The 71,527-nt window shown below is 49.0% G+C and overlaps 1 protein-coding gene across 1 annotated transcript; it reads left to right on the top strand.

Moving 5' to 3' along the window:
- The first annotated feature begins 26,028 nt into the window (after positions 1 to 26,028).
- On the top strand, positions 26,029 to 53,479 carry CALB2 (calbindin 2). The gene is made up of 11 exons (XM_068992778.1): positions 26,029 to 26,122; positions 36,259 to 36,335; positions 39,075 to 39,164; positions 41,799 to 41,879; positions 47,001 to 47,057; positions 47,653 to 47,730; positions 48,228 to 48,283; positions 48,591 to 48,630; positions 48,766 to 48,819; positions 49,586 to 49,657; positions 53,363 to 53,479. The coding sequence occupies exons 1-11, from the start codon at positions 26,029 to 26,031 to the stop codon at positions 53,477 to 53,479; spliced, it is 816 nt and encodes a 271-aa protein (XP_068848879.1).
- Positions 53,480 to 71,527: the final 18,048 nt, after the last annotated feature.

The following is a 71,527-nucleotide window of genomic DNA, read 5'->3' as shown; positions in this document are numbered from 1 at the left end:
TAGCATACCAGGTTCCTCTGTCCATGGGATTTTCCAGGCAAAGGTACTGGAGTGGGTTGCCATTTCCTTCTCCAGAGGGTCTTCCCACACAGGGATTAAACCCAGGTCTCCCATATTGCAGGCAGACGCTTTATCGTCTGAGCCACCAGGGAAGCCCAAGGGAAGTAAGAGCCCTTCAGCCTGATAGTTAAGGAACAAGGGCTTCAAAATCAAACAGAACTGGTTCAAATCCCAATTCCGTCTTTCGTGACCTCAGGCAAGTGAACTCAGCTCTCTAAGCCTTCATTTCTTCATGTGAAAAATGGGTTTCCGGCAGCTGGGACCTCTCATAATGCAGCCCCCTAGAAAAGAAAAGCAGATAGATGGGAGTCAGCCTCCATTCTCAGGCCCTGAACACCATCTCTGGACTTTTTCTATGTGAGAGAATGAGCCCTTATGTTTTAATCTGCAGTTTGTTTTCAGCTTTTAGAAGATAAGAAGAAGTCATACTGCCTTGACGTGTTTAAAATTCTGCTCAAAGGTGTAGCATCTGTGCAGGTTATCCCCACCCTGAGCCCTGACCTGAGACTCATTTCAAATGGCCTTCCGGTCAGCCAGAAACAAGCCTGGGACCAGTTCACCACCCGTATTGGTAAGTAGTAACTAAGGTTCCACCTGTGCCTTGGAGCTAAGAGGGAATGGGGGCTCCTCCCCCTGAGGCTTCCAGGGCCCAGGAAATCTGCAGCGAGAGGACTGCTCTCTCCTGCCTCTGCTGGGAACATTTCACAGAGGAGAAGTTAGGCTGGTTCCCAAAGAATGAGCAGAAACTCAACCAGCAAACAAGGAGAAGGGGCACCAGCAAAGGCAGTGAGGTAAGCCAAGGCTTAGGCAGACACTCTGGAGAAGGGTGGAGCAACACTGGTTACAGGCCGCTTTGGAAGTTACACCAGATTATTCAGGCTTTATTGTACAGAAGTGTCCCTCTGAGAAGTTCAGTGATGGATAATTACTTTTAAAAAAATTGCCTCAAGTCAGGATTGTTAAGAGTACAATCATAATTTTGTAAAAACATTTATTATATGTATATGCATGTAACACAGAGATCATATATAATACACATGTTTTTAGAAGACTGAAATGAGCTAAAAATAGCTAACATATTGAACATTTATTATGTTTAGATGTTCTTCATGCCTTATTTCATTTGATCCCCATGACATCTTGCCAAGATAAGTATTGTTATTATTATTATTATTCCCCCTTTGCAGAACTTTAATCATTTTCCCAGTTTTTATCTTTAGTATAAGACAAGGCCAAGATCTGAATCTGCCTGGGGCTGTTTAACTCCCAAGTCCACTTCTTAACTACCAAGATCAACTCCTTCTAAAATGATTCCCACCAAAATGTCAACCGTGGTTACTTTCAGAAGGAGTGATCATAGGTGGCCTGTCTTTTTCTGTTTTGTACTTTCCCTGTTTTCTGAATTTCCTACAGGCAAAGTATATTGTTTTTATACTTATACTGTGAAATACTACACATCTAGAAAGATATAAATTTGCAGCTTAATGAAGAGAGGACTAAACACCCATGAGACTACTCCCTATGTCTGCACCCCAGAAGCCCACCATGACCTTTCTGACCCCAGCCCCCTCCTTCCGCACTAAAATAACCACTCCCCTCACCATCTTACTGTTCACACACTTGTTTTTCCTCTAAATCACCACTTGGTCATGTATCTCTAAACAAACATAGCTTCAAGAATTCTTTTTGAATTTTGTATAAATGGAATAATAGCTTCTGTATTCTGTTGTGTCTAACTCCTTTTACAAAACATTACACTTTTTACATAATGTGCTATTTAATAACATAGAAGAATGGTACGAAAAAGATCTTCACGACCAAGATAATCACGATGGTGTGATCACTCACCTAGAGCCAGACATCCTGGAATGTGAAGTCAAGTGGGCCTTAGAAAGCATCACTACAAACAAAGCTAGTGGAGGTGATGGAATTCCAGTGGAGCTATTTCAAATCCTGAAAGATGATGCTGTGAAAGTGCTGCACTCAATATGCCAGCAAATTGGGAAAACACAGCAGTGGCCACAGGACTGGAAAAGGTCAGTTTTCATTCCAATTCCAAAGAAAGGCAATGCCAAAGAATGCTCAACCTACCGCACAATTGCACTCATCTCACATGCTAGTAAAATAATGCTCAAAATTCTCCAAGCCAGGCTTCAGCAATACGTGAACCGTGAACTTCCAGATGTTCAAGCTGGTTTTGGTGATGGACAGGGAAGCCTGGCATGCTGTGATTCATGAGGACGCAGAGAGATTGAACTGAACTGAACTGAATATTAAGAATATGTTATTGTAAAATAGATAATAAGAACATACTATATCAAAAAGGGAACTCTACTTAATGCTTTGCGGTGACCTGAATGAGAAGGAACTCCAAAAGGAAGGGGCTGATTCATTTTGTTGTACAGTAGAAACCAACACAACATTGTAAAGCAACTATACTCCAATAAAAATTAATTAAAAAAAAAAAGAATATGTTGTTTTTAAAATTTGGAAAAAAAAAAAAACAAAACAAATTTGCATTACAAAATATTTTAAAGCTGGAATCACATAGTGTCTCCAGAGCCTGACTTAGGTGAGCCCTTCCCAGTGATATCTTCTAAGTAGGACCAAAGTGCCTTAAAAATAGGATTTGTTCTTTTTAAAAGCCGTGGCCAGAGAGAAGAGGGACCATGGCCCCTCAGTTCCCTCTGCTCACGCTCCAGCTGCCCTCCCACCAGGCCAGTTCAGCCAGCTGCTCTAAATGGATTATCCAACTCACTGCCATGATTTTCGAATCACTGCCTGGGTCACCAGTCATGTGTCCCCCTGCCCGGCAGGCACTGGGACCTCTGGGCAGAGGGGAGTGCCTGTGCTGTGTGGAGGTGACTGGACTTCTCTCTTGGAGGACAACCTAAGAATCCTCTGACTTGGGAGATATGTAGAATCCCTCTTCTTTCTTCTCCTACTCCTTTTCAATTTAAAGCAATTTTTTGATGGAAATTTTCAAACATATGTGGAAGTACAGAGAATAGCACAATGGATGCCCATGTAATTAGTGATCAATGCATGTCCAGTCTTTCTTTTCTATGTCTTCCCCTAATTTTCCCCCATTCCTACTGAAACATTTTGAAGCAAACCCAAGAGTTGTCTTTTGTGAATACTTCAGTATATATCTTTAAATGATAAAGCCTCTTTTTAAAAGCATAGCCAAAACACAGATACTATCATAATTGGCTTAATTTCATCAAATATCAAACAGGTCTTCAAATTTTTCCAATTATTTCAGAAGTGTTTCCTTATAGTTGTTCTGCTCAAACTAGGATCTAAAGTTCCACATGCTGCATTTGGTTGAAATGGCACCCCTTCCAGGGTTGAATGGGATTTGGAGACTAAAAAATGAGTCTCAGCCTTGCATTGCTACGAGATTGGTCCTTATTCTAGGCTTCTGGGGCTTACAGATGTAAGAAACACAAATAGTATGCACATGTGTGTGTATTTTAAGAGAAAATATATCATAAACTTAAAATATTTCCAATTCAAATTTTCAATTACAGAATTTTTCCTTGACGTCTTACACTTACATTTGTATCTTTTCTCATGCTGAAAATCTTGGTTTCTAATAATATCGTTACTTAGTTACTTTATTTTCCTCTGTGCATGACGGAAAGTTTTGAACAATAATTATTCCTGATGATGTTTTTACTGAAAACACTGTAAGATCTACTTTTTTAGTTATTTTGTTTTTAGGATATATTCTACTGGGTATATACAATTATTGTGATTTAAAAGTCCTGTGAAATAATTTATCTTTGTGCGCCTCCAACCTGGTACACAATCAGGTTCCAGTGTTTCATATTTCTCTCAATCAACCAAGGTTATTTTCATTTTGCAGTTACTTCGGGGCTTTTTCCCCATTTCTTCAGCTCATTTTGTTCTGTAATCATGTACAACATTTACACTGTTTCCAAGTCAAATGCACAGAAAAGGTACATCCTGAAAAGTTCTGCTGGGGACCCTGTCCCCTCCATCTGTTTCTTCTCCCTTTGTAGGTAACTAGTTTTATTACTATTATCATCATTTTCCCACTTCATCTGTTAATGTTAAAGAATGAATTTCTAAGTGCCAAAGACTACTTTTTAAACAGTAATCATGGAATGCTTTTTTTAATGAACAGCATTGCTATCTATTTCTTTTACGATCTCTCGTCTGAGGATTTCTGAGCATTCAGAGTTACTCCCAAAAAGAGATTTACCCACTTTTATAAATAACAAAACAAGTAAAAGGATAAGGAATTTTTCCAAAAGCACACAGCAAATTCCACAAAGAAAGATTCTCTCTGGTTACTTTTTAGGCACTAATCTAGCCAACAGAGTATAAAGACCAACCCCATCTGAGACAGTCTGCTTCTCTAAACCTAAAAGCACTTGTGTGTTTTTGCAAGCTCCCTGGGGCTGCCCTGGTGGCTCAGAGGTTAAAGCGTCTGCCTCCAATGCGGGAGACCCGGGTTCTATCCCTGGGTCAGGAAGATCCCCTGGAGAAGGAAATGGTAACCCACTCCAGTATTCTTGCCTGGAGAATCCCATGAACAGATGAGCCTGGCAGGCTATAGTCCACAGGGTCGCAAAGAGTCGGACACGACTGAGCAACTTCACTTCACTTCACTAAGTATTTCTAAGAAACAGCCCTGGTGGATAACTACCAACATAAGCCAGTGACAACCAATCAGGCTTCTTTTCGTGAATCTTGAAGCAATTTGTTGTTGCAGGAACAAGTCTTGTATCCAAGATTCAGGCCTGACTGCAAGAAACATTACCTTGTTTTTCTTTAATGCAACTTAATCTCTACTTTGACCTCTCACCCCACCAGAGTAGAGATCTTGGCCAAAATGAGAATTCTACTTCCCCATAAACAGGCATCTAAGTTCCCAGGAGTGTCAAGGTCTGGGAGGAGGAAGGCCTGACTCTGGCTGTTCCCTGTCCACTCAGGCCATCACCCCATCCACCTTCATCGCTGATCCACCCAGAAAATGGCCCAGAAAACTGACCTGGCCACGGGCTCGGTCAGCTTCAACAACTCCCTGACCAGCTCAGAGGCTATGCCCAAAGCACTGAAATCAACCCACTTTTGAAGGTCCTGCCTGCCTAGAATTACCATGCAGCCCTTCCTTTTCGGGGGCTCCACAGGGAAATGGAACCCACATAACTGAGGTTCTTCATTCTGCAAACTGACCTGAGGTTCTTGCCATACCCTTCTGCCCTAACCAGGACGTGGCCAGGGAGCGGGGTGAGGGTCTTCTTCCCAGAGAGCCACTAACTTCTATGCACTTGTCTTCTCGGCCTCTGACAGCTGATGGCATCTATCTTTATTTAGACTGGGGCTGAAGAATTCTTGTTTCTAGTTATCCAATATTCTCTTACCCTTTTTATCTATACTTGGAGTTCATTTTGTTCCCCTAAGGCCAAGGCTTTTGAATGCCAAAATCCCTGAGGCAGCTCCACTTTCTTTTGTTGTTAATTCCTTTTTTAGGGCTGTCACACTGCATAGTTGAGGGAGCAGCAGGTGAACTTATGCACAACCTGAACAGCTATATGAATATCCACAGCTGTGCGTGTTTCAAAATATTGACCACACATTCATGCAGTCTGAATGGGGAGGAGAAAAAATGCCACGGGGAAATAACATTAGTTAATATTTCAAAAACACTGTCCTGCCACATAAGAGAGCTCCAAAAAGAGGCACCCATGAGCCTGGACTGTTACTGGGAAGTTTGACTGGAACAGAATATGAAAGGTGTGTGTGACGTCATCCCTCTGTTTTACCATATCTCTTCCCCAGTCTTGCCACCTTGGTGTACCAAGGAAAATCTAAGTCTGCCTCATCTGAGCCCCAAACAACCTGGGATCCAAGAGGTCAAGATGATGAGGCCACAAACAGTGAAAGTCCTTAAAGATCCCTTCCCAAAGAAAGGGAAGCGCAGAAACCTGGCATCCTGGGGCACTTGAGCAAAGTCAGTTCTCACTGGTGAGCTTCCGAACACCAGCACGATTCAAAAAGAGCCCCTTAAAAGTCATCTGATCTCTTGTCTGCTCCAGTCCCCAAGTTCTAAGATTCACCCAGTTACCATGGCAGCTGCTGCCTGATTCAAATGTTCACATTTATAGAAATTGGCCAAAGCATTTGAATCTAATAGGACTATCACACCAAGCAGAGAATGTCGCTCCCCCAGACACACAAGGATGCTTTATCCAGAAACCATGGAAGTACCGGCCTTGAAACCAAGCAGAACCCTTCAGGATCCTCTCTGGTATACATGCCCTCCAAGTCCCCCATCTCTAAGTAGCCAGTTTCTATAAATGGGAAGGTTTCAGGCTCCGCCTGAATCTCAAAAGTCTGAATTAATGATTAGAAAGTGTGACCATGTAACAAGTATAGCTATTGAGCAGGAAACTCGTAATAATTTAAACAATAGATCAGCCATATAGCAGTCACAGGACCTTTAGCTCCTCCCTGACGACACAGATAACAACGTTGGATGCACACTCCTAAGTTGTTTTTACAGAAACCAGACTCCCACCAAATGAAAACTGCTGATCACAAGCACACAGACCACAGACCAGTTGGGACCAGAAAGTTGATGATGTTGATTCCTCAAACATCACCTTTGCTATCTCACCACCAATCAATCAGAAGAATGTCCATAAGCTGGTCAAACACCCTGCAACCCACACCTCTATGTTGCTTTTAAAAACCCTTCCCTGATAGCTGTTTGGGAGTCAGGTCTTCTGAGCACTAGCTGCTCATTCTCCTAGCTTGGCACCCTGCAATAAACACTGTACTTTCTTTCATCACAACCTGGTGTCAGTAGACTGGCTTCGCTTCACATCAGGCAAACGGACCCAAACCCAAATTCAGTAACAGCCTGGGAGAAGAACCTGAGACTCCGGGCCCTGGCATCAATTAACCACGTGACTGTAAACAGGCATCCCCACCCAAGAGATGTCCCCTGCTGACACTTAATGGTGCCTATTTTATTAGTAATCCACTCACTCAACAGCACCGAACACTTTCTCTGTATTGAGCAAGGAGCTGAGGATAAATGGTGAGCATTGCTGTGTTCACTAAGGCAGTGCAGTCAGGGAGGCCAATAAGAAAACAGTTACAGTGCAGCATGAGAAAAGCAAGCAGAACAGAAGCATGGGGGCAGGGAGGCACCAGACTGGGGAAGGGGTCCTGGGTACTTTCCAGGCAAAACCTAAGCTGAGTCTTGAAGGCTGGGCAAAAGTTAGCTGTGATGGAGGGAGCAAATGGACAGAATGAAAGAAAGGTGCTTCGGGCAGAGTGAACAGCATTTGCAAAAACCCAGGGATGGGAGAAAGCATTCGGGGTGCAGTAAGCAGTTCAATGCAGCTGTATGCAGCGTGGAGAATGAGGGTGAAAGAGAGGAGAAATGTAGCTCAAGAAGAAAGCGAGGGAGGAAAGGGAAAGTCCCTTGGATTTCCATGGGCTTCCAGCTGCTCAACTCCCCCTTAAAACCAAACAGCAAAGGAAGAGATTAGTTGAGAGGTGGCTCTGTATCGCGGCAAGGAGGGCCAGCGTCCCTGAGAGGGAGGGCACTGACAGGACACAGCAGGCTGGGACCGCCCACCTTCCCGATGCCCAGCACCCCAGCCAGCCCCAACTCCTGTTCCACCAAGGGCTGCCTGTCACCAGGACATCCCTCCCCCTTCCCACCTCCAGTCTGCTCAGAGCATCCCCACAGCTTCAACTCCTGGAGCACACCTTTTCAACTTCTCATTCATTACATTCAGCTCCCCTAAGAGATAAGTAACAATTTACTGTACATCAATTCGGGCTTGGCACTGTACTCAGTACTTGAAAATGCTAAATTCAAGTACTTTTGAATTTTGTCATCCCCAAAATTATGTTTGAGCACCTTCTAGAAGGCAAACAATGTAATTCAGATACTGGGGACATGGCCATGAACAAAGAAATTCCCAGCCCTCCAGGAACTTATATTCTTAGGATGGGGGAAGAGACAGACAAAAGAAAACAGACATGTCATACGCCAAGAAGCCACAGTGGTCGAAGAAACATACCCAGTAAAGTGAGAAGAGAGTGAGGGATGGCAGATGCTCAGAAAGGAGCATGAAAAAAGAGGAACTGAACCACCTCATTAAAGCTGCATTTAGAAAATAAACAGCTCACACTCTTCTCATCTGAAGCAAGACCTGAGGGAACTGAGGCAGTGAGGGGACCAGGCCAGATCAATGGAAGAGAATCCGATCTTTATAACTGGGACACGAAAAAGTCGAGCACCCTTGTTCAAACATCACAGACAGAGAACCTGAGGTTAAGTAATAAACACACAGGTTCTCAAACCTTTTCCAGACAGAGCTGGGACTCAAACCCAGCTGTCCAATCAAACACAGGCCCCAGCTGCTCCCTTAGAATGTCTTGTCAAGAAACTGTAGGTAACTAAGAATAGATTAGTAAGACTCCAGCCTTATTACCCAAAGCCCCAGTGATTTCACACCCAAAACTATAAGGGGATCATCAAAGATGAACAAAGATTTAGCTGCTTTGTTTATACAAGCAAACTAACTGGGAAAGATACCTTTTTCCCTAGTAAGCAGGAATTGGTAAATAAATTTAGGATGCATGTACGCAGTGCCTCATGCGTGGCCATTTTAAAAGACATTGTGGAAGAATATGCAACGACATGGAGAGACAGTCAAACTATGTCTTTGAAACAAAGCCATTTGCACAGTAGGATCCCATTTTTGTAATAAATAAATAATGTGTATAAGTATAAGCAAAAGACTGGAAAGAATTAAACCAAATGTTGATAAATCACTAACCCAGGGGATAGGATTGTGGGTGGTTTTTCTTTTTGTTTAGCAGCATTTACTACAATGAATATAAAATATTCTTGCTCAGGGAAAGTTTCAGTTCAGTTGCTCAGTCGTCTCCGACTCTTTGCGACCCCATGAACTGCAGCACACCAGGCCTCCCTGTCCATCACCAACTCCCGGAGGTCACTCAAACTCATGTCCATCGAGTCGGTGATGCCATCCAGCCATCTCATCCTCTGTTATCCCCTTCTCCTCCTGCCCCCAATCCCTCCCAGCATCAGAGTAGTTTACATATACACAAACACACAGAAAGCTAGCCAGAAAGCTTCCTGGGCTGGTCGTCACTGGGTGGGACCAACCTGGGCTCCTCAAGCCCCCACCCTACTCCCTGGAGTGTATAGAAAGCAAGAATCTGCCACACCCCCATCAGAATCATGTTCAGGTTGGAAGCTCTTATTATGATGCAGCTCCCTGACCTGACTAGAAAATTCGGGACACACTGACAGCCTCACATCACTCCCCAACAAAGACTTCAGGATTCAAAGCTGGGGGAGAGCTCCAAGCCCATGGGCAGACAATGGCAGCACTCGGGCCAGGGTGCTGGATTGACAGGGTAATTAACACTTCGCTTGTCAAAAAACCTGGTGCTATTTTTAAAATCTTTCCACCTCATAGTTTCACAAAGGATTCCAGGAGTCCTGCTCAGTCCACCCAGTGCTTTAGGAAGGCAAATGAAACAATTAATGATTTAGTAGAAATCGCCCGGAACTTTAGAGGAGACACATTACCCCACCCTCACCCCGGGGATATGTTTGCTACTGTTCCTTCCAGAGATGGAGCAGCTTCCCTGGTGCCTCAGACGGTAAAGCATCTGCCTGCAATGAGGGAGACCCAGGTTCGTTTCCTGGGTTGGGAAGATCCCCTGGAGAAGGAAATGGCAATCCACTCTAGCGGTCTTGCCTGGAAAATCCCATGGACGGAGGAGCCTGATAGGCTACAGTCCATAGGGTTGCAAAGAGTTGGACACGACTGAGCGACTTCACTCACTCACTCACTTCTAGAGATGGAGGAAGTGAAGCCAAACAGAACTCTCTCACTTGTACCCTGTTTGCTTCACCCTGGAAGGCACTTGCCTTGCCCACACCAGCCTCCGGTTTCAGGGAGCAGTTTAGTATACTGGCTTCAGAGCCAGGCTGCGGGCCCTGCCACTCACCAGCGTGTAACCCTGGGCAGGCTACTTGACTCCCCTGCACCTCTGTTTTTTTGTCTATAAAAATGAGGATGTGGGGACTTCCCTGGTGGTCCAGTGCTTAAGACTCTGTGCTTCCAGAGCAGGGGGTGTGGGTTCGATCCCTGGTTGGGGAACTAAGATCCTAGAAGCCGAGCGGCACAGCCAAAAAATAAAAATAAACTCTCTCTGGGGAAAAAAAAAAAAATGAGGATGTGACAGAGCACCAAGCTCCCAAGGCTGCTGTCTTTAGTCTAAGGTCAGCAAACCATGGCCCCCAGACTAAATACAGCCCACGTGCTATTTCTTTAAATAAAGTTTTATTGGAGCACAATCAGGCACATTCATTCATGGAATACCTATGGGTACTTTTGAACTAGGACAGCAGAGGTGAGTGACTATGACAGTCCACAAAGTTCAAAACATGTATTAAGTATGTATTACCTCACCCTTTATGGAAAAAGTTTCCTGACCCCATCTTACATTAGAATCTCCCAGAAGTGGGACAAAGATTTGGGGGAAGTGATTTATCAAGGGAATGCTGCCAGGAGGGACCAGTACAGGGGTGGAAGGATCAGGGAAGGAGGGAAGGGAAGGGATGCGAAGGAGGCCAAGCCAGGGCATGACTTCAGGTAAAGCCCCAGCCTGGCTTGAGCCCCGGTGAGCACTTCTCTTGAATGTGGTGTGGTTCAGATGGTCCCTGAGGAAGGGAGAAGGTGTGAGCTGAAGCAAAGCCCACAGAAGCAATCCCAGGCACAGGGCACTGTGTCAAGCACTCTGGGTGCATTTCAGTGTTGACTCCTCGGTGCAGTGGCAGGAGGGGTAAGTACATGATGCTCATGTCATCGCTGAGAGTTAGATGATGTCATCCAGGTGGGATGCTCAGTCCATCACCCGCCACGGAGGAAGCACTCACAAAAAGGTGCTACTGTGTCCCAACCCTGGTCGTGTGCTGAGTTCTGGGGCCACCGAGATGAACAAAACTAGTCTAGGAGAAAACATGATGGGTCGCCGGGGGACCTAGCATATAACTTCCACCAGAGCCCTGCTTAGCGGTCCCGTCACAGAGGTGGGAGGAGGTGACCCTGGGAAGGAGTCTCGAAGGAGAGATGGGAGTTGCCAGGTTGGGGAACAAGCTTTCCGACACAGCACACAACACGTGCAAGGGCTTGGCCTACAGGAAACAACACACGCTCTGGCAACTGCAAGGACTTTGGTGAGGGTGGGGGCAGGCTGAGGTGGGGGCGGTGGAAGATGAGGCCGGGGCACGGAGGCCGCACAGAAGGCAGATCTGAGAGGTTGGACGGCTGACGCAGATTTCAAACGGTGAGCTCTGCAGTTCGGCTGGGGTGTTGGTTTTCCAGGGATCCCATGAGAAAACCCCACAGAAAACCCGCTGTGTCCTGACGTGGTCTATCCTCTGAACATCCTCGGTCTCTCTCTCTCTGTCCAAACTTTCTCTTCTTAGAAAGACACCAGTCAGGCTGGATTAGAGCCCGCCCCAGGGGCCTCATTTTAACTTAATTGCCTCTTCAAAGGTCCTATCCCCAGATACAGTCCCCATCTAAGATGCTGGGGGTTCAAATATCAACATGTGCATTGGGGTGGGAGGACACAATTCAGCCCATACCACTAAGCATTTCAGAAAGCTCTCTGTGGCTCTGGTAGGAGAAACCAGAGGCGACAGGCTGGGTGAAACCAGCCACTCAGAGCCTGAAGTCTGGGTGGCTGAGTCCGCAGTCTGCGGGACAGCTGAGCAGCGGTAGCCAAGCTGCGCTGACCCTGCCCTCTGGCTGCGACTGACCTTCAGATCCAGGCAGCAGAGAAGAGAACGAAAGTATGCCTCTGCATAAAGGCAAGCATCTGGTACCCAGGGCACCAGAGCAAGTGTCAAGGCCAACACATGCACAGAGCCAGCTGTCACCTGTCCCCTGGCCATGCCGTGGGGGTCTGACCTCCTGGGCAGCACCTGAGAGCAGGTGGTGCCCCCACTGCCCTGACTTGTTCACAGACTCCCAGTACCATCCGGTCATCAGACACCTTGTACCATCTGGGTTGAAAGTTCACATCAGAAGCACTGTGCCTTCTCTAACCCGCCCTCAGAAGTTCTGGGGTCACTGATGGGGGCTCTCACTGCTCATTCCGAGGTAGGCCCTTCCCAAGAAAGTTACTGATCTATTATACCTTAGGCCAGGGCTCTACAGCTGTCGACCTTTCTCATTACTCATCTCTCTCTCACTCTCCCCCTCTCTCTCACTCTCCCCCTCTCTCTTACTCTCCCCTCTCCTTCCCTAACTCCTTCTTTCTCCCCATCTCTCTCTTACTCTCCCCCTCTCTCTTACTCTCCCCTCTCCTTCCCTAACTCCTTCTTTCTCCCCATTTCTCTCTCTCTCTCTCTCTCTCACATACACACACACACACACACACACAGGGTCAACTGTTCCCAAATTCCACCACTCAAAGACTTACTCCTTCAGTCCCATCTCCTGGGAGAAGGAGAGTGCAATACATTAAGTCACCAACACTTTAGTGTGAATTTATTAATCAGATTCTTCCTTCTGCCTTAGCCAGGCGTTGAGAAAATACCAAGCATTTGAAGGGAAAGGTTATTGAAGAGATGGAATCATGGAGGGGAAGCAAACGTAAGCAGGAGTGAAGCATCATTCTCTTCTATCCAACCTGGTGCTCTGAGTCAGAAGTCAGCCAGCTTTTTCTGAAAAGGACCGGACAGTAAATGTTTTCAGCTTTTCTGGCCACAGGCTATCTGCTGTGATCACTGGACTCTGCCACAGCAGCATGAAGGCAGCCACAGGCATCATGTAAGTGAATGTAGCGGCAGGCACGGCTGTGTCCCAGTAAAACCTTACTCACAGACACTGAAATTAGAATTTTGTATCAGTTTCATAAAATAGTCTTTAACTTTTTCCCATCACTTACAATGTAAAAACCATTCTTAGCCTGCAGGCCAGGCAAACATAGGAGGTGGCTGGCTTTTGCCCGAGAGCCATAGCTTGCTGCCTCGTCCTTCGCGGAAGACAGAATTTGTGCTTTTTCCAGCTTGTCAAACCATCCTCCCTGCAAGGACAAGCCCGTGGTCATTCTTTGCTACTTGCCATCCTTGCCTCCCCTCTCCAGCCCTCGAGAAAAAAAATCAACTCCTTGTTTGGCATGCTTTGTCTGTGATCCCTGGGGATCTGCTTTCACGTGTGGAGGAGATGACAGGGTGACAAATGGCCTGCCAGCAAGCCACCAGCACAGGCTGCTGACGGACAGTGGCCTCAGGTTCACACCAGCTGATGCGGTGGGCTCCGTCTGCCTTTCAGCCCACCTCCAATGTTGTCAAGTCCTGAGTGTCCCATCTGCCGCACTATGGGCCACTCTTCAGGTGCCTCTCCCAAACCACCAAAGGTATCTGTTGTTGTTATCGCATCTGACTTTAGCCATACCACCCCTGTTACCAAAACAGCAATCAATACTCACTGTGTACTGGGTACCCGGTCTGGGCAGGTGCCATATAAACCTTCCATGGCTAATATTCCCTGGATGGACCAGGCTCTGCTGTAAGTGCTTGGCAAGTACTTAGGGCTCTCAGGAACCTACGGCTTTAGTGCCAATATCACTTTTATCTTATGGATAAGAAAACAGAGAAGAGTGGTGTTAACAGCACACCCAAGGCATGGAGCTGTGGGGGCAGGGGGAGATTCTATCTGATGCTAAAGCCGGTTTCTCTGCCGCCAGCTCCCCTGACCCTCTCTGTCTCACAGCCACACTCCAAGATTGTGTCATGATCCCAGTTCCTCAGATGTAGAAATATAAACCATGACAATCTCAAGTCTTGGTCCAAGTTCATGCAGCTGATGAATGGCAGTGGTAAAACCCTTTGTTAGAATCTCTGACATGTTGGAAATATCCTGCCCTCTTGTGAAAACACGCATTTTCTAGATAGTGTCAGAAACTGGTGTCCTAGACTAAACAGTGGGGCCTTTCAACGAGCGGTAAGAGAGGAATCTTTGTCATCTTGTTCTGAGAGTGTGTCTGAGGTCTGACCTAAAAGCAGAGCCTGCAACATGGCTTCTGTGCAAGTGAGTTATTGAGGGAGGCGCCCAGGAGGAACCCTGAGGAGCGAGGGGAGAAGGTATAGGTTCAGCTGAAGTCTGGCCTCAGTCTGATCTCTGGGGAGCTCCCCAGTGGAGCTGGGTCGGACCACAGAGTTCTCTCATCTTGAGGCAAGGGGCCAGACCCTGTATCTGTCAGTCATTGATCATGGGTCGTCCCCCAGTGGGGATGGGGGAACATCTCTGGGCAAGGTGGCAATTCTCCAGAGAATGGAGCAGCTTTGAGCCCTAGCAGTCAACACTCACAGCAGCCAGGGAGCACAGTCCCAGAGTTAGAAGTGTCTCAGTGGGATACAACTGGCATGTACTCCGGATAGGTGAGCCTGGAGGCCCCGACCTATCTGTCTCTGTGACTCCTGGAAAACCACACTTCCTTCCCTCCCCTCCCCTTTCTCCTCCTTTTCCTCCCTTCCCCTTGGACCTCCTCCTTTGTCACCATCCAGCACTGGCTGGCCTGCGCTTGGCCTGGGCTCTGGCTCCTGTATGAGACCATCAGGAATCACAGCCAGAGCTGAAGTTTCCAAGAAGTGCCCAGTGAGATCCTTCCGGCCTGAGCCTTCTCCCCAGAGCCCCATCCTGTGTTCTGCCTGTAAGGGGATCCCACTGATGTGATGGGTGGGGAAGCAGGTATGAGCCAGGCCTAGGGATTAACGAATGAGGGAGAGGACAAGAGAAGGCGGCTCCTCCTCCCCAGACGGTGCTTCAGCCCCTAGCAGGGTGAGCAGCTGCCCTCTCGAAGGTGACCTGCTGAGGCCTGCTGTCTGGCACTTGATCACCAGGAGCTGCACTGGTCACGTTGGTACAAGGGGTCATTTCTAGCGCTTTCAGAGGGTTGTGAGTCTCTAAGTAGTTATATCTCTTCCTCCCTGCTGCCTTTCATTCATTCATTCATTCATCTGCTCAGCAGCTATTCATTGAGCATATAAGGGCCACACACTGTGCTAAGCGCTGCAGAAAATTGATGAACAAAATAGGCAGGTCCTCACCTCCATTCTGGTGAGGGTGACAAGGAACGACTGTGTGTGGGAGGGCCACAAATCACTCAGAGAGATGCGCAAGGAAGAAACAGTTTCTCTGTATCCCATAACTGGTTCAGTTCAGTTCAGTTCAGTTCACTTCAGTACAGTTCAGTCGCTCAGTCAGGTCTGACTCTTTGCAATCCCATTGACTTGACGGACCTTTGTTGTCAAAGTAATGTCTCTGCTCTTCAATATGCTATCTAGGTTGGTCATAACTTTCCTTCCAAGGAGTAAGCATCTTTTAATTTCATGGCTGCAATCACCATCTGCAGTGACTTTGGAGCCCAAAAAAATAAAGTCTGACACTGTTTCCACTGTTTCCCCATCTATTTCCCGTGAAGTGATGGAACCAGATGCCATGATCTTTGTTTTCTGAATGTTGAGCTTTAAGCCAACTTTTTCACTCTCCTCTTTCACTTTTATCAAGAGGCTTTTTAGTTCCTCTTCACTTTCTGCCAGAAGGGTGGTGTCATCTGCATATCTGAGTTTACTGATATTTCTCCCAGCAATCTTGATTCCAGCTTGTGCTTCTTCCAGTCCAGCATTTCTCATGATGTACTCTGCATAGAAGTTAAATAAGCAGGGTGACAATATACAGCCTTGAGGTACTCCTTTTCCTATTTGGAACCAGTCTGTTGTTCCATGTCCAGTTCTAACTGTTGCTTCCTGACATGCATACAGGTTTCTCAAGAGGCAGGTCAGGTGGTCTGGTATTCCCATCTCTTTCAGAATTTTCCACAGTTTATTGTGATCCACACAGTCAAAGGCTTTGGCATAGTCAATAAAGCAGAAATAGATGTTTTTCTGAACTGTCTTGCTTTTTCCATGATCCAGAGGATGTTGGGAATTTGATCTCTGGTTCCTCTGCCTTTTCTAAAACCAGCTTGAACATTTGGTTTGCCGTTCACATATTGCTGAAGTCTGGCTCGGAGAATTTTGAGCATTACTTTACTAGCATGTGAGATGAGTGCAATTGTGCGGTAGGTTGAGCACTCTTTGGCATTGCCTTTCTTTGGGATTGGAATGAAAACTGACCTTTTCCAGTCCTGTGGCCACTGCTGAGTTTTCCCAATTTGCTGGCATAGTGAGTGCAGCACTTTCACAGCATCATCTTTCAGGATTTGAAATAGCTCAACTGGAATTCCATCACCTCCACTAGCTTTGTTCGTAGTGATGCTTTCTAAGGCCCATCTGGCTTCACATTCCAGGATGTCTGGCTCTAGGTGAGTGATCACACCATCCTGATTATCTGGGTCGTGAAGATCTTTTTTGTACAGTTCTTCTGTATCTTCTTGCCACCTCTTCTTAATATCTTCTGCTTCTGTTAGGTCCAAACCATTTCTGTCCTTTATCGAGCCCATCTTTGCATGAAATGTTCCCTTGGTATCTCTAATTTTCTTGAAGAGATCTCTAGTCTTTCCCATTCTGTTTTTTCCTCTATTTCTTTGCACTGATTGCTGAGGAAGGATTTCTTATCTCTTCCTGCTATTCTTTGGAGCTCTGCATTCAGATGCTTTTATCTTTCCTTTGCTCCTTTGCTTTTCACTTCTCTTCTTTTCATAGCTGTTAGTAAGGCCTCTTCAGACAGCCATTTTGCTTTTTTGCTTTTCCATGGGGATGGTCTTGATCCCTGTCTCCTGTACAATGTCACGAACCTTAGAAGAAATGGAGTAGCCATCATGGTCAACAAAAGAGTCCGAAATGCAGTACTTGGATGCAATCTCAAAAATGACAGAATGATCTCTGTTCGTTTCCAAGGCAAACCATCCAATATCACAGTAATCCAAGCCTATGCCCCAACCAGTAATGCTGAAGAAGCTGAAGTTGAACAGTTCTATAAAGACCTATAAGACCTTTAAGAACTAACACCCAAAACAGATGTCCTTTTCATTATAGGGGACTGGAATGCAAAAGTAGGAAGTCAAGAAACACCTGGAGTAACAGCCAAATTTAGCCTTGGAGTACAGAATGAAGCAGGGCAAAGGCTAATAGAGTTTTGCCAAGAGAATGCACTGGTCATAGCAAACACCCTCTTCCAATAACACAAGAGAAGACTCTACACATGGACATCACCAGATGGTCAACACTGAAATCAGATTGATTATATTCTTTGCAGCCAAAGATGGAGAAGCTCTATACAGTCAGCAAAAACAAGACCAGGAGCTGACTGTGGCTCAGATCATGAGCTCCTTATTGCCAAATTCAGACTTAAATTGAAGAAAGTAGGGAAAACCACTAGACCACTCAGGTATGACCTAAATCAAATCCCTTATGATTATACAGTGGAAGTGAGAAATAGATTTAAGGGCCTGGATCTGATAACTGGATCAGTTTTCCTCAAATGCCTTTGCTCTGCCTGGCAGTGGGAGCAGGAATAGGGAAGCACACTTTAAAATTGCCAGTCTGTGGAACCACCCTGCTGTCTTGCTCAGAAGGGCACTTTTGAAGGAGCTGGTTTCCTTTGGAGAGCATGCAGTCTTTTCCATCCTCTCCTCACCTCCATCTCCAGAACAATGTCTGAGGGTGAGGGAAGGCAGTGATAACTGGCTAACTCATGGTGAGGGGTGGACATCACGTGGAGGAATGCTGGGTCCTCCCGCTGGCTGCTGCTCCGAGTGGCTGGCCTGGTCTGCTATTGCCTGGACGGCTCCGCTACACCTGTCCTGTCAGGGGTGCAGCAGCCGCTGCTGGGTCCCCATTCACCCCCTTCACTAACCAGGGCTCCCACCTCACAGCTGCTAATCTGTCACCCCAGGACCCTTCTCCAGGGATCGCCCTTGATGGAAGGAAGGCACCCATCTCCCCTGGAGATGGACCCTGGCCAATGCTTGCCTCTCCAGGGTCTTCGCCACCACGCCCCCCACACCCCCTAAGCTCCAAATCCACGGGTCTTCTTACAGTTCCTCCACCATGGAACATGGGGTTCAAACCCCAGGAATGCCCCCACCTCCCTCCTCAGCTAACTCCCTCTCAGAATGACTTCTCTTAGACACTAGATATTCCGGGGGCTGCTCTTACGCAGTCTGCACTTCTACATTCCATTGTGTAGTTTGATCAATACCTGTCTCTCCCATTTGAATTGACACTCCGGAGAGGAGGGACTATTTCTGATTTTCTAACCAGTGAATCCCTAGGGCCTACTACAGTGCCTGGCACAAAGCTGGGGCTTATTAAATACATCTTTGAGAGCATGAACAATTCTGATTTTAAATGAGCTTATGAATAAATGGAAGGCATCCCTTGGCTTTCAGTATTTCACTCCAACTCCCTGCTACATCCTGGAAAATCCTGGAAGTGGGACCCTGCTCCCCGAGGCACTCTTTACCTATCCTTAGAGAAAGGATCCAAAGTCACAGTCATCAGGAAGTCCCCTTCATCCGGAAACAGAGCAGGTCTGTTTGCAAATCAAGCCCAGGGCTCCCTGCCAGGTCCCCAAACAAAGGCCAAACCAGCTCACCCGGAGGCCCTGCAGCTTCAGATTCCTGTGTAGCTACATTGCCCTCCGCGCTCCTCCCGAGCCTTGTCTTTCTCCATCTCTTTCACCCTGGTCCTTTAGTGACCTGTAATCTTCTAGAGGGAGGCACTATCAGGTCAGAGAAGATGAAGAGACTCCTGTAGGTTCATAAAGCAAACCAGTGGATCTAGAATCCAGTTATGGCCCTTTCTCAGTGGTCCAGGGGTTAAAAATCTGTCTGCCAATCCACAGGTTGGGTCCCTGGTCCAGGAGGAGTCCACGTGCCGCTGGGAACTAAGCCCGTGCGCCCCAGCTACTGAAGCCTGCACATTTAGGGCCCGTGTTCCGCATCAAGAGAAGTCACTGCCACGGGAAGCCTGAGCACCTCAAGTGGAGAGTAGCCCACCGCTCATGGCAACCAGGGAAAAGCCCGCTCGCAGCAACGAAGACCCACAGCCAATAAGTACACAGAGTCCAGTTATTCTGAGATCAGCAACAAAGACCCACAGCCAATAAATACACAGAGTCCAGTTATTCTGAGATCAGCAACAAAGACCCACAGCCAATAAATACACAGAGTCCAGTTATTCTGAGGTCAGCAACGAAGACCCACAGCCAATAAATACACAGAATCCAGTTATTCTGAGATCCCACCCAGTGATAAAGAGAATAAACGCAGCCAATATCCATCTACTCTGTGCCAAACACTGTGCAGAGTAACTTACATGCATCATTTTACTGAATCATTACTATTCTTCTCTGGAGATCCTATTAGTGTCCCTATTTCATCAAAGAAGAAACTGGGGCTTTAAGAAGTTAGAGAGATCCTAGGATTCATTCATTCAGGGATCAGCAATCTATGTCCCACAGGCCACATCTGGCCCAGGGCATGTTTTTGTAAATAAAGTTTCCTTGAAATGGAGCCATGTTTGTTTACATATCATCCTTGGCTGCTTTTGTGCAGAGTAGCTGAGACAGACACTCTGTGGCCTGCAAAGCCAAAAATATTACGATATGGCCCTTTACCACAAAAGCTTGCCAACCCCTGCTCTGGACGACACCGCCTATCTGGGCGTTTTTACATTTGGACTCATTGGTCAGAGGGTCTTATAAGCAGGTCTACTGCAAACACCTCCCACTGCGTGTTTGAGCTTCCCACACTGCGCACCCAAGCTAGAGGTGTTCAGTAATGCCACTGTGCCCACAGCTCCCTCTAAGAGCAACAGCCCTCTCTCTGTACTGCTTCACACCTCAACTCCCCTCACCCTCTTCTGCCTGGATCCATAGCTAACGGGATCAAGGGGTGGGTGTCATCCACAGCTGGGCAGTAACCTATGATATAAATGACTTGATATAAAAAAGTGAACTAGACCAATCAGATCCTTCTCTTGGGCGTTTGGGAAAGGGAAACTGAGAGACCCAGGCCACTAAGGGAAATGGAAGATATGACTTGAGGACGAGTGGAGACCAGGCGGGTATGATAGACAACGAAAGACAAGGCGATAAGGACATGTGCTGTGGGACAGAAGAAACTGGAGGAACCGTGCTGACGGCGCAGAGAGAACCCTGGCAGGAGTGGCTTGCTGCCATAGGATAAAACGAAAGAGATGGGCCTCGGTCCCAAAGGTTTCCCAAGTCCAGGTCTCATGAGAAAAACTTTCTTCTTGGATTATCAGCTAAGCTTTTTTTGGTTATAAATGAACAAAAATCTACTATAAATGGGTTTAAACATCAATGGGTATATATCAAATAATAAAACTGAAAAGGCCAAGAGGCTTCAGGTTCAGCTTAATCCAGCAGCTCAAATGATGTTACATACGATCCAATTTCTTGCAATTTCTCTGCCTTGCCTTCTGTGATTGGCCTTCCCCCCGACTCCATGCCCTTCCCCACCTTGGGCCACTCTAGACTCTTAGCTCATGGTGTCAAGATGGCTGCAGCAATTCCAGACCTCACAGCTGCATACCAGTCTGTTTGCCATAGAGAGGGCATCCCTTCCGATAGCTCCTTCCCATTCTGGAATGCGATCTCTTACTGCCTATCTTTGATTGCCCTTTGGCCAAGCAGTGGGCGGCACTGACTCGATGAGACCCCCTAGCATCTGCTTTCAGTTTTCTCGCCTATAATAACAACATTGGAGTGTTCCTTATGTCCCAGGGCCTCATCATTCTTCACATGCATTCCAACTCTTAATGATCAGAATGGTCAATGAGGAAGTTATTAGAATTATCCTTATTTTACCAACGATGGCAGGAAAGCACAGAGAGGTTAGAGGCCTTGCCCAGGGTCACATGGCCATCACGTGGCAGAGCTGCTGATTAGCAGCCAAACCAAGCTAAAAGGGGCTAGGGGATCTTGGAGCCAGAGCTCTCAGCCTCTTCTGTGTCCCTGCCTGTTGGGGGAGGGTGTCACTCAACAGCCCCAGCTACTGTCATTCCACTTCATATTGCTATCCTGGTGACCCAAATCCTTAGTTCAGAGGGAGGTATTTTGTCCACAGATTCTCTGGCTTCAGACCAAATTTACTCAAAAGTCCTGCTCCCACCTCTGGGTTCCTCTGGACTCTTTTCTCCCTCCACCTGATCCGTTTCCATGGAAACTGCTGGGCTCCTGCATCCCTTTCATCCTTCTTCCTGGGAAGCAAAGCCAGCTCTCGGGCACCCAGTAGCCAGGCCTAAACATTATTAAGACCAAAGAGGTAATATCTGGAAGAAATATTTCCAGGCAGAGGGAAGAACTAAACAGGGTTTCTGATTTTTTCCTCTGATGTTCTCCAAAATAACACCAGGTGCTCTGAACAGCTCTGCCAATTACCTCGGCCCAGTGGATACTGGCTGGAACGTGGTTTGTCATCTGTTCTCCTGCATTTCACCATTTCAGTCAGCAGGCCGCCCTCCCTTCTTGGGGGTGCAAGTCTGGGGTCTGAGGCAGAGGGCAAGACTTCTTGCCAGTCTTTGGTACTGGACTATAGCACTCACGATGTAGCTGGTGGCCTGGGGGTGCAAAAGGGAGGATATACCCAGTTTGCCCCTTCTGGGGAAAAGGAAGAAGCAACCATCAGCTGAGCGCCTGGGCATCTCAGGAACAGCAGACGTGGCAAGCTTCCTTGCCACTAGGAAGTGCCCTGCAGCTCCGGCGGTCAGAAAATGGGAAGTATTTTGTACTGTACTGTCTTCCCCAGTGGCTTCCCCGACGGCTCAGCAGGTAAAGAATCCATGTTCAGTGCAGGAGGCACAAGAGACATGCGTTCAATCCCTGGGTCAGACAGATCCCCTGGAGAAGGAAATAGCAACCCACTCCAGTATTCTTCCTGGGAAATCCCAAGGACAGAGGAGCCTGGCAGGCTACAGTCCATGGGGTTGCAGAGAGTCAGACAGGACTAGTGACTAAGCACATCAGGGCCTTGCTACCTGGTCCACACGGTCTCCATATACCAGAGAAGCCAGAATGTTCCCTATATCCCACTCCTGCCAGGTCATGGTTGGGTGTTCATCTCTCTGGGCTTTGGTTTCCTTATCTTTAAAATGGGCCCAATTCTTGCACTGATAAGATAGCTGTGAAGACTTAACCAAGCAAGACACAGTAAAGCTCTCTTTTTAAAGTCATCTAAAGGTATCCTTGTGGTCCTCATCATCATCGTTGTAAATGGTGTGGGGAGATTCTGGAAGAGCAGCAGAACTTCAGATGCACAAGAACAATCACAAGACTCAATTTAGATATAAACATAAAAAGAATTTTGTTTCTACAGTCACTGCTTCCAAATATGCTCACTGAATCTCTTTCTCATTCCTGAGTAATTTCTGGATCCATGCCCTTCTTCTCACGTTCAGGTATTTAAACCTGGTCAGGTCCAACTTAAAACTCCAGACTCTGCTCTTATTCAAAGCTCTCTTCCTCCCCTACCGCACACTGGCTGAGAGACTTGAGAGTCTTGGGTTGGGGCTGATCATGGAGAGGAGGGGTAGGCTGGTTTGGAGATGTCTCCTCCCTCAGTGAGCAGGGGGCCCGGGGCCAGGAGGAGATCTTAGCTATCCGGTCACCCCAGGTTGCAGGAACTGTAGCAGGTCTGGTCTCTAGGGAGTTTGAGGGCCCCTTGCACAGTAGAATGAAGGTTTTATTGGAGCTGTTTTCAGCTCTACCCTAGCTTCCTTCAACACCAAGAATCAACCAGCAGTATCTGGCTTTTGCTCCTCCTTTTCAACTCCAAGCACCTTTCGCAGAAACACAGTGACCTCCAGGGGCTGCAGAGACCAGGAACGGGGTTTTTGATCACTCCCATCTTCCTTCTAGGCCCAGGACAGGACAGCCTGAGCCTTCAGACAGCTCTAAGTCAGACAAAAGCACCAGTTCTGTCTTCATGGGCAGACTCTACAATTCTGCTCGGGGAAGAGGTGGGCCTGCCAGTGTCCCCTTACAGAAGGCACCCTTCATGACCTGGAGAAGCTTTCTAGAGTCTCCCCAACCAAGTCTGGCTTCAGAGAAACCACACATGCTGCACTCCCTGAAGACTAAGGTTCCTCCCTCTCCCCCAGGCAGCTTCTCCTTTCACAGCCCATGGCTTTGGTTGGAAGCAGAGGGCAGCCCAGCAGACGGAACACAAGATATTTGTCTCCTGGGGAGGAGCTTTGCAAGTGGGGTACTCAGTCCCTGTGTGCTACTATTTCAGAACAACAAGAAAAAATTTCTAACATTCTATATTAATAATAACATCTACTTTTTAAGTAAGCACTTATTGCTGCCAGGATTCTTGCTAACTAAATCCTTGAGTACATTATTTTTAGACCTTACACTAACTTTGCACCACCAGTATCATTATGACTTGTATTTCTACTAAGGATCAGAGAGGTTAAATAGCTTGCCCAAGGTCTGAGATCTCCTGGAGGAGGAAATGGCAACCCACTCCAGTATTCTTGCCTGGAAAACTCCATGGACAGAGAAGCCTGGTAGGCTGCAGTTCATGGGGTCACAGAGTCAGGCGCGACTGAGCACAGGTCTCAAAGCAGGTTTTGCACCCACATCTCTCCAATCCCAGGGCAGGGACTTGTCACTACTAAATGTGACTGTTTCTGCAGGACTCACCTTGGGGACAAAGGACTTGCTTGGGCTCTGCCACCCCTCCTGGGCTTGTATCTGGGAGTGAGGGATGTGCCACCCAGAAAGAGACTCCAAGCATGCACGAAAATGAACACCCCAGGGCTGTCCCAATGCTGGGTTTGGAGGCCACTGTGGAACTCTCAGTCATACTCAGGACCTCTCCTAGTCAGGCCAACATCTTCCCTCATCTCAGCAGTTCTGAAAAGTAGGAAGCATGAGTTCCACTCTCTCTTTCTCACCAGGAAGACCAAAGCAGCAAAGAGGTACTGGTTTGGATCTTTAGAGAACCGGAGATGAGATCTCTCGCCCCTGTCTGGGCCAGGGGAGGGCACAGGAGGTGAGCCAAGGAGCCCAGAGGACAGTGGGAGAGCCAAAAGGGGCCGGCAGCACAGTGGGACGCCAAGAGTCTGGTGCAGCGTTTCCTCGGCCTCACTCGGGTCAGCCCCTCTAGAAGCTATTAGCCCCCTCAAGGAGGGATGCTGGCCAAGAAATTTCTTGCCAAGCCAACTGCCGCTGATCTCCGTCTCCACAAAGGGCAGCTGGAGTGTGAGCTCATTTAATCCTTGCAACAATTCTTGTGAGGTAGATACCTACATTCCCATGTTTTAAAAGAGAATAACTGAAGCACAGATAGGTTACATAATTTGCCCAAGGTCACACAGCTTATTCTGGGGTTCAGATCCAAGCAGCCTGATTATATAGAGTGCCTGCTCTTAACCACTGAACAGTCCTACCACCCTAGACCTAGTGGCTTTGGTGAATTCCTCAGCCCTGGACCAGACAGCATGGGGGCAGAGGGTGCATACAGGCCTGGAAAGCTGGCTTTTTATGACAACTTCTCTCTCTTACTCTGTTCCTGCAAGTAACTCGAAACACTTTTGTGCTAGGCAAAAAAAAAAAAAAAAACACACACACAAGCGGTTTTGGAATCTTCATTGTGTTGCCTCTTTCAGCCCTGCTCACTCAGGGCTCATCCCTCCCCTAAGGAGCAGCCTGCCCCTCACTCCCTCCAGTCTCCTCCTGGTGTTCCTCTCTCCCCTGGTGACCTCCTTTTCTTTCTCACCTCCCTGCCTCTGCTCCCCCTTTGGAAGGCAGTTCAGCTAACACTCATTAGCACATGCTAATGAGCATCAATTCATTTCTCAGTCACTCAGCGGGAGGGGAGAGAAAGGTGGGGACAAGCTGCCACCCTGGGGGGGACGGTTCACAAGGACAGGGCAGCCCCCCAGGCTCAGGCCCTCCAGGAGAATGGGAGGGAGCCTAGTTCCCAGGTGGGGGAGACCTGTCAATATTCTCAGGCTGCACCCTCAGCAGCTGCCTCCATCTTCTCTGAGACCAGCATTTTGAGATCATTCCTAGGTCAGTGTGGGACCCTCTGAGCCCACCAGCCTCAGCAAATTCCCATGATGCCCGTAGGTGGGAGGGGCTAAGACCTGGGACAGGAGGATCTAGTTCATGGACAAGGGCCTGAAAGCCCCCAGGGCCTGTCCTAGGTGCTAGCAGGCATCAGAGGGTGGAGTGAGGTACCCAGGTGAGGGCAATCAGTGGAAGCCGCTCCTCCACTCCCTGGGGGTTGCTGATTCCAGCCAACCGCAGTAAAGCCTAGAGAACCTCGGCTTCTTCCCAGGCCTTGGCCATTAAGGGACCATGATAGCAAGGAAAAAGGGCTGGGCAGGGCAAGTCATTTGAAGTCTCAAGTTCCCCTATCAGAAAACTGATCCCTGGTCTTCCTGCTGAGGAAGGGTCAGACGAGACAACGCATGAGAGAGTCCTAGAAGAACTCCGAAGTGCCAGGGCTGAAGATTTGTCAAACTTTTATTATTACTACTGTTGGTTGTGGTGTTGTTGCTACAGTTATTTATTATTGCCGCTGCTAGTGAGGATATGTGGTGGCTGCTCTCAAAATGATCAGCGAGTGGGAGAGGGACGGCAAGGGCAACCTCTCCTTTGCCCTTGAGAGCCTTCTCTCTGTCCAGGTCCAGAGTGGTCTCAGCACAGACGGGCATCCCCACCCAGAAAACCCCCGCAGAGCCCCTGGGCGGCCGCCGCCCCGCTGAGACGCAAGCCGATTCTCTGAGCGCGCGCTCCCTCTGCTGGCTGCGGGGCGCGGGCGCAGCTTCTGGATTGTATATAAAGGCAGCGTGGCGCGCAGGACCTGGCGAGTGCCTGAGTGGAGCCGGCGCGCAGCGAGAGCGCGGTGCTGCCTGAGGTCTCCGAGCGGCTCGCCATGGCTGGCCCACAGCAGCAGCCACCTTACCTGCACCTGGCCGAGCTGACGGCGACCCAGTTCCTGGAGATCTGGAAGCACTTCGATGCAGACGGTCAGTAAAGCTCCAACCTGTGTGCCCGCTCGCCCCCAGGGGACCTGCAGTGGAGGGAAGGGGTCAGTGATGATGTGGGCAGGTGTTAGATTGCCCCAGAGCACGCTTTGGCCGCAGAACCTGCTGAGGTCGGGGTCCTGAGTTTGGAAGACACCTCGCTGCCCAGTAACAACTGTCAGGAACTTTTCTCCCTTGACAGAGCCCACCGGCTTTTGCAGCCTCATTCTGGGCAAGTTGGGGCTTTCCCAGACAGGACGTCTGTGCTGGCAAGGCTCCCCAAGACTCCCCGTGCCATTTCATCTTCCCCCACCTTCCCCTTCAAGCTAACAGCCTGCCTTCAGCGGCTGCAGCCACAGGTCTCAGAAGCCCATTCATTTCTTCCCCCAAGTTCCCCTTTTGTTGAATACCAGGTTAGCCAGTAGGGGTCCAGGGGGCTGGGGCAAGCTGGGGGGTGCTGAAGGAACACCCTTGGCCTCCCCAGCCTGTTTGGTACGAGGAGGCATGGATAGGACAGCTGGGCAGTGAGCATCCCCTGGGCTTCCTCTGCCATTTTCCATCCCTCACCAGCATGCAGGTCCCACTCACAGCAGCAGTGGGTGTGGTGAGGGGCAAGCTTGGGATGCCAGCCTGATGCATTCTTTCAGGGTGCTAATCCTGGGTGCTTTGGGTGACTCCTTCCTTCTCTGGGTCAGGGGAGGCACCATCTTAAATGCCTCAGTGACTGACCCTCTGGTCTGTGTGGTCTTGATACTGACTAACCAAAACCCCAGGGCTGGACTGAATGACCTTTGGAAGTTGGCTCTAGGGATTCCAAGGGTCTAGGATGGTCTGACTCAGGCATAAAGGGAGGCTCCCTTTCAGAGGCTTCAGATATCACTAGAGACTTTTTTTCTCTCCCACTCCCCCTGGAGAAGGAAATGGCGACCCACTCCAGTATTCTTGCCTGGAGAATCCCATGGACAGAGGAGCCTGACAGGCTACAGTCCATGGGGTCGCAAGAGTCGGACACAACTTAGCGACTGAACCACCACCACCACCACCCCCCACCCCAACTTAAGTGATCTTATTTCCTTCTCAGAAGTCCTGCCTGGGGTGGGCATCTGAAATATTCTGGTATCTCACACCACTGGCAGGATGGTGGTCCAGAGTGTTTATCCTGGGGTGAGAGTGAAGGGGGTGGGAACCAGAAAGAGGATCAGGTGGAGGGTCCCTCCATTCTTCTCCCTTCCCTTCCTTGCCTCAGCAGGGTGGATGGAAAGGCGGCTGAACAGGTACCTTGCACCAGAGTGCTATGGAGAGGCAGGGGTTAATGGGTATGCTGATGAGTGAAGATTTGTTCCCTAGGAGCCAACAAGAAATCTGGGGGTGAGAGGCTATGTGATCTGCCTAAGAATTACTGAAGGAGAAGGGTAGATTGTTAAATCTGTAAAATGGGGCTAAGGAGGGATTGTGTCTCTAGTCCATGGCTGGGGCCATAAAACTCCCTCGGGGGCAAGGGCTGTGAGAAGATTGTCTCACATTCCAGGTGACATGACAGTCCCTAAGGCTTCTCTTGCCAGTTTATCTGCACCAGAGACTTGCATGATTCAAGGAATGTTACCAAGTGGCCAAGGTTATACCACCGGCCTCCTGCCAGATGAGTCAGCTAGAAACAGAGGACTCCACAGTCATTCTCTCCCCCTTTTCTCACAGGGACAACCAATAGCACTCTCGATAATCAGGCACACTTGTCTGAGACTTTGTACTTTTCAAAACACAATCACACCTTCTTGAGTTCCACACAGAAAGGCTCTGGGCAGGTCATGACCCTCCTCATGCGGATGAGGGAACAGACATGAAGTGTAACTTTTCTAAGGTCATGGAGCAAAGTGGCCCCTGGCCAGTGCTTATATCCCCACTCTGATTTCTGGACACCTGCTTCCCCTGCCATTCACTCAGAAGAGCCCCTGACCCGGCCCTGGAGGTGATAGGCAGTTCCTTTAATACTAGAAAGGGGTCCTTCGCATGGCTGGAGCATAGCTAAGCTAGCATAAGGCCAAAGACTCATTAAAGACTCCCAAACCACTGTGCCTCTGGCTCCCTCTGCTCCTCCATGAAAGGGAGCTAGGTCGCTTCTTGGTTCGTTGTCCCATCTGGCATCCCATTGCCCTCTCTGATCACTGCTTCAGGGAAGTTCCAAGGAGGGACCGTGGACCTCACAGAGAAGGAAAGCATAGGAGATTAAAACGGCAGAGATGGTAGAAAATGATGCTACAGCCAAACTGAAATTCCACTAAAGGACCAAGAATTATCCCGTGGGTCACCTTGCTCTGTATTTTCGCTATCTGTCCCCTCCTGAACTCTCACCCCTGAGCTTCCCGCTCACCCCCGAGGTGCTCCCTGCCCTGGCTGGGCCTCCTCTTACTAACTCTGGCTTCTGTTTTTATCTTGGGGTTCTTCCCGACTCTCCTGCCACTCAGAGAGTTAAAGACCTCTGGGAAGACTCGGCTCACCAGGTCTCTGGAGTGAGCTCACTGGAGCCCAATTAGTCCCAGCCACTAGGGAGCACCGACCCACCCCTCCTGGACTCTAGTAAACAGAGGCCAGGAGTCCAAGGAGAAGCTGGACTCAAGGAGAGTGAGGACGAGGCAGGGATCTAACCCTTACTCAGCCCATTTCTAACAAGGAGGAAACGCCAGCATCCTGGTGACTTTGCACAAAGAGAGTATCCCCAAGATTATCATCAGCCTTGTGGTGGAGAAAGGAAGGAGCAGGTGTCTGGCGAGCGGGAAGCTGGGCCTCAAAGAGGCACCACTCTTTTCACAATACCACATGGCAAAGTGAGAGGGTGAGGGGCCCACCTCTCCTGGTGCCCTCCCCACCCCTCCTCAGTGGCCACCCAAGGCCATGCGCTTGGAAGGGCTCGGGTGTCGTCTCTCAGAGGCAGAGGTGAAGGAGACGGCGGCCGAGCGCGCTCCGCGAGCCTGGCTGGGCAACCTTCGCGTGCCCTACATGACTGAGCCCCCTGTTTTGTTGTTTCCTCGCCACTCCTTTGTCAGAACCCTTCTCACTGTGCAGGATTCGGGCTTCAGAGAGATGCCCAGTTCCAGGCTCACACTGTCCTGTCTGTGGTTCTGACCACATGGCCACCAGGCTCCTATTCTGCTGACCATCAGGAGGGGGTCTGTGAGGAGCCAAGATCTGCCCTTGGCCTTTGCTACACTTTGGAAGCTGATGCAAGTGTGGGGATACCTTCTCTCCCAGACATTCACACGTCAGCGCAGGGAATCCCACTCATCCCAAGAAGCATCCTACACGGATACACTCCTGCATATACATAAAGCTGTGTGAACACAGGGGTCTATTACCAAGTTCTTTGGGATACTGAACTTTTGAGAAAGAATGTGCTTCCCTAGGGAACAGGAAAATAAATCCTCTAATTTCTACAGTGGAATATTATACAACCGATGGGACGGAGATGGGGCTTCTATACTGACATGGAAAAACGTCCAAGATGTATTACCAACATTTTTTTAAATTGCAGCATGACACTATTATAGTATGAGCCCATTTTTACTATTAATGAAACAAGTACAATGGAAAATATTAGAAAGAACATAACAATAGTGGTCTCTGCAGAGTAGAGGATGTCAAATTAAAAGGCATTTACTTTAACTTTTGATGTTAATTTCTATAGCGTTTTATAAGAGCCTGTGTTTCTTGTATAATTAGCAAAATAATAAAAAGAGTCAAGAAGAAAATAACTTTATGGGCACTGCCCCCCAAAAGAAATACATCTCTCTCTCCAGTCGTGGGCCTGTGCCCAGAGTTCTCTAGGCCTCTGTCTGCCTCCAGATGGCCCTGGTGATGCAGGAGGCTCTCAAAGCCTTGCACAGGGCCTGCGCCTTGCTCTATACGGTGTGGCGCCAAGGACTGAAAATTACTGACAGGGAGGACCACCAAGAACTAAGGAGGGCCCTGCCCAGGCTTCCCACCTCTCTCCACAGGGGTAAGAACAGAAGCATCCTCCCAGCCCACCCCCTACAGGGAACACTGGCCGGCCAGAGGGAGAGAGGCCAGGCCAGCTCTCAGTCACCGATGAGCTTGTGTCCCTGATGGAGGAAGCTGAATGGCAGTGCCTCTCAGAGGTGGAGAGAGGCCTGGGCAGCTTGCCCTGGAATTCTCAATGAAGAGGGCTTTTGAGATACTGAAAAGAAGACCTCTGTGCATAAAACAGGGCTTCCCTGGTGGCTCCAACAGTAAAGAATCTGCCTGCATTGTGGGAGACCTAGGTTCGATCCCCGGGTTGGGAAGATCCCCTTGAGGAGGGCATGGCAACCCACTCCAATGTTCTTGCCTGGAGAGTCCCCATGGACAGAGGAGCCTGGCGGGCTGCAGTCCATGGGGTCACAAAGAGTCAGACACGACTGAGCAACTAAGCGCAGCACGGTGAATAAAAGAGACAGCTAATAGAACCTACTGTTGATCACGGGGAATTTTACTCAATGCTCTGTGGTAACCTCAACGGGAAGGTAATCTAAAAAAGGGTGGATATACGTATAACTGATGCACTTTGCTGCACAGCAGAAACCAATACAACAAAGTAAAGCAACTCTACTCCAATCAAACTCAATAGAAGGAAAAAAGACTTGCCCAGAAAGGCTACAGAGTATCCTGTACCTAGGCATTCACACAAACGCGACAGCTGTTACTGTGCAGCACAACTGTGCTGTTCATGAGATGACCACAGGACTTACACAAATGACTGCTTCTTGGAGCTTTAAAGGCAGAGGGTCTGAGACAGGGGGCAGCCAGCGTTGTCTGAGGGTGGTTTTCTTTTAAACCTGTCAGTGTTTCTCTGTGGGGTCCACGTGTCCCGTGTGTGCCTGAGGTTGGGATTTGGGGTTCTTTGGGAGTAGCATCCCGCCCCACCTGGGTAAGCCCTAAGAATAAGGCCCCCACCCCACCTCTGCTTTCACCCCCAAGTCCCCCATTTGTTTTGCCCACAGTGCCCTTTGGTGTGGATGTCCACAGCACGCCAGCCCTGCACGGGGTGCTGTTTGTGTGGACTTGTGCCCCATGGCCCAACCTCTCCAAGGGTAATGGTGCCAGCTGAGTGGGGAGGCAGCTGTGTCTGAGAAGAGCTGGGGCTCCCCAGGGAGGCAGCTATGGGGACATTTGCACAAACAAGACACTTCAGCCTGCCCCGCCTCACCAGGGCAGCCAGCAGCGATCCCGCATCCCTGCCCTACTCGCCTTGTTTATCTCCCTCTAGACTTCAGTACTTTCAGTAGCTGAGCCCCTGGGGGAGGTTTCCAGGGCAAAGGAGACCTCTCGGGGAAATCTCTTCTAGTACCCAGGGAGCCAGAATTAATAGAGCAGGCGTGCGGGTCTTCAAGAACTGAGCTTCTCCAGCTCTGACCCACGGGGCTGTCCTGGCAGATTGCATCAGATCCCGCCTCTGCCCATCCAGGGCCTCTGGCTTCAGCCCTCTGCCTCCCCTCCTCTCTTGCCCAATCTGTCCCATCCTTCTGGCCTCCACCCCTGGGAGCTGGCCCAGCATTAGGCTGCCAGATGTCCACAGGTTCGGGGGACCCAGCTCCAAAGCCAGTGTTCCAGAAGCAGCTCAGCGCAGAAACACAGATAAAGTCAAGTGTCTGAATATTCATCCAGTAGCTGTGCGCACTGGGTTCTTCCCCCAGGAGCCTCTGGGAGACATATGTCTGTGTCTGTCTGTCTGTGTCTGTGTAAGACTGACAAAGAGAGAAACCAAAACAAAATAGAGATATGGACAGAGGTTGTCCCCGGAACAAGTCAAAGGAAAACAGGCTGTAAGCTGCAGTTCAGTCTCTTTCCCCTCAAACTCCTCTCTAACATGAGGTCGATAGCACCCGTCTGCTTACCTGGCAGGGTCCTGAAGACCAGATGGGACAGGAATTGGAGAGCTCTTTATATGGTGTACGCTGTGCAAAGGCATATTATTAATACTGGAGCAGAGCCAGAGCAAGCCCATTTCTTGCCACAAAGGGTAAGATGTGTCCCAGAGAAAACCGGGGCTGAGGGTAGAAGTTTACTTGCCCTTTCATAAATTTGAGCTCCTGACAGGGAGCCAGGAGGCATGGCCTTCTGGATGCTTTCTTGGGCAGCTAACTTGAAACTGCCTAACTGCCCTCTTTGATTTCCTTAAACAGAAGGAACATAGACTAATACAGATTGGTGAGCACGCACGGCCACAGCCCCAGGTCCACGCGTCTCAAACTGGAGCGTACAGGAGGGCTGGTTCAAGAGCACATTTTCGGGCTGCACTGCCAACAATTCTGATTCAGCCAGTCTGGGGTTAGTTAGAAATCTGCGTTTCTAACAAGCTCCCAGGTGATACTGACACATCAGGCCCTGATCACTCTCTGAATAGTGCTGGTCTAGGCCACTCTTGTCAAAAGAGGAGCTGTCACTTAAAATGAAACCGTGGTCTACGACCTCAGGGTTCACACCAGCCCTCCACCTCAGCCTCAAAGGTGAAACCAAAGGCATGGTCTCTCTAGGGAGGAGAGCTCACAATCAAAAGCAATGGTGCCCAAATGTTCACGCTCCTACGTTGTTAAAATGCAGATTCTGATCAGCAGGGCTGGGGTGGGGCCTGGGATTCTGCATTTCTAACAAGCTACCACGTAATTCCAGTGTTCCCATTCCACAGACCACACTTTGACATCAAGCTCTCATACTCCAGATCTGCCAAATTAGAACTTCCATTTTAACAAGCTCCCCGGGTAATTCTTACATACCTTAAAGTTTGAGACAGGCTGCTCTAAAGCAGTCCTTAGTCTTGACTGCACCTCACAATTGCCCAGAGAGCTTTGAAAACATGCCAGTGAGACACCCCCACCCCATTAAATCAGGAGCTCTGGGGGTGGGGCCCAGGCACTGGTGCTGGTTTAATAGCTTTCTGGGTGACTCTAATACCTAGCCTGGGCTGAGAACCAGGATTCCGAAGCTGAGCGGTAATGCTGCAGCTCTTTGGGCGAAAGGGTTTATAGCCATGGATTGGTTTGGAAGACCTTAAGAGCACAGAGTATAAAATGAGGCTTTTAAGTTAGGTGAGATTTTACATTTTCCAGAATCCTGTCACAGCTGTGTGTTGTGTGGCTGTCACAATGACTCTATATAAAGTTTAAAAAAAAAAAAGCATAAGTAGTTTTGAGCAGAAACAGTTACAGCCACTTTAGAGATCAAGAAAGATCAAGAGTTCAGAGAGATTGACTGGCTCAACATCACATGAACAGTCACAGAAATGGTGATAGGCTTACAGCTCTTACTCAGGCTCCTCTTACCTGTTCAACTCTCAGAAAATCTGTATACACAAACGCCAGTGAGGAACAGACCCCTTTCCGCCGTGGGGCAGGGCACTCTTCAGTCAAGCTTTTCCAAGTGTCTGCGGCCAGATTAACTGGAAAGAAGTGCTGACTCACTTCAAAATTTGGGGAAACCGAGGTACGGTGGTGGTGAAGAATGGTGGCGACCCCCGAATGAGGAAAGATGCAGGGTCCCTGGCTCCACCCAGCCCCCTCGCTAATGCTCACAGGGTGTGGTTTGATGTGGCGATTAGAAGGGATGGCTGTTGTGTTAACCACATCCTTATCAATGCCAATCCGCAAGATGTGTGGGGTGGCCAGCCACCCCACCCCCATATAAGATGGTCATAGAAAAAGCGAACCACCTGCCTAGTGTTGAAGTCCTCCCTAGAAGCTGGTAGGCCAACCCGTCCCCTACTCCCGCCTTGGTAACAGATGCCTCCTGCCTGATGGGCAGGGAGTCGCTCCGAGGGGAGCGAGGGGAGCGGGAGCCCTTCTCCCACGCCCTGGTGATGGCAGGGGCCTCGTCTGCCCCCTGCAGCCTGCCTAACCTCTGCTTCTCACCCTTTCCCTTCAGCTGGCAGACACCTGTGTTCTTGCGTGGTTCCCTCACCCCAGGAGACCATTAAATGCTCTTGGGGAACAGGCCTATATCTAAATTTGGCTATAGTTCCCACAGTGTTGAACTTGTTATTCAGTTCAAAAAAAAAAACAACAAAGGCTGTAGAATTGAACCCCATTTCTGTTCCTCTGCACAGAATGAGGTGCTGGTGGCAAGAGGGGTCATGCAGCCCGCTGCTGTTCAGCCTGCACAAGTCGGACTCCAGGAGGAGTTTCTTTCCACGGGGGCGCTGGCTGGCTCCTGGGCCCCTGCTGCCTCTGCTAGTAGCTGGGGTTTCTCAGCGATGTCTTCCGCCCGTGCTGTCCAAGTGGCCCCATAGTTATTTCAGCCTCCTCCTAGTACACTCACGAAACCGACTCACAGGCACTGACTCACATGTCCATCCAGCCCTGGGCCAGCCCACCTCTGAGGCCTCTGCTACACTTAACCCCAGTGCATGCTCACTGTACGAGCTCCACACACACCACCGCACTGCAATCGCAGCCTTGGGCTTCTCCTGGACCCAGAGGTGAGCTCAGCTCCCTGCCTGAGAAATAGAAGAACAGCCAGATCACGGCAGGGAGCGACCCAGGGAGACACAAAGTACTGGTTCCTCCAACTCGGAGTCACTGTCCACTGGCGACTGCCTTTTTGTCTAGAAAGCCCTTCATCCCCGCCCCACTTTCCGCCACCCCACTCCAGCTGGCCTCCCTGGCAGTAAGCACACACTCATGAAATTCCAGCTCTCCTAAGAAGCTTTGCAGAACATCCTAGAAGAAAGATGACCTCCCTAGCCTAAGGGAAAAAGGGAACTCAAATCTTTCCCCACCATGCACTACCCCGCCTCCACCCGCAGTTACAATCATATATTTTCCCTGCAGATAAAAATACATAATTTATCTCACATGATGCCCTCCATACACTCTCCATATTGTGGCATTTTTCCTACTAGAGGGTGCCAGTAAGGTTACTTATTATCATGGGGCATTGGAGGGGAGGCTGGGAAGAACATAGACTCCCACTCTGACATCCCCCTCCACCCTCTCAAAAGCCCCCACCAAGGCCAGGGTAAACACGTCTCCTTTATTCTCTTTGTTTAGTGTGTAACTCTGCACGCCCCTGACACAAGCTACCACCTCCCTTTCCTTTTCAAGTTGAATACTCTCTATGAGAAACTTCCTCAACTGCTTCAGTTCAGATTTGGAACTTGACCTTTAGCCAGTGGTTTCCAAATCTTGCTATAGGCATGAAAATCACTTGGGGAGCTTTTTAAAACAACAGGTGCCCCCCATACCATGGGATAGATACCCCGCCTTTCTCCTTCCACTCTTCTCCCTGCATCAGTTTCCTGGAGCTGCCACGACAAAGTACAACTGGGGGTAAAACAACAGGAATGTATTCTCTGACAGTCCTGGAGGCGCAAAGCCCAAAATCAAGGTGTAGGCAGGGTTGGTTCCAGGCTCTGAGAGGTAATATGTTCCATGTCCCTCTCTTGGCTTCTGGTGGTGGCTAACAACCCACAGCACCCCTTAGTTTGGAGATGTACCACTCTGATCTCTGCCTGTCTTCACGTGGCCTCCTTCCCTGAGTATCTCTCTGTGTCTTCACATGAACTTCTTTTACGGACACCAGTCGCTGGATTTAGGGCTAGTATGATCTCATCTTAACTAATTACATACGCAAAGACACTATTTCCAAATAAGGTCACATTCTGAGTTCCAGGTGGACAACCTTCAATTCAGTATAGCCTCCAACTTGAGTACACCAAAGACACAAGTTTTGCCTCCGACCCAATCCACCCTGGTGACCGGGGCTTGCCACCTGCCCACAAACCTTGAGGCTGATAACCTGTTGTCCCCTGTTAGAGCTCCAACTCCTGCGGCTTGCCCAGCGGACAATGGAGGGACAGCTGCCAGCCCCTGCTCCCTCTGTGGCATGGTTCTGACACCGGCCCCTCCCAGTGCTTTCTGCTAAACATACACTCCAAAGATAACACCGTTATTCATCTTGGATTTCTATGGTCACAAATGCCTGGAGGACAAGACCCACATCCCTAACAGTCCAGGGTTGGCCCAGACACCTGCTTGATGACCAGTGAGGAAAACAAGTTCTCCATGAAGCCCCCGACCTCCCCACCCCACCCACTGTAAATCTTACTATTTAGCTTGGAGATTCATTGCTTTTTTTTTTCTTTGCTATCTTTGCAGGAAATGGGTATATTGAAGGTAAAGAGTTAGAAAACTTTTTCCAAGAATTGGAGAAAGCAAGAAAAGGCTCTGGCATGGTAAGCCCCGTCCCCTCTCCCTTTGCTTGGAATTTTCTGTCATCTTGAACATGGCTTTGAGCATTATCTGTCCTAGGTCATGCATTCCATCAGCAGCCTGACATCTCTCGTCTTGACCCTTAGAACTTTTCTTTTATTTGGAAGGATTTTTAAAATTGATATAGTCCCTAAAAAGGGTACCTTACCACACTATCCTTGGGTGTCTGGAATTGAGGGGTGTTCATGTCTATCATAGGTTGATAAATGCACCCAAAACTGCAAAATTTTGTATCTGTGTCCATAAACATTATTTTTTCCCAGGGAAGAGTCCACAGCCTACCTAATATGCTTAGAGGCGTCATGACTCAAGATTGGATGCCTAGAGGGTTTCCAGTGCCTTTATTCAAGACTATAATTTCTCAGCCTGAGCACTACTGATATTTGGGGTAAATGACTATCATGCGGGGCTGTCCTGGACATTGTAGGGTGATTAGCAGCATCCCTGGCCTCTACCCATGAGATCCCAGTAGCACCCCTCCAAACTGTGACAATCAAAATTGTCTCCAGACGCTGCTAATATCCCCTTCAGGGGATGCAGAATTGTCCCTACTTAAGAACCACTGTTCTAGACCAACCGAGGCTGGAACCTCAGCAAGGACTAAGAGGAGAATGGAGGATTGCTCCAAACCAGTATCTGAGCTGGATCGCACTGGCTCATTTGTGCAGACTCCCAATCACATCCCAGCCCCTTAATGGCAGGTACCTTGTCCCTCCTGGTGCCAACCTGGGACTACTGAAGCCTTTTGGGGGCGTCTAACATGTTGAAAAGGTAAGGTGATTGGAGCTAGTCCATTGTGATTCTCATCTGGCTCTCAAATATATGGAGTCAGACCAACTCCCTCCCCCAGCTCCTGTGGGTCTTTTCACGGGCGGGTCTCTCCATTCTCCCCTTATGCGTGTCTGCTGGCTAATCCACTGATTATTAGCAAGTCCTCATGGAGCCTTTGAGAGATGAGTCACAAGCCCACTGGTGAATGCACGGTTCTGAGCTCGGCAGTGGGCCCCATTGAGGAGGATGTCCAAGAGATGGGCTTAGGGGCTGGAGGTGATTCATGGGTTTGTTTATCAACAGTCCTCTATCACTCCTCATTACTAGGATAATGAAGCCCAGATCATGGAAAACACAGGCTTCTCAGCTGGTACTGGGATCATGAGGTAGATGGAGGAATGTGATTTTATGAAGTGCTTCAAATCTGAAATCCTTCTCTTAGTCATTCCCTTCCTCAGATGGCATCAGGGGTGATTTTCAAGTCTGTCAACAACACTCTCAATTAACATCATCCTGGACTGGTTTTCAGAGCAGCTGTTAAGTGGCAGGAAAAATACTGGTCTTGGAAACGGGAATCATGAGTTCACATTCTGGCTATACTAACTGGTGACCTCAGGAGAAGCCACTGTATCTCAGCCTCCATTTGTGTGTAAAACAGTCAGGTTACTAGCTTCATGGGGATTGTTGTGAAATGTAAATAGGGTAAATAGACCCTTACTTGTGATAAGGGTCTAGGATCGTTCCATGCACATCTGTAAATAAATGTAGAGCAATAAATATTGATAAGCAAACACATATTGGCAAATTGAGACCAGTCCCAAAAGTTAAAGAAAAAAAAAAGACAATAGAAGGGATTCAGAAAAGACTGTAAGAATTGGTAGAATTCTTCTAGGCCCAATCCTAGGAAACACACGTCCACTAGAAAACCTTCAGTGAAACAAAGAAAAGGCATCAAATGCCAAAATAATTCATCATTGATTAAGGATAAGGAAGAGCTTGTTAATGCAAATAATCAATCAGCAGCACCCCAAACCAAGAGAAGCTCTCAGAACTTCAAGAAGGGCTTAAATTTAAGTTAGGTGATGATGGCCCAACAGAACTTTTGAAGTTCAATGCTTTTTAGTAGTCACACTCATCTAGTGGACTATTTAAATGACCCCTCAGCTAATATAGACTTTCTCTTCATATTCTTCCAGGCCTAAAATCACAGTGAAAAGCATTGTAGAATTGCCAGTTAGAAAACAAGCTATTCCCCTTGCTCTGGTGGGGTGCCTAGAACCTACTGGGGGGCCTTGCAATAAGCTGGGCTTATTAGAAGCTGCCTCGGTAAAATGTTGGGACCTGAGTTCTCACATCTGCAATGGGAATAAATCCTCACCCTTCTGACAGACTTATCGTTTAATCCGTTCCAAAGGCAGAGGGTGTGTTTACCCATGTGGCACACAGCATCTCCACGTGTCATGTTCCCCTTTGCAAATTACATGACTGAGCCTCTGAGAAGGCTTCCCCGGTGGCACAGGTGGTAAAGAACCTGCCTGCCAAGGCAGCAGATAGAAGAGACGTGGATTCAATCCCTTGGTCAGGAAGGAGGGCACGGCAACCCACTCTAGTATTCTTGCCTGGAGCATCCCATGGACAGAGGAGGCTGGCGGACTACAGTCCACAGGGTCACAAAGAGTCAGACACAGCTGACGGACCTCCGCAGGCATGCACAAGCCTCAAAGAAGAGAGCACTGAGAAAGAAGGACCCTGAAGAGGGAAGAGTACAGCCTTGATTACTCAGACCACTGGTTCAACCCAACTGAACACAGGTTCAACCTGTATATCTGGGGTGCAAAATAACTCCCCATCATTGCCACACCAAACGGGTGAGAGATCCCTGGTTTGAAGGGGACCTAGTGGCAAAATCAGTCCTCTTTGTCTTTCTGCAGGTGTCAAAGAGTGACAACTTAGGGGAGAAGATGAAGGAATTCATGCAGAAGTATGACAAGAACTCAGATGGGAAAATCGAGATGGCGGAGGTGAGTCCTAGGGTCCAAGCTGCTTATAGTCATCAGACCTGAGTCCTAGCTGCTAAGAGCTATGTGGGAAGGGTCATCGGTTGCCTGTATCTTTCCCATGCACAAGCATCCTTCCAGGAGTCTGATGAGGTGGTGGTCTTAAAGCTCCTAGCACTCAAGCTGATCAAAGAGAACAGATGGAACTTTTTCTTTGTCTCACAAAGAAAGAGGAACAAACATTGGCCTAAGACAGGGATAGAGAACTTTAATGCTCTCAGGGTCCAATAGGCACTGTAAATGTGTGATGAACTTAAGACAGAAAACAGGGTGAGCACTGGGGAGTTAGGAGAGTTCGTGCCCCACCTGAAGGCATCCACAGGAGGGTGTGTGTGTGTACAATTTACATATGTAGTATGCATAACGTTTACATATATACACACACACACATTTATATATGCATAGATAGACACATATTGCTGAAGGATAAACCAAGGCATATTAAAAATTTTAAGAGTTTCTTTCAGCAAAAATAAATTCAAATAGAGTACCAACCCGAAATAGTTAGGAACATCCTACCAACAGAAGATAACGGAGACTTCTATAAAGAAGAGACAGTAGCAAACAAAGAAGTTCTTTGACTGGCTACAGCCTGAGTGGTTACATTATTTGGGAAAGCCCAGTTGGCTGTTTTGGTTGGGTGTTTAGATTTTGGTTTGCTTAGGTAGGCTACTAAGGCATTAAGGCCACCTCAGTCTAAAGATTTCCTGTTTAACGATGGCAGAGGAGCCTGGCGGGCTACAGTCCATGGGGCTGCAAAGAGTCGGACACAACTGAGTGAGCGACGCTTTCACTTTTCATATGCATACTTATACATACACATATACATGTGCACATGTGTGCAGGCCTAACCAAGCTCTTCTGGAGATCAGTTTGCCACCCATGGTCAAGGGGTCCAGAATGACAAAGGAGGACATAGTCCTTCTGGGGTGGACTGGTTACCGTGGTGCCTGAGGGCAGTGCCCAGGAAGCAGATATTGAGACAGAGATTCAAGTGGGTAGGACTTCGAGAGAAGGGAAGAGAGAGCAGCAGGAAAGGGAAGAGGAAGAAGCCAAGCAAGGGTGTGGTCTCAGCTGATCCCATGGGGGCCTCTGGAGGGTGGACTGTGCCACAGAGCTGGTCCCACCTTGAAGTAAGGGGTGGAATGGTGGTCCTTTGAACCCCTATGTCAATCAGGTTTGGATGTAGGCTGCCCACTCCAGGATGGGGGTTGGAGGGGAGGATGGCTGAGGCAGCCCATTTGGTGGAGGGCAGTTCTCCTGGGCAGCTATGAGCCACTAGCTCACAGCCTTCTCAGCAGCTGAGGGATGGCCCACCAGCCTAGTTAAAGGGGATCTGCAAAAGGCACCAAGGCCATCCACTATAGATGCCTAAAGTAAAGGTGGTGGGACATCCTGACTCACGTGGGCTTAAACCAGGGGTCAGCAGGCCTTTTCTGTAAAGATATAGACTATGGTCAATGGTTCAGAGTTTGCAAGCTGTACAGTCTCTGTCTTGACTCTTTCAACTCTGCCACTGTGGCACAAAAGCAACCACAAACAGTATGTAAATAAATGGGCCCTGGCACGCTCCAGTGCAAGTTTCTTTACAGAAAGAGGCAAAGCAATTTGAGACGGGTGGTTGCTAGTACACAGGGTACCCTTTTGGGGGTGATGGAGAGCCAGATTTGGCTCATGGGCTATAATACACTGACTCTTGGCTTAAACTGTAAGAGACTCCTAAGGAGAAAGGCCATTAGAAGGGTTGGCTGGTGGGGAAAGAGGCCAGGTCTCCAGCCTGGCTTCTCTGCAGTTCTCCTGGTTCTGTTCTCTGCCCCACAACAGCTTCATCCCCAGGCTGGATAAGAAAGCTAGCTACAGCAGTTCCAGACAACACATCCAGATGCAGAAAGGACCCACCTCACTGGTCCCTGATAAAAGCAAGGAAACCTCTCCCAGGAGTGCCCTCAGCAGACCTCCCCTCACATTTCATTGGCCAGGACTAGGTCACTCCTACCCAAAAGCCAATCACTGGCCAGGGAAATGAGATTGTTACGCTTAACTGAGACTGATTAGGATTTGCCTGTGACTCCAGCACGCTGGGAGCAGAGAAGGTGGTGGGGGGAGCCAATGGCACATCCTCCATTTTTTTAAAAACCAGATTTGTTTGCAGTATAATTCATATACAGTAAGCAGCGTCAATTTGAACTGTAAAATTCCGTGAGTTTAGATAGCTGTATACAGCCGCAATCAAAATACAGCATCTCCATCACCCCAAAAAGGGTTCTCTGAGCACCAGCAACCACCCATCTCAGATTGCTTTGCATTTTCTAGAATTGCATATCTATGGAATCATTTAAGTATTCCTTTGAGTCTTAATACATGCATTTTAAAGTGGCACCACTTTTGGTCCCTCCAGCTACTCATACCCAGAGGGGTGGGGGCACCCAGAAGCGCTTCTTAGAAAATCCTTCTTCCCATTTAAAGGGCTGCCAGCCCCCATTTCCAAGGAAGGAAGCAAAATGGAACGAAATGTGGCTGCATGCTGCCTGGCACTGGCTGTTCTCCGTCCTTCCCCGGCAGGGCTCTGATGTGACTGTCGCTCTCTGACCCCCACAGCTGGCACAGATCCTGCCGACCGAGGAGAACTTCCTTCTGTGCTTCAGGCAGCACGTGGGCTCCAGCACCGAGTTTATGGAGGTGAGACCAAGGCGCTGCCTTCTCTCTTGCACACTGGGGCCTGCCTTTCTCTCACATTCAGAGACAGGCCCACCCTGTGCCTAGTAGCGGTCTCTGGAAGATACCAAACCCCTTCTGAGTAGCTCAGCTACTCAAAGTGTGCTCTGTGGACCAGGAGCATCAGTGTCACCATTAACTGGGTGCTTGTTACAAATGCCGAGTCCCTGACCCGCTGAATCAGAATCTACATTTTAACAAGATCCCCAGGTGATGCGTGTGCACATTACAGTGTGGAGGATAGGTGAGAAGTGAGCTTGGGTAAAGTACCTTTCTGCGTTGCTTGTGTGGTTCAGCTGGTAAAGAATCCGCCTGCAATGCAGGAGACCTGGGTTCGATCCCTGGGTTAGGAAAATCCCCTGGATGAAGGGAAAGGCTACCCACTCCAGTACTCTGGCCTAGAGAATTTCATGGCTGTAGAGTCCATGGGGTCACAAAGAGTCGGACATGACTGAGCGACTTTCACTTCACTTCACTAAGTACCTTTGGGAAATCATGTGTACACTCTGTGTTCCGTCTGGGTGTCTGACACAGATGTTTGCATATTACAGGCTCTGGGAGGTCCTGCAGTAAACAGACTGGCTTACTCAGTTTGCTTCTAGACTCTTTCATGTTTTCGCCTCACTCAATAGCATTAGTGTTCCTAGAATTCAGAGTTCCAAGAAGCATTCTGGGAAAGGATGGATTCAGCTACCACTCTAAAACTGAAAAAGGCCAGTGAGAATCCCAGTGTCCAGTACCTTCCAGGCTTGAGCTTTGACTGTGCTCATGGCTTCACTGTCCATCTTCAAAGGGACGTGGCCATCTCTGCAGTAGGGATTCTCTGAGATCTTCATGTGAACAGGACAAGGAAACTCAAGTGTCTTCTGAGTAATATTCAAATAGATTGAACCATGAGAAACTGCTCATATTTAATCACTCTTTATTTACAAAAATTGGAAATTCCTTACAGTTTAACCAAATATATTACTAATCCAGCAAACTACCAAATATTTTCTGCTATTTTTCTGGGGCTCTGCACCCTAGCCCCTCAACGTATGTGTCCGTCAAGGTGAGATTCAACTCATCCCCTCATCATCCACACACACACACACACACACACACACACACACACTCTGGCTGCTGTGATAACTAACTGGCCTTCAACACAACTCCAGTTGCCATTTGTCATGTTAAATCCATTTCCAGCCACCGGTAATCTCCTGTCTGTGATTCACTGCTTAAGAATAGTCAGACAGTCCAGAAACACACATGGCAGTGAGTTCCCCACACGGATGGAAAGTCAGTTAGAAATAATGGATTCTCAGGGTAGAAGACTCATTTTTTTAAGTGGCAGCATGCCTAAGCATTAGATATGGGTTTAATTTTACGGTGCTTTAAAGGATTTTCTCCGGTTTTTTCAAAATGGCAAAATCCCATAAGCCGGTAATTTAACATGCTGGATTCTGTTCTTAGCGACCCCCTTGCCTGTCTAGAAGGAGAAGTCGCATATACGTAGAACTTGTCGGGGGGGCGACTATCATGAGTGTCAATGTTCTGTCTATAGATAAGGGGCTTCCCTAGTGGTCTAGTGGTTAAGACTCTGCGGTTCCACTGCAGGGGCACAGCTTCCATCCCTGGTCAGGGAGCTAAGATCCCACCTGCCACACCGTGTGGCCAAAAAAGAGAAAAGAAAAGAGAGCATTTATACCTGATTGCTCCTTTCTCGATAGGGAGGCAGCCAGACCCTGGCTCTGTTCCACTTATGATCAGGGAAATGGGGATGACAGCTTACAGGGCATAGAGACGCCTAAAGAGGAGCAAAACAAAACCCAAACCCGCCCGCCCCCTGTAAATCATCAGTGGTGTCTTTCTGTGTAGTTGACGTGGTTCCATGTTTTACCTCTTTATCCTTTAAGCTAAGCCCAATGTAACTACCGATCCCCGCCCCATCCCACAAGTTTCCGAGAACCCCACTGCCTTACAGGACGATCCCCTCCTGGGGTTGTCCATTGGCTCCATCTCTGTCGGCTGGAAACCTGAAGAGGCCCCTCTGCAGCCCCAAAGGCCTCGTGCTCTCGGATGGTTTCCATCCCACTGCTCATAACAACATTTTAATTCCTAATTTTAGTGACACCTCCGGATTTCTTTGCTATTTCACAAAGCCCGGGTCTCTTGAACTCTTTTCCTTGAATGGGAAGAGAACGATGACCCACTGATGGCCACGCACAAAGTGCTGGAAGGGGAGAGATGCCCAGCATGAGGCCACGGGGCTGCTGTGGACCCAGGGAGGGAAGGCAGACCTGCCGGCAGGCTCTCACTCTGACGGCAGCTGAATGCCTTGCTTCCTGTGAGCACTGGAGTCCCTTCAGGTTATCCCCCCTCAGGCAATTTGGGGGGGGGGCGTCTGACTTTTCTCCCAGTCAAGACTCAACCTAGAAACCAAATTCTAATGCACTCAATGCATGCAGGTGGTTGGTGAAGTCATATTTGAAAATCTGCACATATTTCTTTGTGCTTAACTCAAGGGTGGGCTTTCGGAGCATGAGACGGAATATTTTGATGGTGCTGGGCAGTTCTTTCCCCAAAGAAAGTTCTCTTCCCAAGTCAAAAGCTATCTGTCCAAGTTTCATGTAGAATAAGTCTACAAGCAACATAAGTTTCCAAAAAACCAGGATCAAAATTTTTGAGTCACTACTATATCAAAGAGTTGGACACAACTGAGCGACTGAACAAGACAAAACTCATACCGTGAGAGTCACAGCCTAGTTTGGTGGTAGGGAGGAAAGATCCTCACTCAGCTCACAATAAAAGGGGGACATGCCATAGACAGCTGGATGTGAGGTACATGCATACCACACACATGTGTACGGAGTATTACTCAGCCATAAAATAGAGAGCAATAATGCCCTTTGCAGCTGTATGGATAGAGAAAGAGATTATCATACCAACTGAAGTCAGTCAGAGAGAGAAGGACAAATACCACATGACATCACTTACATGTGAGATCTAAAATATGACACAAGTCAACTTATCTATGAGAGAGAAACAGACTCCCAGACACAGAAAACAGACTTGGGGTTGCCAAGGGGGAGGCAAGGGGGGCAGGCATGGACTGGGAGCTTGGGATTAGCAGATGCAAACTATTATATATGGAATAGATAAACTACATAGCGTAAGCCCCTGTATTTACAGGGAACTGTATTTATTATCCTCTGATAAACCACAATAGGAAAAAACATGAGGAAGAACGTGTGTGTGTGTGTGTATAAACTGAATGTATAACTGAATCATGATGCTATACACCAAAACTAACACAATATTTTAAATCAGCTATAATGAAAACAATTTTTTTAAGTGGAGGGTATAATGTGGAGGAGTTAGGGCTGCAGGAGATCAAATCTGGGAAAAGAATGAGTGCCTGCTGACTCTTAGAAAAATCAAGTGTTGCTGGTGTCTAGGTGTGCTGTTTGGGGCTAGGGGAGAAGGGAGTGAAAATTAAGGGAAGACGACTTGAAAGAAAATCTAAGAACTGTAGTCTGGCACCAAAACAGACCGAAGTTTAGGGAAACAGGGTTCCCTGGGCCTCTTTGCACAGATACACCCACGTCCATCATCACCACCCCTCAACATGGCATTCCCTCCTCCCACCAGATGGCTTGGGTTTCAGGACAGCTGTACTCAGGACCAGATTTTTCTTAGGACCACTCTATTAGTTACCTATTGCTATGTAACAAATTACCCCCTCAAATTTACCAGCCTAAGGCCACAAACATTTTATCATCTCTCAGTTTCTGTGGAAATTTGGTAAAGCTCAGCCAAGTGGCTCTGGCTCAGAGTCAAGATGTCAGCAGTCATCTGAAGGCTCGACTGGGGCTGGAAGCTGCCCCTCCGGGATGGCAGTCACCTGTGGCTGTTGGCAAGGGGCCTCAGGTGCTCCCTCCGTGTATCTTTCTATGGTGCTGCTTGAGTGTCCTTACACCATGGCACCTGGCTTCCTCCAGAGGGAGTGACCCAAGGGGGAGAACAAGAAGGCAGCCTCACTGCCGTTATGACTTCGTTATCTGCCATATTCTATTCACTAGAAGTGAGTGGCCGAGTTCAGGCCACCTTCAAGGAGAAGGGAATTAGGGAGGTGGAGAGTTTATGGACAGTTTAACCTTTCCAACTGTTTCTCCTGTTTCTCCTGTGTAATGTCTGCGCCTGCTCAGATGGATAGTACGGAGAGGAAAGAGGTGATCAGAACCACATCACCTGCTGAAGCTGTTTCTCTCTGATCCTCCAGATGCTGTGGTCAGCAGACAGTTCCCTGGTTTCTCACAGAGACCCAATGCATGCACCAACTAACTGGGTCTCAGATCAGAGCCCAGAACCAGTAACGGAGCAAACTCCAGGGAGGGACTGATGGCCAGGCGTAGGTCACATGTCTACCTCTGGAGACTGGTCAGCCCTTCTTGAACCATGTGTACTGAGCACGAGAGAGGGGTAGCTTCCAAAAAAATGAAGGAGGGGGGATGATTTTTATCAGAAAGATGGCAGAGTGGCCTTGGGATAGTCTAAACAAACTGATTACACTACCAGCTCTGTTCCATCCTCAGACATGGCTGCCACAGGCCTCGCGACGAGGGGCAGAGGACACAGTACAGTGAGGAGTAACCGGAATCTGTTTCTGCCCCTTCCAGATGGGTCTTACCCTTGCCCCCAGGGCCCGCGCAGAGAATGAGAGGCTTCCAGAACCGTGAAAGAACACTCAATACACCCCCAACAAAAACAGGGCCCACAGACCTTAGTGCTAGTCCTGGTAAAATCCGCCTGGCTGGGATCTAAGGAAACTGACCCTGGCTACAAGATGATCGTGAAGCCGGTTAGAGTAGGCAGACCCTGTCCCAGCAAGGCTGTTTTCTCCTCTATGTGACCTTGGCCAAGACACTTGCCCTCATTTCTTCATCTGCAAAATGGAAGGCACTGGGCTAAACCATCTCAATGTCCCCATCCCACTGTGATATTCTTGAATATGGAGACCCAGCCTGGCCCGCTAGACAGAGATGGAGGGAAGCTTATCGGTGTGGATAAATCTTTGTGAATAGGTTGACATTCCCGTTGCAGGCCTGGCGGAAGTATGACACAGACAGAAGCGGCTACATTGAAGCCAATGAGCTCAAGGTAGGATGGGCCTTGTCAGGGAAGGTGTAGAAAGATGGAGAATGGGCCTGAGGCCCACGTGGTGGTGGGCTTAAGGAACCTGGGGAGGGAGGAGATGTTGGGTGAGGAAGTTGGGTGTGTGGCCTGATCAGGGATACCCAGGCCTGGCTCTGAATGGTTGGACGTATTCGGCCATGTGAAATCAGCAACCTGGAGCTGCCAGGTCACAGAGTACAACCAGTTCACACTCCTCAGCACATCAGTGCCCAGAACAGGCATCCTCAAAGTCTTCCAGCAGTTTGGCCTTCTGGCTTGTACGTCTACCAAACCCCTCGAGACCCAGGGATCTCCAGGCATGACTTAGCATGTGTTCTGAGCTCTCTGAGGAGCCAGAGCCGGTTTCTACCACCTGTCCTATGGGATGAGGTTGCATTTAGCAGCTCCTGCCTCCTTTGGGATTACTCCACGAGCATTAGGGGGTGAGGGGATTATGAGGGCTGCAAGCTACGCAAATGATGAGCTTCAGAAAGCAAGATCGAGTGACTGAAGGAACAAGTAAGTGAGTCGGGGCAGAGAGACTGGGTCAGGAGCTCTGAAGAGGCCTTTCCTATTCCAGGGATTCCTGTCTGATCTGCTGAAGAAGGCGAACCGACCATATGATGAACCCAAGCTCCAAGAGTACACCCAAACCATAGTGAGTGGCCAGGGCACAGGACATGGGACCCAAATCGGTGGGATTTGGGGTTTGCGGGGTCATTAGCTGGCTGATTCTTCAGGCTGGGGAAAAGTGACTCCCAGCAGCAGCTGGCAAGAGAGATGCCAGTTCATGGCCCCAGCACCTTCTCTCTGAGGTTCCCACTCAGCCAGATGCTCCTGGGCCACAGTAAGACCAGAGCATCTGTTTGTGTGACAGCCTCCACAGCTCCAGGGGAGGGTAAACTTGGAGAGGGGGGCCTTCAGTGTTGGCCTCTGTCCTCTGCCGCCCTGTCCCTCAGAAAGGGGAGAGGAGAGCCACGCCCAAGGCCCTGCTGATTTAACCCATGCTGCTCCCTGCCTCCAGGTGACCTCAGAGGACACATGAGCATGCTCTGCCATGTTCCTCCCTCTCCAGTACAGGGGATGGCGGGTCAAGGTCTCACATGAGAGAAGGTCAGAGCAAATAATCCAAGCACCACTTTCTGTCCCCAACAGCTACGGATGTTTGACTTGAATGGGGATGGCAAACTGGGCCTCTCGGAGATGTCCCGGTAAGTGCCCGACCTCACTCACCCCAGCATCACAAGACCCTGGCAGATAATCCCTGGGCTACCATTTTATCACCAAGATCAACCAGTGGGGAAAGTGACAGGTCAGGTGTCCCAAAGCTCAAATCAAAGTTAGATCAAATAGTGATCAGCATCACCTCAACGTCCCATCTCCCTCTCTTTTGAACTTTCCTCTGAAGTGCTCAGAAATCGTTTCTGTAACTAGATACTACCTCTGCATGCCCCCAGGTCCCCACTGTTCCTCCCTCTGCTCTAGCGCCTAATTACTGCTCTGACGTTATCTTTCCAGACTCTTGCCTGTACAGGAAAACTTCCTGCTTAAATTTCAGGTAAACGAGCGACTTTGCTTTTCTTCGATTCCTCCCGTCCCCTCATCCCGCTAAGCTCACCCTTCCTCAAAACACACACACACACACACACTCTGCAGAGCTTGGCTTCCGTCTTTAATACCTTGGGCCTTCTAGGGCATGAAGCTGACCTCGGAGGAGTTCAACGCGATCTTCACATTTTACGACAAGGTGAGATAAGAGGGCAGTGTGGATGGAAGAGCAGGAGGCCCATCCCAGTCACCCCACCCCCACCAGAATGCTCACCTTGGTCCTTAGAAGTAAACAAGCTGTGGGAGCCACAGTCTGGGCCATGCAGTTCCTTCCTGTCCCTTTGGATTCCCTGCAGCACCTTCTGCTGTACGAGAAGATAAATGTCCTTAAGAACGTGTGGCTTGTGGGACCCAAGGTTTTGGTTCCTTCAAAGTACAGGAGAGAATAGCTCGTGGAAGGGAAGAGGGTCATGCCCAGGACTAGGATGCGATTACACTGTTGGGGCCCAAAGGCAGGAGGTGCTTAGTACTGCCCCCCTGGTGCCAGGCCATCACCTTGCTGTCCTTCTAGGAAGTGGGGAGTGAGAGGCCCTCTGTACCACTGTCACCCCTCTCTTAGCTGCCCTTGCCTGGTGACTCCAGTGGTTTTCCTTAGAACTACAGGTTTGGGGTAAATAGCCCCATGTTATCCTGACATACTATTGCGGGATTCAATACCCAGGGAGTTAGCAAAATGCTTCTTGAACCTTATTTACATTTTCAACGCAAAAGTAAAATACCAGAAGGGAAGGTTGCCAGCAGTTTGCCCTGCGCCCTCACGTTGCTGCAGTGACTGGCAAAGTCAGAAGTGACATGTTATTTGGGCACCTCTTTTGCTCAGAGTAAAGACCCTTAGCAAAGCTAGACTCTGGTCAGGGGTTAGCATGAGTTTTGAGGCTCTGTGCTGACCCTTGGCTCCCTTCCAGGATGGAAGTGGCTACATTGATGAGAATGAACTGGACGCCCTCCTGAAGGATCTGTATGAGAAAAACAAGAAGGTGAGGGGCTGAGCCCAGAGGTGGGGTGCTGTCACGGAGGTGGTGTGGAAGTGGGAAGGCTGGCCAAGGAGTGTATCTTGCTCCCCTCTGATTACCCCTAACAAGGCAATAGCAGTTTTTTGGGTTCTTTTCATGGTTGATTTTTTTTTTTAATACACGTACCAAAGTTTGCCACCTTAACCACTTTTAAGTGTTCAGCTCAGTGGCATCAAGTACATTCACAGCATTCTGCAACCATCCCCACTGGCCAGCACTCTTTCTGTCTCCCCAGAATTAAAGTCTGTACCCAGTAAATGGTAACTCCCCCTTGCTGCCTGCCCCCAGCCACGGGTACTCACCATTCTACATTCTGTCTCTGTGAATCTCACTGCTCTAGACACTTCATACAAGTGGAGTCACACAGCATTTGTCTTCCGTGTCTGGCTTATTTCACTTCATGTGACTTCCTCAAGGTTCATCCATGTTATAGTATATGTCAGAGTTTCCTTCCTTTTTAAGGCTGAATAACGTAGTGCGTCTCTCCCACATTTTATCTGTTCGTCCACAGACAGACACGTGGGTTGCCCCCACCTGCTGACTGATGTCAACAACGCAGCTATGAGGCCATGGCAGTTTCGACGTGGCACACTTCTTGGAAGTGTCAGTTACGTGGCCAAAAAAAAAAAAGACTGTTACACTAGGAGAGATTTGGAGGAGCAGGGCCAGTGGGAGTTGAGGGTATTCTGAATTGACTCTAGAATCTTGAACTGGGGAAGGGGCTAACAGAAGTCCCTGACAAATTTGTTCCCTGGAAGGAAAGGCTGGGAACTGGACTCCATTACTTTGCCTGGTCATGTTGCCTCTTGGGCAGTCCCCAGCGACTCATCTCGGTTCCCAGGATGGGAGGACACAGGCCAAAGAGGAACCAGGAGACAAGTCTTGGCAGCATCTTCCTCCACCTCCTGGAAAATGTCTTTCTCTGAGCAAATAGCTTTTTTGCTGCTTTCTTTAATTAGATGATGAGTGATATATAATTCCCTACGTTGTCTAACTGCCTGGGCAGTCAGGCAAGAACTAAATTTAACTCCTAATTTCAGGGAAAAAAATCCATCGTGGCTGCTGAATCAATCTGTCTCCCTTTCCAAATGTCTTCTGACCTCTTTATCTTTATCCTGAATATCATCCTTTTCTTTCACCCTGTTTATTTTTTTTAATGTTACCTATAATAGCTTTTTGAAAGAGGCAGAAAATAAATCATATGCAAATACTTCCTAGGACGAAGGAATTACTCATCACGTGCTTGAACTTGGCAAACTTTTTCCTGCTACCAAACTCTAGGAGAAAATCATTTGTGTATCCTTATGTGTTCAAGGGATGTTGGGCATCATAATGAAAAATATGCTTAACTGTAATTGGAATAATGAGGTATAGTTTTTCTCCATATGACCCTACGTTACACCTGAGGCTGATGGGCCTTGAGGGCAGGCATTAAATCTTGGGAGAGACCTGAATTCCGTGGTCATCACCTAACTAGGCTTTTCCCTGATTCCCACAAAAGACAACTCATATGGCTACACAGCTTGACTTTCTGAGATGTGCAAACAAACAAAAAGTCAGGTGTTGTGGTTAAGAAAAATTCTGAAAGTTAGAGAACAAGGATATTAATAAAGCGGTTTACCTGGGAATCTTCCACCAGCACTAACCACCAGACTTAGCACATGGAGGTCAAGAAAAGGAATCAGTAGAGAGAGCTACATGCCTGTAAATAGCCTGAGCTGGGAAGGGAACGACCGCTTTTAGGTGACCCCACATGGCAGAGGCACATGCCATTTTGGTGGTGCCTACATGGACAGTGCGGAGAAGGCGGCGGCACCCCGCTCCAGCACTCTCGCCTCGGAAATCCCATGAGCGGAGGAGCCTGGTGGGCTGCAGTCCGTGGGGTCATTATGAGTCAGACACGACTGAGCGACTTCACTTTCACTTTTCACTTTCATGCATTGGAGAAGGAAATGGCAACCCACTCCAGTGTTCTTGCCTGGAGAATCCCAGGGACGGGGGAGCCTGGTGGGTTGCCGTCTATGGGGTCTCAGAGAGTTGGACACGACTGAAGTGACCTAGCAGCAGCAGCAGAACATGGACAGTGAATCGGTTTCGAAGCAGATTAATGTCTGAGGCTCCTGCAGGACAGGCTGATGGGCTCAAACGTTGACATATTCTTAGCGTTCCTAAGACAACTGCAACTGCTAAAGCCTTCCCCAGCTTCACACAGTGCTTCTAGACACAGAAAGGAAGCAGCCTCTTCCCTTCATTCTGCTTGAACTCCTCAGGCCATGCTGAATCAGAGGATTTTCTCAGGCTCGTGGTTGATATATGGGGTCCCTTCCTTGGCTCCTGATTGAGGGATAGGTCGCTCAGGCACACCTCAGTGTTATGGACTAGGTGACATTTCCAGGAACTTCACAACTTTAGGGAAGTTAGGGATGTTTGCAAAGTGCCTTGGGACTGGCTGGTAGCACAAACCCAGAGATCAGTCATGTGAGGAGATGTCACCAAAGAACGCAATAAAAGACTGACCCTCCAGCACTGAGTACCAGTGAGCCAGGTAAAGAATTACACAGCCTTCAGGACTCAGGGGACTGAGACTGTTAGTGGCTGTAGGGTTGGTTCCCTCCTTTAGCCAATACCTCAGTCTTCACGCCTCAGTTTTCTCATGGGGATAATGACCCATTAGTGTAGAAGTATTAAAAAAAATAATAATAAGATCTGCCAACAGGTTCAATACAAGAGGAGGAGAAGGGGAAAGGAAGGAAAGAGGAAGGGGAGGAGGAAGGAAAGAGGTGTAGAGGGGAAGAAGGAGGGAAAGAAAAAAGAAAATTGCTTAAGTGATTTTCCAATGATGATGACTTTGCTGTATTTCAGTACTACTGGCTCTTTGCATCCAAAGCAACACAAGGCGTATCAGATGCTGGTGTTCTGCCTAGTGCTGGCCTCCAAAATCCCACGGACAGAGGAGCCTGGCAGGCTACAGTCCATAGGGCCTCAAAGAGTCGGACACGACTGGATGACTATCACTTTAAGTTTTCCATTTTATATGAGACCATGAGTCACCAGTCTTAGAGCCTCTGAAGGCCTCAAGGTGTCCGTGAACAAGGAGTAGGCTGGTAGGCTTTGCCCCTGGAGGAGAGAGGAATTAGAATTCCTTGTTCCGCTGGGTGAGGCTTAGCGCAAAGACAAAACCATGGAGTTTCCCTGGCATTCTCTTTCTCACCCAAAGGGACCCAGCAGACTGAGTGAATGGAAGCCCAGTGAGGTAGAGGAATTCAGCGAAGCTGTATGTAGATACTGACTGGTGTCAATAGCTGCTGTTTGGCGAGCATGCTGTGTCAGGGACTGCGCTCGATGCTGTTTACATTCATTTCTCATCTAATCATCATAACACCTCAGTGAGGCAGACTTATTCCTGTGCTGATTTTACAGATGAGGCAGCTGAGACTTAGAAAAAGCTGAATACTTTCCCCAAGGCAATGCAGCTAGTAAGTGAAAGGGAGAGCATTTTAACCCAGGGCTTTCTGACCCCAAAGCCCATGCTCGGTATGCCTCTCAGCTACTTGCACTGAGATGGGATAAGGGAAAGGTTCTGGTGAATGAACAGGAGGGCCATTTGGGGAGGGGGGGTGGGGGCACCTTCCTCTGAACCTGCTCTTAACCTCTCCCTCTGTCTCCCAGGAAATGAACATCCAGCAGCTCACCAGCTACAGAAAGAGCGTCATGTCCTTGGCTGAGGCGGGAAAGCTCTACCGCAAGGACCTGGAGATTGTCCTCTGCAGTGAGCCCCCCCTGTAAAACAGGGGTGGGGGCTGCTTCTCCACCTCCCCCTCAAACCTGCCCCTGCTGCCCTGCCACTGCCACCCAGACCCAGAGATCCTGAGCATCCCTGTGACTGTCCCTGCTACCTGCACACGCCAGCCTGCAGAGCAGGAAAGGAGAAATGGAGAAGGGGCTGCTGCCGGGCCCCCTGGAGCCCCCTGCAACCCCACCCTGGCTGACGGGGCACAGCACTCTGTGCAGGGGGGCACCAACCTCATGGGAGGTGGGCGGGGGCACGGACGGGGGTCCCTGGTTCTCTTTGCTGTGATGCATGAGCTCACTCGCTGTATGATTTAGACGTCTATGTCCAACAGAGTGGACCCTCTCCTCCGCCTCTCCCCCATGCCACCGGCCACCCCAACCCCCCCAGGCCCCATTGCCCCACCTCGCTAATGGTGTAGCTGTCTCTCCGAGCTCCTTGTTCGTGGTGGGCGTCAGCCTTGTCCTTTTCTTGATGCAGTGTGCACCTTTTCCCTTTGGGTTTCTTGTTTACCAAAGAAGAGTTTACAGACAATAAAATGTTCTCCTGTGGAAGCTCTCCCAGTTCTGGCCAAGTGGTCAACTTTCTCTCTGCAGCCAACTCTTGACAAAGAGAGAGCCTGTTCTCAAGTGAGTGGGGATGCTGGGGGGAACCACCCAACCGGGGTGTAAGCACTGGAAGCAAGGGCACAGGACCCCGGGGCTCTGGCTCACCCTTGCCACGCACCACCTGCTCTCCATCAACCTGTCGTGTTTCTGCTCCGTGTTTGCTTCTAGGTTTCTGAGATCATAACAGCAGTTATCAGTTCACTGCAAATTCACTAAATGCCAGGTATTGTGCAAAACAGCTCACCTGCAGTGTCTCTCAATCCCTGGAGAGGGGTGCTGTGACTGTCTCCACTGAACAGATGAGGAAAACTCAGGATTAAAGAGGTTAAGTAATGAGCCCCGTGTCTCAGGGCCAGTTGGCAGCGCAGAGGCAGGGTATGACTCGAGCATCGGATCCACATTTTTTTTTAATAGGCCATGCTGCATGTCTTGCAGGATCTTAGTTCCTTGACTGGGGACTGAATTCAAGTCCCTGGCAGTGGAGCATGGCATTCTGACCACTGGACCGCCAGGGATGTCTCTTCACAATAGGGATACCATAGTCTGTGGTAATGGAACTAGGTGTCCCCTGAGTAGGGGTGACCTCCACCCTGGAGTTCCAGACACCAAAAACTTAACTTCTCCCCACAAAATGCAACTTACCCCACAACAACACATCAGGTGCCCGAGGGTCAGCATGGCCTTTGGGTGCAGAGAACTCTTTGGGGCCTCAGAATAGAGAGAAAACTGTTTTTGTGTGTGTGTGCTTTTTTTAATGCTATCAGGTTTGACTGTCTACAAGATGAGTTTTGACATTACCTCATTTCATGGACTGTCCCAACAGTCCTCGCAATGAATACTATTTCAGGTGAAGAAGCTAAAGTGCAAAGACATTAAGTAACTTTGGAAGTGTCCATTTGATAATCAGGAACCTAGCTGGAGCAACAGAGCCCCCAGAGTGGATAAACCTGGGTCAGAGATACAAACCTATTTTAGGTTCTCTGAAAAGAGAATCTATTTAGGTTCTGAGAAATGAATGAAGTGAGAGGAGCGGGCCATGCTGCCACTGTGGGGGGGGAGTCCAGATGGAGGAAATAGCAAGTGCAAAGGCCCTGAAGTGGGAGAGTTCCTGGCGAGCTCAGAAATGTGGTCACTGGGGCCAGAGCAGAATAATGGAAGGGGGGTGAACAGTAAGTAGGGCTGGGGGAAAGGGGGAGGCCAGGCAGAGGCCAAGACAAAAAGGACTGTGTCAAGGGAAGCTACAGAGAGGGGAACGCCAGAGAAGTGACATGAGCTCAAAGGCCGCCCTGACTCCTGTGTCAACACTAAACTTAGGAAAGCAGGGACATCAGCTAAGAGGCCAGTGCACTAGGGTCGCTGAGGAATGCTGATATCTTGGACCAGAAGTGATGGGAGGTGACAGCAAATATCAGATTCTGGGCCTGTTTCTAGGATTGAATCAAAAGGGCTCGCTGAATACTGAATACGTCATATGGGAGAAAAATGAGTCAGGAATGGCTCCAAGGCTATTAACTGGAGCAACTGGGCACATGGTGGACGCCAGTAACCCAGCAGGCAGACAGCATGTTTGGGGATGGGGCAGGGGTAACCGGGATATGACTGTGGCTTTCACTGTCTACCCTGTAATGGATAAGAGTAAGAGGCCTGTGGAAGCTTCCTGATGGGAGGGACTGGTTGTGGGGGAATCTGGGTCTTGCTCTGACGGGCGGGGCAGTCCTCAATAAATCTTTATTCCAGTCTTCTGCTGGGGTGGGGCTGTGACCCCTCCCTGCAGTCTCACCTGAGGCCAAGCACGGCAGGGTCATGGTGGTCATGGCGGCCTCCTTCGAAAGGGCTTACGCCGGCACGCCAGAATGCTGCAGCTCCCAGGGCTGCTGCACTCAGCGCCCCGACCCCGTGGCAGGCCGCTGCTGACCACGCCTGCACCAGACACTCCCGGACACTCACAGGCAGGCCGGGCTCAGGCTCTTGCGGAGCCACTGCTCCTCTCTCCTGGGTCCTGGCACAACACGGTTTTGTCCGTGCCCTCCAAGAGTCTATTTCCCCAGTGCTGTGGAAGTTCTGTAATCAAAACCCACTGGCCTTCAAAGTCAAATGCCCTGGAGGTTCTCAGTCCCTTTGCCGGATCCCCAGCTTGGGATATCTGCTGTGGTCCTAGAACTTTTGCAACAGTTCAGGAACTTCTTTGGTGTAATTCTTCTCGTTTGTGGGGCAATGCTCAGTGGCTCTATGGTGGGGCTAACAGCCACCTCCTCCAAGAGGAATTATGCCACACGCTGCACCTCCCAGGTCTGCTGCAGCCAGAGCCCCTTGTCCTTATTACAAAATTCAGACTTAAATTGAAGAAAGTAGAGAAAACCACTGACCATTCAGGTATGACCCAAATCAAATCCCTTATGATTATACAGTGGAAGTGACAAACAGATTCAAGGGATTAGATCTGATAGAGTGCCTGAAGAACTATGGACAGGGATTCGAAACACTGTATAAAAGGAGGTGATCAAAACCATCCCCAGGGAAAAGAAATGCAAAAGGGCAAAACAGTTGCCTGAGGAGGACTTACAAACAGCCGAGGCAAGAAGAGAAGCAAAAGGCAAAGGAGAAAAGAAAAGATATATCCCCCAGAACACAGAATGTTAAAGAATAGCCAGGAGATATAAGAAAGCCTTCCTCAGTGATCAGTGCAAAGAAATAGAGGAAAACAGAAGAATGGGAGAGACTATAGAGATCTCTTCAAGAAAATTAGAGATACCAAGGGAACATTTCATGCAAAGATGAGCACAATAAAGAACAGAAATGGTATAGACCTAACAGAAGCAGAAGACATTAAGAGGAGGTGGCCAGAATACACAGAAGAGCTATACAAAAAAAGATCTTCATGACCCAGATAACCACGGTGCTGTGATCACTCACCTGGAAGCAGACATCCAGAGTGCAAAGTCAAGTGGGCCTTAGGAAGCATCACCACAAACAAAGCCAGTGGAGGTGATGGAATTCTAGTTGAGCAATTTCAAATCCTGAAAGATGATGCTGTGAAAGTGCTGCACTCAAATGCCAGCAAATTTGGAAAACTCAACATCAGCCACAGGACTGGAAAAGGTCAGTTTTCATTCCAATCCCAAAGAAAGGCAATGCCAAAGAATGTTCAAACTACCGCACAATTGCACTCATCTCACACACTAGTAATGCTCAAAATTCTCCAAGCCAGGCTTCAACACCACATGAACCAAGAACTTCCAGATGTTCAAGCCGGATTTAGAAAAGGCAGAGAAACTAGAGACCAAATTTCCAATATCCCCTGGATCATAGGAAAAGCAAGAGAATTCCAGAAAAACATCCGCTTTTGCTTCATTGTCTACGATAAAGCCTTTAACTGTGTGGATCACAGAAAACTGTGGGAAAATTCTTTAAGAGATGGGAATACCAGACCACCTTACCCGTCTCCCAAGAAACCTGTATGCAAGTCAAGAAGCAACAGTTTGAACTGGACACGTAACAACGGACTGGTTCCAAATCAGGAAAGGAGTATGTCAAGGCTGTATATTGTCACCCTTCTTATTTAACTTATATCCAGAATACATCATGCAAAATGCTGGGCTGGATGAAGCACAAGCTGGAATCATGATTGCTGGGAGAAATATCAATAACCTCAGATATGCAGATGCCACCACCCTTATGGCAGAAAGAAAAGAGGAACTAAGGAGCTTCTTGATGAAAGTAAAAGAGGAGAGTGAAAAAGCTGGCTTAAAACTCAACATTCATAAAATGAAGGTCATGGCATCTGGTCCCATCATTTCATGGCAAATAGATGGGGAAACAATGGAAACAGTGACAGACTTTATTTTCTTGGGCTCCAAAAATCACTGCAGATGGTGACTGCAGCCATGAAATTAAAAGGCTCTTGCTCCTTGGAAGGAAAGCTATGACCAACCTAGACAGCATCAAAGGTCTGTCTAGTTAAAGCTATGGTTGTTCCAGTAGTCGTGTATGGAGATGAGAGTTGGACTATAAAGAAAGCTGAGTGTCGAAGAATTGATGCTTTTGAACTGTGGTGTTGGAGAAGACTCTTGAGAATCCCTTAGACTGCAAGGAGATCAAACCAGCCAATCCTAAAGGAAATCAGTCAATACTCACTGGAAGGACTGATGCTGAAGCTGAAACTCCAATACTTTGGCCACATGATGAGAAGAACTGACTCACTGAAAAAGACCCTGATGCTGGGAAAGATTGAAGGCAGGAGGAGAAGGGGATGACAGAGAATGAGATGGTTGGATGGTATCACCGACTCAATGGACATGAGTTTGAGCAAACTCTGGGAGATGGTGAAAGACAGGGAGGCCTGGCGTGCTGCAGTCCGTGGGTTGCAAAAAGTCGGACGTGACTGAGTGATTGAACCGACTGAACCAGGATGTGGGACGTGCTGCCGATATCAGGTGTCCGTCAGGACACCAACAGAAAACAGACGGCAGGTTCACAGTGTTTGCTTTTGACGAACATCTGCAAGATAAACAAATGTCAGGTGCTGGGGACAAAGGAGAGAGCAGACCAGTTCCTGGCTGCTGAGAGCTTAAAGGCTCCCAGACCCGAGACGAGGAAACTAGCAATTCAGCCTGGTAAGTGGTGGGTCAGAAAAAGGCAGGGAAGAGGCCCCTAAGGGTGGAGGAATTCCTTGGTGAGAATGCCTGGCAGGCACCAGAGCCAGATGAAGCCAGGATCAGTGGGGTGGAGAGTGGGTTTGGTGGTGAATGCTAGTCCCTTGGGAGCTGAAGCTGAGAAAGGAGCAGCTCAGAGGATAAAGCTCAAAGACCAGACAGGACCAGCTCTTGCAGGGCCCTGCAGCCCTGAAGGCTTAGTCGGCAATCTCTCCCCAGGCTGCTTTGAAGTTTCTCTCTTTTCCTTCTGGTCTTGTTGAGGAGCCACCTTGAGGAGATGGCTCAACTGTCACCCTCCTCAATGAGGCCCACCCTGATGAAGCTGCAACCCACTCATCCACACCCCGTACCCCATAACCCCTTCCCCGGGAACATTTTTCTCCACAGCACGTGACCACACGCCCTGATGTGCGTTCAGGTGCTTCCCCAGCGCAGGCAGGTCCTCCAGGGCAGTGCTCTCACTCTACTGCCCCGCCCATACCTGCTCCACCCACATACCTGGGGGCACCGGTCCTCCCAGCCGCCTCCTCACCTGGTGTCCCTAGCTCCACAGAAGAGTGACCCCAAAGATGTCTGAGTCTTAATCCCCAGATGCATAGTGAATATATGATGTGGCAAAGGGGAATCACTTGCAGAAGGAATTAAGGTTGCTAAGCAGCTGACTTTGGGGAGGTCATCTCAGATGACCCAGGTGCACCTGAAGTCATCACAAAGGCCCTGGAGATGAAAGATGGAGGCCAAACCCAGAATGGAAATGATGCGTGAGAAGCATCTAGAGACTAGGAAAAGCAGGAGAATATTCTTCCTTAGGGCCGCCCCACAGGCCTGCCGATACCTTGATTTTAACACAACTTGGACTTCAGACCTCCAGATCTGTAAGGTAATAAATCTGTGTTGTTTTAAGCAGCCAAGTTTGTAGTAACTGGAAGTGAATACACAGCAGCAACATAAAGTGAAACACAGGCCAAAACACAGACCCACCTATTCCATATTTGTGCTCCTGGCACATTATGAGATAGGGGTAAGGACGTGTCTTCCTCCAAGTGTTTCTGTGAGGATCCAGATCATCCTGGCTTCACATGCTTTCCATGGTGCCCAGCATGGAGTCTAACTGGAAGCTGCGGGGGTGATGTCTGCTGTGGCTGGCACCCAGGGGGCTTCCTCTTCTTCATGCTGTGTGACAGGGGCTGCCCCAGGACTCACAGGGACCCAGCTAGCTCCAAATTTGGCAAGTCTCACCTTTTAGAGAAGGCGTACCCGCCTGGTGTACCACCTCCTCCTTCAGGGGTGGGAGTCTTCTGAGCCTGGCAGACACGCCAAGGGGACGGTTCTGTCTGCTGCAGCCCCGCAGCTGACCTCATACACCAGGCCCATGAGGGTCCCAGAAACTGCCCACAAGTCTGGCTCCGGGTGCTCCGTCCTCCTTATGCCAGTCCACTCAGAGACCACGGCCAACCAAAAGAACCCGGCCAGACAGCCCTGGTTTTGCTCTCAAGTTCCCCATCTGTAGAATGGGAAGCTTGGAGTGGACAGTGTGCAAGCATCCTTCAAATTCTTACCCCCCGTCATTTCACTGAAGAGTATTTATAAATGCAAATAAACACACTGAAGATGACTGACCTCATCAGCCATTAGAGAAATGCCACTGTGGAAAACTGAGTCTCATTTTTAAGTGTCTTATTCCCATTTACAAAAGCAAAATCTACTCAACTGTTGTGGATGACAGGGAGCTGAAGAAGAAAAAAGGCTTCCTTATAGAGCCAGTAAAGCACAGTGTTATAAAACATTACCAAAAATTAAAAAAACAAAACAGTGAAATTCCCACATCCCTCCATGCAGTGCTCTGTAACTCCTTACCTGCTTCTGGACCAAAAAAGTCCTGGAAATCCCAACTCAGTCCACGGGGATAGTCTGAGAGCCGCCTAACTGAAGTCAACTCAGAAACCCAAGAGTCTATTCTTCATATAAAGTATGGACAGTTGGAAGTACCTGGTACAGTCTTCTATTACGAGGCTCTAAGACCATCCTCTTTAACTGAAGACTCAAGCACTCTGCAGCTTAGAGCAGAGCCTTCAGGCAAACACCAGACTAAACAAAAACGTATTACTCTAACCAATAAGATCAGAACGGAGGAGAGTACACTTCTCTCTCAGACTACAGTACAGAACAATCTCAGGAGACTTTAGATGAACCACGCCCCTAAGGGTAAAAATATATGGGCAGTGAGGCACTGACAAGTTGCCAGGAGCTTCCATAAACAGGAGCTTCTAAGACACTTACATTAACATTTCATCTATATAAGCATAACCACAAGAAGGCTAAAAACACCCTCTGATCTGACAAGTCTTCTGCAAATCTTGAAATAGTAATATATTAAATAAACCTAATTCGTTCTAGCACCTCTCTTTTAATAAGTTGCAAAAATAAATCTTTGTGATTTTCCAGGGCTGCTCTGAGAAATAAATGTCAAAGAACACAGTACATGTAAATGATATCCTGAAAGTGTCCTTCTTTTACTATGTTTATTATCAAAAAGACAAAATCTACAAAGAAGTCATCAGAAGAGATATAGACACTTGATTAACATATGATTGTGGGTTCCTGAGAAACAATCCCTGGTTACCCTCTTCTCCTTCCGCCCTCAATCTTTCCCAGCATCAGGGACTTTTCCAATGAATCAGCGATTCACATCAAGTGATCAAAATACTGGCATACTGACTACTGAAGGCATAGTCCACATAAATATTTGCACACAAATGTCCACAGCAGAGTTGTTCATAGTAGCCAAAAAGTGGAAGCAAACCAAAATGCCCATCAACTGATCAATGGATAAATAAAATGTGGTATATATCCATACACTGGAATATTAATCCCTCATAGTTGCAGGGATAAGGCTGGGAACACTGGCCAGGCGGGACGCAGGCACCGAACCTGGAAATAGGCAGGAAGTGACAGAGTGGCTGGAGGGAGCAACCGCACCGTCTGTCGTCCTGCTCAGTGTACGTCTTCAAAAGGTGCACGAGTTGGAGCACCATGGTGCCCACGGTGAGGGGGTGGGGAGGAAAAAGAACCCAGGAGAGACACAGAGTCCCGACTGGAGCGCCAGGAGCTGAGAGAAGAAAGTTCTTTAAAAGGTGCAGAGAGATCCACGGGGTCAGCGCCACAGGCTCAGATCCCATGGATATATCCTGAAGGGCACATGCCCCATCACATTAAACCAGCAACAGAGATATCAGTGATCACTGCCAAATGACCAGCTGGTTTCCGCTTAATCGGGGCCCGGACGGATCAGGACCTGGCTGCTTATCAAGAGATTTCACTGTCACTCAGCTCAGTTATGAAGTTGGTCATCACTTGACAACTACTGTTTGGAGCAGTAACCACAGGCTGTGAGCTACACTCACACTGGAGTTTATATCATGAAGAACCTGCCCGTATCAGGCTCCTAGTAGAGGAGACAGCAAATACTTCCAGGGGTTGTCCTGCCCTTGGATTGCAGGGGTGTCTTTGCCTTTTTTGAGTCCCATACAAAATGATTATCTCTCATACAATTCCTCATTGATCCCCTTCCTCTCCCTCCATGCTCACCCTCCTCTCTCTCCTCAACCCCAGCCTCTGTGCACAACTTTTTCTGCCCTCAGTAATATTCCAGGGACACACTGCGGTCTGTAACTGCCCTTTTTCAGGACTCACCAGGCAAATGATTTATAGGGCTGATCAGTGCTAAAAGAAAACAGGGGGTCTCCCACTTCAGAAAATTAGCAAGAACTACGAGGCAACGAGAGCAGAGCGTTAAACCAAGCATGGGACCCTTTGGCTGCTCAAAGTGTGCACTCCAAAAGCCCTGCAATGCGGGGACAGAAATCAGCTCACTGACCATCAGCCCAGGAGAGAAGAGAACCATCAGTCTGTGACCCCTTAGCTTGTCATAAGCAGGGGATGGGTTCTCATCCCTGACTGTCCCCAACGGGACCCAGAATCTCACGAACTCCCCATAAAAGAAATCGCTAACACTTGTTAGAGCAGACATTGCAAATGAAACTTAACAGTTAAAGAAAAGCAAGGCTTCTGAATGTTAATTTTAAAAACCAAACTGAAGTTGTGAAGGGTGCTTCGTGACCACAAAACTACACTCTCAATCACAAAAGCCTGCATAGCAGCCCCGGTTTTGGGACAGGTGTGGTCAGGGCAGTGCGTCCTCAGGGGGGATACTGTCAGCAAACGAGAGATGAAACTGAAGGGGTGCCAGCTGTGCTCAGGTTGTAGCCGAGAGGAGGATGCCTCCCCTCACCCCAAGGGAGCCTCTCTAAGTCCTGAAGGAAGGAGGCTGCTGCTCCGGACTCCCCTCTCTTTTCCTGAAAGATCACTGACGTCAGGAGGCACTCCTCTGAAGTAGGTTATTGTATCAAAGACTAAGCAGCTGAAACCATAGCTGGGGTAACTGGCAAAGAGCTGAAGAGCCCCAGGCAAAGGTGTAAAGGGGAAAGAAATAGACCCAAAAACGCAGGGAGGCCACACAATCGGAAGAGTTATCATCTGAGGAGCATCCCTCCATCAAGGAGAGACTGGAGTTGGCAAGTAAATACCCCAACTTCCTGGTGCCATTTCCTGCGGCTCACACCCCAGCATCCAATGCACCACAACCCAGAAAGCAACTGAATCCCAGGGTGAGAAAATCAGAAGTCTGATGAGTTCGATCATGATGAAACGATCCCAGAACAAAAGACTGCCCACAGCGGCTCAAAAAAGGTAGCCTCTTTCCCATCCAAATGGAGACAGGGGACATCGCTGTGTCATAGCAGAGAGACAATGAAGGCGCACAGGCCACATTCTACCGGAAAATCAAGAGGAGAGTCACACAGGCCTTCAGAGGCCAGCAGCAGCAAGTCATGGCTTCACAACACAAACAAATCAGGAAGAAAGGGAATGGTTTGAAAAAAGACGCAGCCTCCCAATCCCAGGTGAGATGATGTGTCCAGCGGGCAAGTGTTGGAAGAGGAAAGGGACCAATGAAAGAGGCAAGCGTTCCCTGCATCGGGCCAATCGATGCACCCCTGACAGATGAAGCAAAAGCCACGAGGCTGCGCTGGTGCACAGCCAGCCAATCGGGAAGGAGAAATAGCAGACACTCCTCGAGAAATTCAAAAGGGACAACCAGGAAATCCAAGACCTGGAGGGAAAAATTAGAAAAACAAGCAAGATCCTCTAAATTTTACATCTGCCATCTAAACAGGAAAGCCACGAACTCCTGTTTTGGGCACAGGATGCTAAAAGAGCTCTTTCCACAGAGGAGGTGGGAACTGCCAACTGGAGACATGTTTTAGGACAAACACATCAAAAAAAGAGAGACTCTCCAACAAGCTGTGTCTCTTCAAAAAGCTCCAAGATGTAAGCAGTCCGCCAGAAACTTCCTGGAAGATGCCTGCGATGACCAGAGGTCCTTGTGGTCTGTCCAACCATCAGAACCGGTGAAATCTGGGGGTGGGAGCTCTCCCCCTGCTGAAGGACCCCGGCCTGGACTGGAAGCCCCAACAACCACTCCCAGCGGTCACCTGAGGCCTCTCATGTGGCACCCCCCCTCCTGGCTGGTTCAGCTGGGTCCCTCCACAGATGCAACAAACCCTCCTCTTCTAGGCAGCTGGATGCCACAGGCTGCCTGTCATTTCCACGATTTCCATGGTCACATGGAAACAAAGACACCCATGCCACCAGGAAGACCCCCTGCACCCCCTTGCATCCTCCCACCTATGGTTCCCCTCAGACCTACTGAGAAAATACAACCTGTGCTTTCCCCCACCCCCCACCTAGTAAGAACTTCCTTTTGCCCAAGAGAGTACGCAGACGACAATCTTAGGTTTGGGTTTCCAACAACTATCTGACCCCTGTAAAGACCACCAGCTGAACTGTTTCTTCCACCATCACTGATGAGACAGCCCATGAGCCCCTCCTAGCCCTTCACTGGAGGAGGCCAGCCTGAACCGGGGTCCTGGCCTGCAGAGGAAGCCCCGACACCTTGCCCTGGGCTTCTCCAAGGTCTGGTCACATAGCTGTGCTCTGCTGAAACCCTTCACTTCTGCAGAGCCATGTAGAAGAGCCACAGTGTCATAGCATCAAAGGGGAACCAACTCAATTCCCACAAACATGGCCAGTCCCGGGCCAACCCCATCATCACCTTCCTCAGCCATCCTCCCTGACTCTTCCAAGTGAGAATTCTAAGATGGGGGCCCTCCCACCCTGTGGAGCCTGGGCATACTCCAGCATTGACTCTGCTGTCTACAGAGCATATCAGAGGGCTCCACACTCTTGTAACTATTCACACCACAATCCTTGGCGCAGTCTGACCAGCGTGAAGAGGGGTCATCTGCAATTAACACCAAGGCTGATAGCCCCGGCTTCATGGCTACCTCTCACACAGGAAACCAGAACCTCTGAACCTACACATCTGTGATGATCTGCAGCCTCGAGTTGGTCTTATCACGCAGCCCTCAACATCCCAGTGGCATCTTTAGAGACTCCATGATAATGGCCACATTTGCTCCGCAGAGAACCACCTCCATGCTTTAAAGCACCCAGCAATGTTGCCAGGGTGCACACATCTTTCCCAATGTACCTCCAGGTACATTACATCTGTCGTGGCACAGCCGTGATGTCCACAAGGAGCTAGCTGCAATCTTCATTATCGAAGACACAGGGACAGCTGTGCAGACAACCACCCAGGTACACACAATGGGAAGAGAGACTCAAACGCCACACTCAGTGCTACTGACACGCACCTCCCAGAGCCTGACTTGATGCCAGTTCTTATGCCTGGGGTCTTTGTCAAAATCCCCAAATCCCATAGAGTCCAGAAGCAACTCAAGGCAAAAACTGGCACTCAGTTACCTCACCTGGAGGTGTTCCTTGCTATACCCTGAGCATTTCCCAAACTTGCTTCTGCTGCCTGGTACCAGACATCACAGTCCCACAGTGAGGGAATCGCAGGCTGGCAGACCTATAACTGAAGGACTGCCTGAAGCAGGCCACACGTGAGCATTCAAACAAAAAACTTCCAAAGCCTGGAGGAACATTCCTCACTCCTGAGCAGCAACACATTCTGGGGTTTGGAATTCCTGGGGAAGTGCTGGAGTAGCTATACAAAGAATTAAGCAAGAAAAAGAAAGCCTGATTCCACTATGGAGGACGAATCATCATTTAAAAAAAAAAAAAAAAAAACAAGGCCAAAAGATCCTCATGGCATCCAGGATGCCCCAGCATGACAGCACCGCAAGTGCAGGGTGCTTTTACATCACCTCCTAAATAGTGGGGACCTCAAATGCTTCCAATTCATCTTCCACATGGGCCTTCTCCTTAAAACCCTTCTCCTCTGGTCTCTCCCCTGAATAAGCAACTACCACTTCTGAAGTTTGTGGTTAAAAAGAAAATGTATTCACCACACAAGATTATCTCAAGACCTTATTCCCCACGGAATTATTTTAATAGTAAAGGACTTAGGGATTTAGAGCACTACGTATAATGCTCTAATAAAAACCCTTTGGATTTGAGTAAAAAGAAATACAATAAAAACCGAGTTCCAGCCCATGGGAATACCCAACCAGATTTAGGAACCAGTAATTCACATCTAAAAGGGCTAGAGTTTAAAAAGCCTGTGTCCGTCACCTTTGAAAACATTTTTGCCATGCCTTCATTGGACCCTCCAGACGGTGCACAGAAGTGAGCAGAGACCACCAAGGTTCAGAAAAGTAATCTTGCGAGAGCACCAAACAGCCGCGTTCTGAGGGCTCACTCCACAGAAAATGTTGCAAAGCAGTAGTTCTCAACCAGAGGCAACCTTGTCCTCATCTCTCCTCCCTGAGGATATCTGGCAATGTCTAGAGACATTTTTGATTGTCACAAACTGGAGGGGATGCTACTAGCATCTCGTCGGAGGCCTGGGGACGCTGCTCATCATCCCACAATACACAGGGCAGCACACTGCCCGCCACGACAGACAGCAATCCAGCCCCAAGTGTCAGTATTTCAGAGGCTAAAAAACTCCCAACCAAAAGTCACCTCAAATCCCTGAGGCATCCACTCTTGAGTCACAAGCCCTCTGAGCAGCTCAGTCTGGAGACCGGCTCCCTGGCAGAGGAAACATCGTACCCAAAGACTCCAAGCTTTGCCGTTTTGAAGCGGTGGGGGGCGTCAACAACCCCTAATGGCCATTCGCGACCACTCTCCCTCACTCAATCCTGCAATGCCAGGATACTCAGGTCAGATACTCTTTGCAGAGTGTATTTCAAAACTGTTAAAGATACTTCTTACAAAAAAAAAAAAAAAAAAAAACCTGCTCAAAACAAGCTTCAGCACTTATTACCTCATTTAAACTTCATAGTCATCCTGCCAGGAGTCACTACGTGACAGAGCAGGAGACTGGAGTACACAAAAAGGTTCAGGCAACTTTTCCAAGGCTTCGCAGCCGGCGAGTGCCGGGGCCGCAGGCCGGGAGCCTTAGGTTCCGGAGCCCCGTGGGCACTCGCGGAAGGACCCCAGCCCACGGCGGGGGTGGGGGGCGCGCCGACCGCAGCCTGCCTTCCACCCAGCTTGCACCTCCGCAGTGGCCGCCCTCCCCTTGCTGGTAGGTAAAAGCCTCAGAAGGGCCCAACCCAGCCCTCCCACCGCCGCACCACGGAGGACGGCTCTCGGCGCAGACGTGCAGACAAGAACGTGGACGTGAGGACGTTGACAGGACGTGCGGACTTGACGTGGACACGCAGCGTGGGGCGTGGGCAGCTCCTCCTCCCACGGGCCGGCGCTGCGTCTGCACAGAGAAGACCCGGTCCCGCGCTTCCCCGCAGTGCGGGTCTCCGCAGGTGCCTCTCCGGCTGGCTGCTCCTTTTCTGCTGCAGCCACGCCTGCCTGTGGCACCTGTCGCAGCTACTGGTTCACAGAGCAAGTCAGCGCCAAGGCCCATCACTTGTGCATTTAGGGTCTGCCAAACTTGCCTGCTCACTCCATCCGCCAGGACCTTTTCTGTGCTCCTTGGAGGCCAGAAGGCAGCCAATACCTAGAAATCAATGAGCAGTGGCGAATCCCTGAGGTTTCCTTATTTTTCCTTCATTAAACTTCTCCTCGCTTCCCTCAGTTTCTCTCTGCTTTTGTTTCACAGGAAGAGGTTGCTTGTGGACAAGGCGGTCTAGCGGTCCTGCAGGGGAAAACTTCACGTTCCTCCTCTGGCTGGGAATGATGCCGCACATTCATGCCCCTGGGTTCGTCCTGTGTCCTCACTTCCTGGTGGTCGAGCTTCAATTTGATCACGGGGTTCCTGCTGAAAACCACCCAGCAGGGCGCCTTTGTATCCAGAGGCCTGTGACAGTCAAGAAATGGCATTTGGGGAAACTGTTCAGAGGCACATTTTTTCCTTCTACTTTACATGTATGCAGATCTAAAATTTGTGTTTCAGAAAACAGCCAACCAGATTTAATGGATATTTACCCTTTGCCTTGTGTGCACCAGATCAGTTTTTTAAACGAGTAAACGTTATTCTAAAGCTCACCCACACCACTACCCTGCTATTCCTTGCCGTAACCCACCCCTACTCTGGGACAATCACTGTATGAGTCAACAGAGCATCCTTTCTCTGGATATTTCTTACTGGTATGGGACACTAGTGTAGCCAGAAGTCAGCATGTCATACCTGCCCAGTGAGTTCTGACAACTTACAGAAAAGGCATTATACTGCCCAGATCTGGACCCTAATGGACTCATTCTAAAACAGCCCCAGCTCCTTTTCTTGACTGGATATCGGATGCCTGCAGTTGGGCAAGGGTGGGTTTTTCCATTTCAGGCTGGATGGGATGAACCCTGCCATCTGATGGAGGAGAAACAGGCCCAGAGAGGAGAACTGAACATGTCGAGATCACAAAGTCAGTGGCGAGGTAGGGAATAGACCTGAGCTCTTGGCCTGGGCCAAGGTGCATTCATGATCTGGTGACATCATCAGAACCTTCTTCCTCTCCATCCCACAGAGAGTGGGCTCTGTGGACGGGGCCTTCCTTCCCCACTGCACTCAGCCTGGAGAGGAGCCAGCCAGCTACAGGAAGCCGTGGCCTGAGGCTCTGAGTTGCTCAAGTTCCGCTTGAGGGCATCCTGCCACTGGAGTCTATTTCTGGTCAGGAGGGAGAGGACTAGGGCACCCAAGTTAAGATCTAGGTGGAGCCAGGGCGCCATCTGCTGGCTAATTGCTAAGTAACCCAAACCTTAGGTCTGCTGCTGCTAAGTCGCTTCAGTCCTGTATGACTCTGCGACTCCATAGACGGCAGCCCACCGGGCTCCCCGGTCCCTGGGATTCTCTAGGCAAGAATACTGGAGTGGGTTGCCATTTCCCTCTCCGATGCATGAAAGTGAAAAGTGAAAGTGAAGCCGCTCAGCCGTGTCCGACTCTTGGTGACCCCATGGACTGCAGCCCACCAGGCTCCTCCCTCCATGGGATTTTCCAGGCAAGAGTACTGGAGTGGGGTGCCATTGCCTTCTCCGAACCTTAGGTCTACCTCTAAGATCTCTTGTGATCCCACCCAGGAAAGCTGAGAGTTGGATTCAGGGCAGACCCCTCCTGGAGAGATTTTCCTTTTTTTCTAGATTACCCCTGGGAGAATCCCCAGGATTCCAACTGATGATAAAACCATATCCATCGTGTACAAGACCCTTTTTCTCTCTTACTGCATCCCTAGCCCAGCATCATCTATTGATGGCTTTATATGACCAGCCACTGGATACAGTACTTCGAGGACTGGAAACAAGGTACTTGTTCTTCTCTCCGTGGAATTTCTTGAGTGAGGCAAAACAAGAAACACAGTGAGACAAAGATCTGATGAAAGGCAGTGGGACGGAGCGGGTAGAAAGGAGGACCAAGTACCATGGAAATGGATCAGAGGGGCTCTAATGACAGACAAGGTGTTCTAGCTGGGTTTTGAGGAGGAAACAGGTAGACAGATGTGGGAAGAAGGGAAGGCACCTGTGGGGGGTGGAACAGACATAGCCAATACCCCTTTCTCACTAGTCCTATGTCCCAGCTGCTTCCTCTTCCTCCCTCCCTCCATCCTAATTCACCATGGGTCACAGTGGCTGTCCACCTAGAGAAGCAACCCACCTTTCCTGGTTGCAGCTCTCCTCTCCCACCAAGTCCATCTCCAGTGGGATTCCTGTGACTCTCCCAGACCTCATACCTTGACCCTGCCCATGAATACTCACAAGCCTGTCCACAATCTGGACACTTGAGAATTCAATATGTGGGAAATATTTCTTATGCAGGGGATTCAGCAAAGCCTAAACCATCCTTTGCCCCTAAGAAACAGAATTCATCCCAGGAAAGGAGAAAAAGTATGAAGATGTCATGCCAAGAAGTGTTTTTGCACGTTCAGAGGAAGCAGCAAGATCCCTACAGGCTGTTACGGTTGTTATACGTCCTCACTCATAGCAGGGTGGGTCCTGAACAACAGCATTGTCACCCTGGACAACAGCATTGTTTTCTCTAGCCTGCTGATACTCCTATCTCATCTGGGGGAAATCAGCTTGAGCTAGAAATCTGTGCTGCCAGCAGAGGGCAGCAGAAGACCACAGTTTGACCAGAAAACAGCTCCTTTGTTACATTCTCTGTCCACGAGGTGGAGCAGTGGTTTGTTACCGTGGCTGCAGATCAGCTTCACCTAGGGAGATTTATAGGAACAATGACGCCAGGATCCCACCCCCAGAAATTCTGACTGTCCCAGGGTGCAATCCTAGCATCACACGTTCTGGTCTCCCAACAAAATCTTTATTTTTCTTTAATGGGGAAAAACTGAAGAAGGAGAAGCAGCAGCCTCTCAGACCACATTTTTCAGCTAGGGTTGAGAACCACTGAGCTAGGCCTTTGTAACCCAATCGTGGTTCACAGACCAGCAGCATCAGTGTCACCTGGGAACTTGTTAGAAATGCAGAAATGCAGGACTCATCCCAAATCTCTTGAAATCAGAATCTGCATTTTAACCAGATCCCCAGAGGTTTTGTGTGCATATCAGAGTTTGAGGAATGCTGGCCCTAGTAACCAGAAGGGCCCTTAGGGTGGTCTTAGTCCAGTGCCAAATCTAGTTTAGAAATGCAGAGATTGAAGCAAGAGGGAAAAGTCCATTTTCTCAGCATCACTGGACTGGCACAGACCTCAAGACACTGACTCCCAATTAGTACTCTTTTCCCCACAGCACCCAGAACTGGGCCTGGGCATCAGATAGCCATAAATGGTGGTGGGAGTTTGATGGGGTTTTGGAACTTCCCCCATAGCTCTTAGTGCAAGGACAGTGGGTATGCCAGAGATGGTGAAAGTACCATCGGCTCAAGGAACTTCTACCCAAATAAACAACTCAACACACACACACGATATCACCCAAATATAACCTCTCACCTTGAGTGACGCTGTGGGACCATCTCTAAATCTAGGAAAACAGAGAAGAGTAAAACATCAGTGTGGACAAAAGTGTAGCCAAGGAAGTCTTCTTGCAGGCTGGGCTTGTGAGAGGGTTGGGTGAGATTTCAGTGGCTGGTGGAGGGAGAAGCAGGTTTCAGGCAAAAAGGCCAAGATGAATGAAGGGTATTAACAGGTCAGGAAGGGGATTCATTAAGACGAGGGAACCAAGTAAGTGTTGGGGGGAGCTGTGAGAGATAAAGCTGGGTTAGGGGAGTGGCTCAGGGCTTCCCTGATAGCTCAGGTGGTAAAGAATCTGCCTGCAATGCAGGAGACCCAAGTTCAATTCCTGTTTTGGGAAGATCCCCTGAA

This window comes from Capricornis sumatraensis, chromosome 20 (genome assembly GCF_032405125.1).
Source record: "Capricornis sumatraensis isolate serow.1 chromosome 20, serow.2, whole genome shotgun sequence".
NCBI lineage: Eukaryota > Metazoa > Chordata > Mammalia > Artiodactyla > Bovidae > Capricornis > Capricornis sumatraensis.
The sequence above is the reverse complement of the archived record's forward strand: the minus strand, read 5'-3'. Positions and strand labels throughout refer to the sequence as shown.

Coding starts and splice junctions, on each gene's coding strand:
- CALB2 (XM_068992778.1), top strand. CDS start 26,029: ATGGCTGGCCCACAGCAGCAGCCACCTTACCTGCACCTGGCCGAGCTG. Junction 26,123..36,258: donor GAAGCACTTCGATGCAGACG/GTCAGTAAAGCT, acceptor CTATCTTTGCAG/GAAATGGGTATATTGAAGGT. Junction 41,880..47,000: donor CCAGCACCGAGTTTATGGAG/GTGAGACCAAGG, acceptor TTCCCGTTGCAG/GCCTGGCGGAAGTATGACAC.